Source organism: Phaseolus vulgaris, chromosome 3 (assembly GCF_051622355.1).
Source record: "Phaseolus vulgaris cultivar YP4 chromosome 3, ASM5162235v1, whole genome shotgun sequence".
In the NCBI taxonomy this organism is placed as follows: domain Eukaryota; kingdom Viridiplantae; phylum Streptophyta; class Magnoliopsida; order Fabales; family Fabaceae; genus Phaseolus; species Phaseolus vulgaris.
This window is the reverse complement of record NC_143500.1, coordinates 33,561,521-33,633,609: the sequence shown is the minus strand read 5'-3', so window position 1 is coordinate 33,633,609 and position 72,089 is coordinate 33,561,521. Positions and strand designations below refer to the sequence as shown.

Here is a 72,089-nt window from a genome sequence, read left to right as displayed (position 1 = left end):
TTGGTTGTCTGCTAATCATATCCTTATAGATTATGCTCAGAAGAAGTTAATTTTCCCTAAATTAGAAGGAATGCAGGTTATCTCAGCTCATCAGTTTGAGAGAGAGATACAAGAAGGTACAAAATGTTTTATGCTCTTGGCTTGTTCTATAGTTAGTGATAAAGTACATAAAGATATATTTGTAGTTCAGTAGTTTATGGATGTATTTCCTGATGAGATTCCTGGACTTCCACCTAAAAGTGAGATAAAGTTTGCAATAGACTTGATTCCTGGAGCAGGCCCAGTGTCAATTTCTCCATACCGAATGACACCAGCAGAGTTAGCTGAATTGAAGAAACAACTAGAAGACTTATTGGAGAAGCAATTCATTCGACCTAGTGTTTCTCCATGGGGAGCTCCAGTGCTATTAGTGAAGAAGAAGGATGGTTCGTCATGTCTATGCATAGATTATAGACAATTAAACAAGTTAACAATAAAGAATAAATATCCTCTTCCTAGAATTGATGATCTGATGGATTAGTTGCATGGGGCAGTTGTCTTTTCTAAAATAGATTTGTGCTCAGGTTATCATCAAATTTCAGTGAAAGCAGAAGATGTTCAGAAGACTGCTTTTAGATCAAGGTATGGTCACTATGAATTTTTGGTCATGCCATTTGGTGTGACTAATGCTCCAGCTATTTTCATGGATTATATGAATCGGATATTCAGACCTTTTCTTGATAAGTTTGTGGTAGTGTTCATAGATGACATCTTGATCTATTCTCGTACAAGGGAAGAACATGCAGAACATCTTAGAACCGTCCTGAACATTTTGAGAGAAAAACAATTATATGCTAAACTTTCAAAATGTGACTTCTGGATGTCAGAAATACAATTTTTAGGACATGTCATCTATGCACAGGGAATATCAGTAGATCCTTCTAAAGTGGAGGTTGTACTTCAGTGGGAGCGTCCTAAAATAGTTACAGAAATTAAAAGCTTTGTCGGGTTAGCAGGATATTACAGGAGATTTATAGAAGGCTTTTCTAAAATAGTGGCTCCTTTGACCCAATTGACTAGAAAGGATCATCCTTTTGCATGGACTGAACAATGTGAGAGAAGCTTTGAAGAGTTGAAAAGAAGGTTGACTAATGCTCTTATATTGACAATCCCTGATACCAATCAGTCTTTTGAAGTTTTTTGTGATGCTTCCTATCAGGGATTGAGTTGTGTTTTGATGCAGAATAAGAAAGTTGTTGCCTACGCTTCTCGTCACTTAAAGGTGCATGAAAGAAATTATCCAACTCATGATCTAGAATTGGCAGCAATTGTCTTTGCTTTAAAAATATGGAGACATTTTCTTTACGGAGTTAGTTTTAATGTGTTCAGTGATCATAAAAGCTTGAAGTATTTGTTTGATCAGAAGGAGTTAAATATGAGGCAGAGGAGATGGATTGAATTTTTAAAAGACTATGATTTCCAACTAATATATCATCTTGGGAAGGCAAATGTTGTTGCAGATGCGTTGAGTCGTAAAAAGATACAAATGTCGCCGCTTATGATTAGAGAGCTAACATTGATTGAAGATTTCAGGAGTATGAATTTGGAGGTTTCCATGTCTTCAAATTGCATTAGTTGTAATACAGTTGTTATAACTAATGAATTTCTGGAGAAGGTGAAGGAGAAGCAGTTGGAAGATTCAAAATTGAAGAACTTCATGGGCTTATTAAATACTGACAAAGCTAAAGACTTCTCTTTAGGAGTGGATGGTATTTTGAGATTCAAAAATAGAATATGTATACCAGAGGATAATGAACTAAAGCAAACAGTGTTATCTGAAGGTCATAAAAGCAAACTTAGTTTACATCCAGGAATGACCAAGATGTATCAAAATCTCAAGAAGTCTTATTGGTGGCATGGCATGAAGAATGATGTAGCTAAGTTTGTAGCTGCTTGCTTGACTTGTCAGAAATCAAAGATTAAACATCAATGGCCTGGAGGCATGTTAACTTGGTTAGACATTCCAGTGTGGAAGTCGGATAGTCTCTCAAAGGATTTTGTTACCCACTTACCACGTACTTTGAGGAAGCATGACTCTGTTTGGGTCATAGTGGACAGGTTGACAAAGACGACTAATAGCTGTCGTTTTGCTGTCAAATTAATATGATTATAGTGTAGACTTGTCTAACGCTAGAGAGATGATAGTATAGTTGTGGTCAGATGACCCCAAGTCGTCTCCCAACGAATCCAATAGTAAAATCAGTTGATCAGGGTTTAAAATCTATCTGCAAGCAATAAACGTTAGCAATAACAATAAAAATAAAAAGGGGGTTTGAGATAGTTGTGCAGAAAATATTAAAAAAGATTAAAATAACAAATAAAAAGCGGTTGATCCCCAACTTCTTCCGCCATTGAATTCTTCACAGGTTCTCTAAAGATTAATCTTTTCTCAATCCTCCAACAGAGTTAAACCAAATTGAACATGCGCCAATCTAATTCAACTGAAACTCACCAGTAAAACATGCGTCTACTAGTTTAATCAATACCCACTTTGTTCCATGCGTATACTCCATGGGAATGCTTACCTCCTCTCTCTTGAATCATGCGCCCAAGAAATTAATTAGAACGATGCGAACTAACTAAGAAACCAAAGTTTAAGATAAGGAAGACTCTCAATCATGCGTTCAAGTACAACCTCTCACAAAAACTAGTTTTCCAGGAGATTAGACAATAAAAACAACTGCTATAGAGAATTAAAAATCGAAACTTTTATTGAACAAAACCTCAGAACTCAATGGGAAATTACAAAGGAATCAACAAAAAAGATTTAGCCTTCCATGCGGAGGCAAAACAAAAGAATTACTAAGAAGAAAATAAACTAAGAAAACCCTATGAAGCTCTCCCTTTTCTCCTTTATGCTTGTGTCCTTTTATAGGCTTTTCTGCTCCAAGGATCTTGAGAGAATATTGTAGTTTATATTTTGTTAACTGTTTCCAAGTTTCTATCTTTCCAGAATTCTTGTATTTTGCAGAAGATTTGCTTCGAATTCTGTTTATGAGATATTGTAGATTTTATTTTCTCTTTCTTCTCCTCATAATTTGTTTCCTGTTTTGGTTCAAGAAGCAACTTGGATTTTTGCATATTTGGCCCATTCACAAAGGTAGATCCTTCCTCCGGATAATTTACTCTAAAAACACAAAATTAACAATAATAATAGTTAAGGCCCAAATAAACCCAATTATAAGAATATTAATTAAAACAATGAATTTATTTATTATTATAGTCCAATAATCTATGAATAAGGCTAGTGAGTGTGAGTAAATATATGCTCATCAACGACACACTTCCTACCTATAGACTTGAGAATCTGTGCGGAAATTGGCCCAGATTTACATAGATGAAATAGTCAGATTGTATGGTGTACCCTCCAGCATAGTTTCAGATAGAGATCCGAGATTCACCTCCAGATTTTGGCAAACACTTCAAGAAGCCTTGGGGACTAAACTCAGACTTAGTTCAACATATCACCCTCAGACTAATGGACAATCAGAGAGAACTATCCAGTCCTTAGAGGATTTGTTTATGACTTGTGTGTTAGATCATTTGGGCAGTTGGGATGAAATTCTACCATAGTTCACTTACAATAATAGTTACCAAGCTAGCATAGGAATGGCCCCTTTTGAGGCATTGTATGGAAGAAAGTGCAGGACACCTCTGTGCTGGTTTCAAGATGGTGAGAGTGTGTTAATTAGACCAGAATTAATACAACAAACCAATGAGAAAGTAAAAATGATTCAGGAAAGATTGAAAACATCTCTCAGCAGGCAAAAATCTTATGCAGATCAAAGAAGAAGACCTTTAGAATTCTCTGTGAGTGAGCATGTCTTTTTTAGAGTTACACCGTTCACTGGTGTAGGAAGAGCACTCAAATCCAAGAAATTGACTCCTAAGTTCATAGGACCTTATCAAATTCTCCGGAGAATAGGCCCCGTGGCTTATGAAATTGCTTTGCCTCCTCCTTTAGCTAACCTTCACAATATTTTCCATGTATCCCAGCTAAGAAAGTACGTACCTGATCCCAATCACATTCTAGAGTTTGATTCCTTCTAGGTGAAAGAAAATTTGTCGTTTGAAGTGAAGTCAATCATAATTTTAGATTCACAAGTGAAACAACTTCGTGGAAGGAGTATTCCCATGGTGAAAGTATTGTGGGATCTCATATCTGGAGACTCCACTTGAGAAATTGAAGAGGAGATACGAGCATCATACCCTAATATCTATATTGGTAAGTTCATTTTCGAGGACGAAAATTTTTGTAGTTGGAGATAATGTAACAACGTGTCTTTTTTTAAAAAACCAACAGAAACATTCTTCCCACCACAGTACCTTTTTTCTTTGATTTCTCTTCTTTCTCTCTTTCTCTCTCCATATTCTCTTCTCTCCCTCTCTCCTAATTTTCTCTCCCAAACTTCATCTATTTTAGAATCTGATCATACCACGTTGTAGCTGAGGAGTTAAGGAACATTTCTACCCGATCAGATTTTTAAACAGAGTAAGTTCATTTTTACTCTAAATATCATTTTTTCTCTGTTTTTCCTTAGGATTTAATCATCAATCTTGGTGGGGTCAGTTGAGAAGTTTAATCCTCTCAACTTATTCTACTATATACTGAATTTTTGTTCTGTTTGGATAACTTGCATTAGACCCATAAATCTTAAAGCTTATCCAGACTGTGGGGAATAAAATTCTAAAAGTTGCTTGGAAAGCAAGCAATTGGAGTAAGGGAAGCTAAATTTAATATTTAATAGCACCCTAGGATAGAAGATCTGAATGCGGAAGAGACGTGATCCCAATATTCAATTTTTCTTGCAGGGATGTTGTGTGTTATATATATTGGGTTGTTTGTTTATATTATTTAAATTTGTGGAAATATTAGGTTTTGATGATTTAGTATTAAAGTGTTATTTTTTTTATGTCAAATAGACTTTTGAATATTGTGGATCACTTTTTGAATGATATTGTATGACAGAATGGTATGGAATTGAATTCATACATTTGGGATAATGTATGGACTGATGTTTGTTGTGTATTAAGTATTGATGCCTATGTGGTAACAGAGATCTCTGAGCTTCACTGATGATCTAAGTCACATAGACTAAGATATCAGGTGGTGAGAAGCTGATGGGAGAGTTCATGCACACCGTGACATATGAGATGCACGGGTTGAGTTGTATTGAACTTACCCTGATCCTTTATGTTGGATTCGCTGGTAATCTTTGGATCAGGTGTTAGTCTCTGGTAGGACTTACTTAATACGGGTCTTCCGGAAGATGTTGTTTGTTGAATATTCTAGATGTGTAGATCCATGTGAGATCTATGTGATTGTTTTATTGTTGATATTTGAAGAAAGTTGAATAATTTGATAAATTGATCATGTAATTTGGTTTTCTCTTTGGATTTAAGTTTGTATATTATAAAATTCTATTTTCACTAGCTTACCCTTGCTTTTCTTGCTGTGTTTGAATTGCGATGATTGTATTATGTACACGAGCAAATGACCATACAGGTGCAGGAGAGCCTTAGAGGTTTCAAAGTCTTATTTTGAGTTATGGATATGTAAATATTTGTATTTCTATAAATCCTAATCATGTATTAGGAATGTTTTAAGAAACTCCAAGTTTGTATAGAATCTGGTAGAACTTTTATTGTAATAGTTATATGTAAATTATGGAGTGTTACAAAATGTACTATTTATATGTAAAAAAAGTTATATATAGCATGATAAATTAATAAAATAAGACAATTTATTATACAATATTCATAATATTTATTATATTTTATTTTAATACAAAGTAGTTAAAAATATATTTAATGTAGATGCACCAATAGCGTGTTTGTATATGAAATAGTATAAGAGTATATGGATTGAATCTTACATGTACGTGCCATCACATAAAACTTTAAGAACATTTAAATTTCATCACATTCTTATGCCCATCAACATAATGCAACAACCCTGATTGATGTTTAAGCCAATAATATAAAATCTCATAGTTTTAAATTGTATAAATTATATTGTAATTTTTCAAATAAAAACAAGATGTTCTGTAAGTTTTTCTGTCATAATCATATATATTGTAAAGACTTGTTTTTTTTATTTGTTAATGTAACGTGTAAAATAGTAAACGAGTAGAAGTCAAAATTTACTTTCAATTAAATTATTTTAGGATATTTTTGTAGAGTACATGTTTCAATGATAGATGTAGCCAGGAAAAAAAGTTTGAAGTCTTTTGAGTTTTTAAATTGTATAAGTAAAAAAAAAAACAAAAAATGAATTAAGGTAAATGAGATATATCCTTGGAAATGATATCTTTATTTATTTAGAATGTAACATAAACAAAATTAAAATATTCTCCCCCATTTACTGCCACAACCCTCCCTCTCAATTCTAAGTGTTTTTAAGATAAGAAAAATATTCTTTGACTCCATATCAAAACACTCCCATTTTACAACCTATTTTAATAATTTTTTTTTATATATATATATATTTTGACTCCATATCAAAACACTCCCATTTTACAACCTATTTAATAATTATTATATATATATATATATATTAGTAATTTATATTAAAATATAAAAAATATTATTAGAATAATAATATAATAAGTTGTTAATCTGCTTAAACTTATTGTGATAACTTTTTCTATTTTAATGATATGACATATGAGGAATTACGCTAGATTTTAAGTTAAAATTGATGTTTCTAAGGTCATTTTAGTCATTAAAGATTTCACTTGTATAGTGGGTAATTTGTCTAAAAGTTTTATGCGAAGTGATATGTTTGATTTCAATGTGCTTAAGTTTTTTGGTATTCGTACTCTTAGTGGTAAAACTCTATCTCATCTTCCTGTTCGAAGGGAGTTTCCTTCTCCAAGTTGGATTAAAATAAACATTGATGGTGTTGCTAGGGATTCTCTTGACCTTGCTACTTGTGGTGATATTTTTCGTGGGAGTATGGGAAAATTTATTGGTGGTTTCTCTACTTTCCTTGATGTTCAAACTGCTTTTGTTGCTGAGTTTTATGGAGTTATACATGTTATTAAACAAGCTCAAAAGATGAGTCTTATTAGTTTATGACTTGAATGTGATTCTGCCTTGCTTTGAGCTGCATTTACTGTTAGGACTAATGTTCCTTAGATGCTTTGTAATAGGTGGGACACTTGTCTTAACTACCGTGGGAAAATCAGGTTTTGGTTTCTCACATTTTTTGTTAAGGGGATGCATGTACTAATAAGCTTGTTAAGTTAGGCTTTATTCATAAAGAGTATTTTCATTGGTATAATAGGCTTCCATCTAGTATTTTCTTAGAGTTCTTTATTAATAGGTATAGATTACCTATGTACCGTTTTTGTTAATATATAGGTTTTGGTCTAATGTCCCATATTTTCTTGTGTTTCTTTTTTTTTTCTTTTAATAATATTTTTTTATGTGGTAGCAAATGATTGTTGTTACTTGAGGTGTTAGTCTAGTTGAGATGTCAAGTTTCATAGTGATACCTGACATGAGAGATTTTATAAAAAAAAGTACGAGTAATTCTTTTAAGTGGTGTCAAAGTAGCGTCACTCTTAAAACAATTCTTAACCTTTTGAAGTATATTTTTTGCCTTGTGAAGAAATTGTACAATATTTAGCATGAGTTATTACTTTGGGATAAGTTTTCTTTTCTATGATAATACATGTATGAATTGGATTTGAGATGCATAAACTTGTGGTTTTGAACTAATTTTTGATGGTTTGATGATTAATTCATGTCTTAGAAGTTGTCAAAAGAGTTCCCAAGTGTAGTTGACTCTTTATCGACTTCAATCTATAGTTTCACTACAAGAAATTCATTAAATAGAAATTATTCTTAAAGACAAAAAATAATTAGTTGCTATATTGACTCATATGGATACAAGGTTTCTAGAAGGAAGCTAATATAAATGTTGTTGTGGAGTATTTGATGGGGAAAAACGCACGCGGAAGCAACACACAATCGTGAATCAACTGCAGCGGAAGCAACACACAATCGTGAATCAACTGCAAAAAATAAACAACACAGGATTTAACATGGTTCGATCGCCAATCTGCAACCTACGTCCACGAGCAACTAATTAGGTTTTCATTATGTTTGTTACTATTTTATTCCAAACACAAAGATCTCTTAAATAGAGATTATAGAGGGGACACAATAATTAAGCCCACTCACTAAAACATGATGTCTAGTAAGCCCAACCCAATTGGTCCTGGCTTCACACTTAACAATCTCCACTTGAAGCCACGGAACAATGTTCACCTACATTTCAACTGTGTACATGTACTTCTGTAATTTGTCAACGGAACTCAATGTTCCACCTCTAGTTGCCACCAACCTTCTTAATCATCTTAAAGACTTCGTTGAAACTCCCGAGTTTAAACACATTCGTCATGACTGAAACTGTCATTGACCCGTCCTCTATTCCTACCGACTCCCACTTACACGAACTGCCGGATCCTGGAATAGCCTGAGAACAAACATACTTCATACTCAACAAGAAATTTTCTGGAGATTTTTCAACAGCTAGAATACTGGTTCTCCTAACCCACTGTCGTCTAAGAACCTCAGCTGAAGCATGACCCGTGCTCCCACTGCCATAAGTACCTCTAACTGGTCTACCTGAACCTTTTCATGCTCATTCATCTTGAATTTGACCTGTGGCTTTGGGTTTCTCTCTTGTAAAGATAACCCTTTTCTGCCCACGAGATTTTGTAAACCGAACTTTGTTTATCTTCCGAACTGGGACAGTCACTCCCTCAAACGGTAATTCGACCATATACAGTGAACCTCTCTTTCTTCCGCGGGCCATGACAAGATTTCCCTTGAAAATCTTCCACTGCTGATTTCCGAACTTCACATCATGTCCCTGTTCATCTAACTGCCTAATAGAAATAATACTTTTTGTTAAGCTTGGAACAACTCTGACATCCTTCAAAGTCCAAAAACTGACTGACATCTTCAACACTATGTCACATATGCCCGTAATATCAAGAGCTCTGTCGTTCGCTAATCTTACCTTTCCAAAGTCCTCAATAACTAGATTTTGCAATGCTTCACTGTTGTGGGTAGCATGAAATGAAGCACCAGAATCCATGACTCAGGAATCCACACTGCTATCCGCACAACAAACTAAGAGGTCCTCGTTTGCGGAGTATTCTGCAATGTTGACTTGTTTATCGTTTGGGCATTGATTCCTTAAATGCCCCACCTCCTTGCAGTTCCAACATGTTACACTTGAGCAATCTTGAGTCTTTGACTGACTCCTTCTTCTGATCTTGCTCCCACTACCTCTGATATTTCTCTTACCTTTGATGACATTTAGCGATTCACTAGAAAATTCCTCATAACTCTTTCTTCTAACGTCCTCGCCAACTGTCAGGTATTGACGATATCAATAGTAAAGTTTGAACTTCATCGAACTTAATGCCCACTGACGTAAGTCTGACTAAGATCAAATTCATTTTATTGATGTGCTAAGTAACTGAACTAGCAAATCCTCAATTTGCATTTTTCACCAACTGAAATTTGTACCATCGAATTTTTCAATTTGGAACATCCCGCCTTTTGCCATCTCAAACGATTAGTCAAGATACGCGGTACAACTAATTTCAAATCTTGACAATCTTTTAAAAAAAATAATGAAGGACAAAATTAGCACCACCCAAAATCACCCACTACTCACGGTCCACCAATAAAAAAGGGCACCCCCGCACTTTCCATTCCACTCCACACCTCCGTCACCATTCTCAACTTATCTTCCAAGCCAATGGAAACCACGACCGATGACCGTGACTGCGGAGGAGGATCTGTCAAACGCACGGCTTTGATTATCTTCTTCAATGCTTTGAGATCCTTGTCGTATCTCTGCAACGCGTCGAGCAGTTTCTACCTCTTCTCCGCCACTCAATCCTGCGGCGCCAGAACCGATCTGTGGTAGGGACGCGGTGGTGGTGCGGCGGGTCTGCGACCTGGTGCGGATTTGGTGCATGGGTGACAGTGGTTGTTGCGGCGCGGAGGGGCTGTGGCGGAGGGCGTGCAATGTCTCTGCTCGCAGACCCTAACCAAACGGCGACGATTCAACGAGCGTCTCTACTCTGGGTGCGCGTTGCGGCAATGGCTGTGGTACTTTGACAACAACGACTCTGTGTCCGGCTCTTGCTGCTGCGCACAGTTCTTCTCCAAGAACTCAAGTGACTTTTTTTCTAGTTAGTTTCTGTTGATTAGATCTCTACTGTGTAAACGAGCCAAAGCTCTGATACCAGTTGATGGGAAAAAACTCACATGGAAGCAACATACATAATCATGAATCAACTGCAAAAAATAAACAACACAGAATTTAACATGGTTTGGTCGCCAAATTGCAACCTACATCCACGAGCAACTAATTAGGGTTTTATTTTGTTTGTTACCATTTTATTACAAGCACAAAGATCTCTTAAATAAAGATTATAGAGGGGACACCATAATTGATGGAGGAGGGCCAAGCACATCCCACCATTAAAGCCAAGACCCAAAGCTAGACCATGATGAGCGTCTAGACTCAAGGAAGGAGCGTCTAGGACGTGAAGAGGGGAGGCTACACATGGAGCGTCTAGGGGGAGGCCTAGACCGTCTAGCCCCAATTACAAGATCAATGGCTAAGCACATTCACGCCCAATTGAATGAAGCCACGGATGGAAGAGAGAAAGCCTTGTACATGTTACATGGAGGCCCATTAGGGGTGCTTAGTAATTAGAGTAGTGTAGAAAGCATAATTGAGTGAACATTCTAGAATATCTTTTGTTTTGGTCGGTCATGAGCACATGGCACATGTGCTTGGTGATTTGCATTTCATTTGGCTTTCATTTCATTAGCTATTAGCTTAGTTTATACAACCATTTAGCTTATAAATAGGAAGGCCTACACCTTGTATTTCCAAGTTTATTGTGAGTAAAGTTATGCTGCCATTTTGTGCCAAGCTTTGCTTCTCCCTAGAACTCTAGGCTCTAAACTTCACATCCTTCACCTTTCCTTGGGCTGGCCGAACCTCCCTATGTTCATACCTATCATGCACCTTCAAGATCAACATCACTCTTAGGAGGATCTTGCACACACACCTCCATAGCTTCCGCACCATTTTCTTACATGATTCAAGAAGACCTTCATGAAATTTGCCATCATTTGGTATCATGAGCTTGGGTTCTTCAAGATGAGTTGCTTTTGGTCTTTTCATTTCTAGTTCTTCTTTATTTCATGTTGTTCATCTTATTTCCATAATTGTCTTGCTGTTTTTTGCATTTTAATTTGTTTTGGTGTGCTATTTGGAAGATCCAACCGAAGCACTTTTGTTCAATTGATGTTGAACAATTTCTTGTGCAAATTGTGATAGGATTCCATACACCTTTGAGTTGTTGTTTTCTTTTAGACTTTTGAGTCTTTATTTCACTTTTAATTTGGTTCATATTATGCTTTTGAGTCTTTAATTTCTGAATCCATATATGTTTTGTCAAGTCATGTTCATCCACAATGTCAACAATTCTTAGTAGTCCTTTATTTGGCTTGATTGTTTCTTGATTTTGGGTATCTTTAATTGCTTTGAATCTGCTGTTCTTTGATCTTTTGGTGCCTTTTTAATTTTAGTTTGAGTTCCTATTTGTGTTTAGATCCTACACAAATTATATTTTCACAAATTCCATTGTGTTTAAATTTTGGTATCTTGTTGTTTTTGTTTCCAGTTTCCAGAATCCCCTGTTTCAAATTTTTTGTGCTGGCTGTTTTGTTCCAGAAAAATATTTTCACTCATAGAAAAATTTTGATTCTATGGAATATGCAAGTTTGAAGTGTTATAGAAAGGACAAAAAAAGAATTAGTCCAAAAGAATAAACAGAAAAAAAATGATAAATCTTTTAAAATCAGTGTGCAAATCTGAGGCGCTACAGCTGGCGTAATTGAACACCAAAATTGAAAAATTTATTAAAAACAATTGGTGCATGCGTTTTGAGTGATTCCAAAGCCAGATTTTAGCTAAGATCTTGAATATCTTGCATATAAAATTTCAGAATCATATCTTAAAAACACAGCTCAGCATAAATTGGGGAAAAACACGTTTCTGGCCCACAACATTTTCCAGTGGTGCTGTTTTTTTTTTTTAAATTTGGTCATCTAATTCTAGTGCCATTCTTAGGATTCTTTTGTGTGCCTACCTTTATTTTGGTACCTTTTATTTGCTTGCTTAATATTTCTTGGACCTCTTTCTAGTTTTCATAATCTAACTCCTTTTGGTGGTACTGTTTTATTCAATTAAATTGTTTCTTGCTTTTGTTCTTTGACCTCTAATTTGGTGCTGGAATTTATTTCTCCTTTGGTGCTTAATTGAATGGAAACTTGACTTGGGTAAGGTCTAGTCTTTTGATAGGTGCTGGAATTGGAGAATTAAAACCTTCATTCTAAGGGGAAACAAAGCCAAGGCTGAAACAAGCTTTCGTGAAAAACACTACAAACACTTGAAGGGCCAACAAGCAAAGACAACAAGGAAGTGCATTTAGCAAAAAGAGGATCAACAAAGGGAGTTTTCTTAATTTCCTTGCAACTTAATTTTGTGTTAATTACCTCTTAATTACGATTTAGACGGTGAGTGTGTCTTCAAGGGCTCAAAGTGTCCAAGAAGCCTCACCTAGGGCCGACTAGTATAGAATTCTTAATTAGCAATTGTTAATTGTTTGTAATTGCCTTTTCTTTTTCTTAGTTAGTGACGCTTTGCATGCTTATTTTGTTAAGTTTGTGATAAACCGTCTAGCTTTGTTGATTGATTAGCATACATTGTTTTCTTGCATTGAAAAAAAAAATTTGATTTCTCAACTTAATTGTGTTCTAAGTAGTTTACTAAGAGGAAGTTTTGTGTGAAGACATTGAGGGATAGTTTTTGGCTAAGGCAAAGGCTTGGTACTTAAGTAGTCCTTTGTGACTCACCTCCCTTACCTGGAAAACTACCTTCTTTGACTTTCCTAAATTTCCTTAAAGTAAAACACTTATATACACAAAAACTTTAGCCATGTCTTCTCCTCCTCACTCTCCAAAGTCTATTGAAAGTGAAGTCAAATCTATAAAATCTCTTTTAAAAGAAGTTTCACAAGCTGTACAAATGATTTCCTTTAGACAATTGGAGAATGAGAATAAAATCAATGAATTGGCTAAAGCCCAAGAGGAGAAATCCCAAAAATCACAAAAATCAAAGAAAACTCATACTCATGCATCTAAGAGTAATAAGTCTCTAGGGGAGGGAAGCCTTAGAATTAATGACTACTACCAACCACCCCCTATAAGGAATAGGCAAAGGGAGCAAGAGGTGCCAAGGGAAACTAGAGTAGACCTACCTCATTTTCATGGTAAGGAAAATGTAGAAATCTATCTAGATTGGGAGATGAAGGTAGAACAACTCTTTGCTTGCCATAGGGTAAGTGAGGAACGTAAAGTACCCTTAGCCGCCCTTAGCTTCCAAGGGAACGCCATGTATTGGTGGATCTCTCTCGAAAGAGAAAGGCGTCTTCATAGGGAACCTCCCATTACATATTGGAATGACCTTAGGGGAGCCCTAAGACGCCGACACATACCTTCCTACTACCATAGGGAGTTGATGGACAAGCTCCAAAGACTCCAACAAAAAAACATGAGTGTGGAAGAGTATAGACAAAAAATGGAGCTCTACATGATGAGAGCATCCATTAGAGAAAAGGAGGATACCACAATAGCTAGGTTCCTTAGTGGCCTATCACTTGAGATAAGAGATAGAGTGGAGCTCTTACCTTACCAAGACTTGAATGACTTGGTTCAACTTTGCATTAAAGTTGAACAACAAATCTTACGCAAAACATCAAGTCAAAAGGTGAGCCCTTACTCTAACTTTTATCCCAAGAAAGAGTTTAGAAGGGAGGGTAGTACATCAAAAGAAAAACCAAAAGAACCTCCAAACCTTTTACCAAAGAAACCTCCACCCCACCCATCCGAGCTAGAGATGTCAAGTGTTTCAAGTGCTATGGTAGAGGGCATGTGCAAGCACAATGTCCAAACCAAAGGACTTTGTTTCTTAAGGGTGTAGATGAATACACTAGTGGCGAGGATGAGCCTAGTGAGAGAGAGGAGGGGGGAGAGGATGAGAGGGTAGCTCCACTAGAGGGAAAATTGCTTATGATTAGGAGAACCCTCAACAATCACCCTAGCACATCCATTGAAACACAAAGAGAGAACATATTTCATACAAGATGCAATGTTTTAGAAAACATATGCTCTCTCATTGTGGATAGTGGATCTAGTTGCAATTGTTGTAGTGCTAGGATGGTGGAAAAGCTTAAGCTACAAGTAGTTCCTCACCCAAAACCTTATAAACTTCAATGGCTTAATGAAAATGGAGAACTACATGTAGACAAGCAAGTGGAAATCAAGTTTTCCATAGGGAACTACAAAGATAAGGTTTTATGTGATGTAGTACCTATGGAAGCTTGTCATATCATATTAGGGAGACCATGGCAATTTGATAAGAAAACCTTGCATGATGATCTCACTAACGAGATTTCCTTCACCCACAAGTATAAAAAGTTTGTACTTAGTCCTTTACCACATTCTCAAGTGGTAAAAGACCAAATACAAATGAAGCAAAAGAGGGATGAGGAAAACAAAAAAAAAAGAGCGCTAGAAAAATAGAAAATCCTTAGGGATAGGAAGGCGTGATAGAAGAGTGTTCCTTCCCACAAGGTTGGTCAACAAGAAAAGCCTATTGAAAACGTTTTTGAAAATTTGCTTCTTGTTGAACAACCAAGCCTTATCTTTTGTAAAGGAGCACTTACATGCACTGCCACAAGTAGTGAACTTATGAATTTACCTCCTCAAATAGAAAACCTTTTAAGTGAATTTGAAGATCTATTCTCTAATGAGGGTCCCATTGGGCTTCCTCCCGTTAGAGGTATAGAACATCAAATTGACTTCATTCCGGGGGCAAGCCTACCAAATAGGCCTGCTTATAGAACCAACCCCAAGGAGACAAAGGAGATAGAATCACAAGTTCAAGACTTGTTGGAGAAGGGTTGGGTTCAAAAGAGCCTAAGCCCTTGTGTTGTACCTGTCTTGTTGGTGCCCAAAAAGGATGGAAAATGGCGCATGTGTTGTGATTGTCGAGCAATCAACAACATCACCATCAAGTATAGGCATCCAATCCCAAGGCTTGACGATATGCTTGATGAATTACATGGGTCAACTCTATTCTCCAAAATTGACCTTAAAAGTGGATATCACCAAATTCGAATCAAGGAGGGTGATGAGTGGAAAACCGCTTTTAAGACCAAATTTGGATTATATGAGTGGTTGGTGATGCCCTTTGGGCTTACTAATGCCCCAAGTACATTCATGAGGCTTATGAATCACACCTTGAGAGATTGTATAGGTAAATATGTAGTAGTTTATTTTGATGATATCTTAGTGTATAGTAAATCCCTAGAAGACCATCTAAGTCACCTTAGGGAAGTTCTTCTAGTGCTTAGGAAAAATAGTCTTTTTGCAAATAGGGATAAGTGTACCTTTTGTGTAGATAGTGTAGTTTTCTTAGGCTTCATAGTAAACAAAAAGGGGGTGCATGTAGATCCCGAGAAAATCAAAGCCATCCGCGAGTGGCCCGGCCCACTCCACAAAATGTAAGTGATGTAAGAAGTTTTCATGGGTTAGCTAGCTTCTATAGAAGGTTTGTGCCTAATTTTTCTAGTCTAGCTTCTCCTTTGAATGAACTTGTTAAAAAAGATGTTGCATTTTGTTGGAATGAAAAGCATGAGCAAGCCTTCCAAAGGCTAAAAGCTCAACTCACCAATGCACCAATTCTATCTCTCCCAAATTTTTCCAAAACTTTTGAGATAGAGTGTGATGCATCGGGGGTAGGCATAGGTGCGATATTGTTGCAAGGTGGACACCCCATTGCTTATTTTAGTGAAAAACTCCATGGTGCCACCCTCAACTACCCCACCTATGACAAAGAGCTCTATGCTCTTGTGCGAGCCCTAAAGACTTGGGAACACTACCTTGTGTCCAAAGAATTTGTCATCCATAGTGATCACGAGTCTTTAAAATATTTGAAGGGCCAACACAATCTCAACAAGAGACATGCTAAATGGATGGAATTTCTTGAACAATTTCCTTATGTAATCAAATACAAGAAAGGAAGCACCAATATAGTGGCCGATGCTCTTTCAAGACGGCATACACTCTTTTCAAAATTGGGTGCCCAAATTCTTGGATTTGACCACATAAGAAAGCTTTACCAAGAAGATCAAGAACTCTCATCCATCTATGCCCAATGTCTACATAGAGCGCAAGGAGGTTACTATGTGTCCGAGGGATATCTTTTTAAAGAGGGAAAACTTTGCATTCCCCAAGGAACACATAGGAAACTCCTTGTCAAAGAATCACATGAGGGGGGACGACTCATGGGCCATTTTGGAGTTGATAAGACTCTAGACCTTTTAAAAGCAAAATTTTGTTGGCCACACATGAGGAAAGATGTCCAAAGACATTGTTCTAGATGCATCTCATGTTTAAAAGCAAAGTCTAGAACAATGCCTCATGGACTCTACACCCCTTTGCCGATTGCAAATGCTCATTGGGAAGACATTAGCATGGATTTCATTTTAGGACTTCCTAGGACTGCAAGAGGCCATGACTCTATCTTTGTGGTAGTGGACCGTTTTAGCAAAATGTCCCATTTTATTCCATGCCACAAGGTAGATGATGCTCAAAATATTTCTAGACTCTTCTTTAGAGAAGTGGTGAGACTTCATGGTCTTCCTAGAAGTATAGTATCCGATAGAGATCCCAAGTTTATCAGCCACTTTTGGAAAACTCTTTGGGGTAAACTTGGAACAAGACTACAATTTTCAACTTCTTGTCATCCTCAAACGGATGGTCAAACCGAAGTAGTCAATAGATCTCTTGGGACTATGCTTAGGGCTATCATGAAGGGCAACCATAAATCTTGGGATGAGTATCTTCCCCACATTGAATTTGCTTACAATAGAGTAGTTCACAAGACTACTAATGCTTCTCCTTTTGAAGTAGTATATGGTTTTAATCCTCTCACACCCATGGATTTGATACCTCTTCCTAATCCACAAGATTTTGTGCATAAGGAAGGAGTAATCAAAGCCGACTTTGTAAAGAAAATGCATGAGAAGATTAAACTCCAAATACAACAACAAAATGAGAAGTACACAAAATACAACAATAAAGGGAAGAAAGAAATAATTTTTGAGGAAGGAGACTTAGTTTGGCTTCACCTTCGCAAAGATAGATTTCCAACTCAAAGGAAGTCCAAACTAAGTCCCCGAGGTGATGGACCCTTCCAAGTCCTCAAGCGAGTCAATAACAATGCATATAAATTGGACCTACCTCTTGAATATGGAGTTCATGACACTTTTAATGTAATTGATCTTACTCCATTTGTAGGTACCAATGACGATGACGAGCTGGATTTGAGGACAAATCCTTTCCAAGGGGGAGGGGATGATGGAGGAGGGCCAAGCACATCCCACCATGAAAGCCAAGACCCAAAGTTAGACCATGATGAGCGTCTAGACTCAAGGAAGGAGCGTCTAGGACGTGAAGAGGGGTGGCTACACATGGAGCGTCTAGGGGGAGGCCTAGACCGTCTAGGCCCAATTACAAGATCAATGGCTAAGCACATTCACGCCCAATTGAATGAAGCCACGGATGGAAGAGAGAAAGCCTTGTACATGTTACATGGAGGCCCATTAGGGGTGCTTAGTAATTAGAGTAGTGTAGAAAGCATAATTGAGTGAACATTCTAGAATATCTTTTGTTTTGGTCGGTCATGAGCACATGGCACATGTGCTTGGTGATTTGCATTTCATTTGGCTTTCATTTCATTAGCTATTAGCTTAGTTTATACAACCATTTAGCTTATAAATAGGAAGGCCTACACCTTGTATTTCCAAGTTTATTGTGAGTAAAGTTATGCTGCCATTTTGTGCCAAGCTTTGCTTCTCCCTAGAACTCTAGGCTCTAAACTTCACATCCTTCACCTTTCCTTGGGCTGGCCGAACCTCCCTATGTTCATACCTATCATGCACCTTCAAGATCAACATCACTCTTAGGAGGATCTTGCACACACACCTCCATAGCTTCCGCACCATTTTCTTACATGATTCAAGAAGACCTTCATGAAATTTGCCATCAATAATTAAACTCACTCACTAAAACATGGTGTCTAGTCCGCCCAACCCAATTGGTCATGACTTCACACTCAACAGTATTGACATATGATGTTTGATGCACTATTTCTTTGTTGACAAAAAAACCAGTCATGAAAAATTCAGTCTCATTATCACTTTTTATTACTTTTATTGCTGTCTCAAATGGTGTTTGAACAAAAACAATAAAATTTTCCAAAATCTCGACAACTTCACTATTTAGATTTAGATGTACTGATAGGAAAAGAAAGTTCTTTTTGTTTTGCAAAATGACAAACATCACAACCAAAGGATTTGTTATATTTAACAAAAGGAAATGTAGTCTTGATAACATCAATACATTTTTTTTAAACATACCCAAATCGAAAATGTCAAAGGGTTTCTAGATCACTAACACTGACATTAACAATATTGATGATATGTGCATATTTGGTGGGTTTTATTTGAAGTTTCTGATAAGATGTGATCTTGAGTATATAAAGTCTATATTGCATTTTAGTTGAACCAATAATTTTCAAGGAGTTATTGTCCTAAATGTGACAACCATTGGAATCAAAGGTAAGAACACAAGATAAATTATCAATTAATTTTGTTATTGAAAGAAGATTAAAAGTGAAACAATGAATATACTTAACATTGTCTATGACATGGTTTTGATTGAGAAAATATTTCCAAAATATTTGGCAATGACTTAATTTCCATTTGATCATTTGCCACAAATAGTATTAATTTGATGATATAAGTAAAATGAGCCAAAGATGAGCAAATGTGGTTAGTAACACCACTATCAAGAATCCAAAAACTAAATGAAGAAATAAATTTATTATCAATTTGTGTTGTCATGTTGGAAGGAATAATAGAGACTTGATTAAAAACATTGCCACTGAATTTGGATTGCTATAAAGGAGTTAATAATGATTGATATTGCTTAGGAGTAAAACTGTAAAACCAATTTGTTGATAATGCATTTTTTACTTTAAACTTGACGATATAATTATTACATATTGTAAGGACATAGAAAATAATTTTGTGTAGAAGTAATATAATTAAAATGACAATTAAATATTTTATTATTAAAGTGAAAATTATATATAAATATAAAAATGATTTCATTTTAATATAACCAGAGTTTCTTTATAAACTTTTCTCTTTTTCTCCTATACCTTTTCTCTAAATTTCTAGCTTCACCCTTCATTAGACTGACGATTGGATGCCACCTTTGGACTTCAGGCAATGAGTAGAGTAAAATCACCTTATCAAAGTTTTGATAAGAGTAAGTTCATTTTGTTCATTTTTTCTTTGAGTCAATTTTGAGTTTTGTAGTTTGCCTAAATAGACATGTTTGCATGTGGTAGTTATATGCTTGGATCATTGATCAGGCGTAATGCCTATTAAACTATCCTTCTAAATTCTTTAGGAGTTAGAACTCTATGTGAGAACACCTATTCCTAATCAAGTCCACATACTTCTAATCAGGTAAGGAAAACTAATTTTACTTTTCAATATAACCCTAAGTTATGTGAAAGTGATGTGGTCACAAACTTTAAATTTTTCTTGTAGAGTTTGTTGTTGAGTAAATTGGAGTGTTTTGATTGAGATTGAATGTGAAAGTATAAATATGATAGATTTTTTTGATTTGGTAAATTACATTTTATTGAATGAGTTTGAATTGTAGTATGAATTATTTAAAGTTAAACATTGATGAGTGTTTATTGTTTGAATGTGAATTTGAATGAATTTATATAGAAGTTCAATGAGAGTATCAATCAAACTTTGAGCTCAAGCAAGGCCATCTTTTTTCAAGCTATATTATTTTCACTCAAGTTAAAAAAAAAAGACTTAAACTTTGAAATTTGTTTTTGGAACTATTTGATAATAGTTCACTATCTTAATTAAATTTTATGTAAATTTTTATTTATATATATATATATATTGAAACAATTAATTTATGTGTTTATATGATTTTCTTTGATACTTTAAATTGTTTAAAAATCTATAAATCTTTTTTGTGTGATTTAACTGTATGATGACGAATAAGATGAAATATAAATAATATGAAATTGTGATACATAATATTTTTAGGAAAGAAAATAACGTGTTGACTATTATAATGTGAATTAACTATAGATTCGTATAGAATGAGGTATCCAACTCTACTGATATATTGAAAATATATAGATGAAGATTATCAGGTGGTGAAAGTCAAAGAAGGTTCATGTGAATTTGTTAGGCACTAGTACAAAATACTTCATTAACGATACCCTTCAAAGATGGTTTGGAGACCACCATTGTTTTTGCACATATTTTTGGAATTTTTGGAAGTTTTATAACTTTTTTGGAAATTTTTTTGCACTTTTAACGACGGTTCCTGCTAGAATCGTCGTTAAAAGTAGGACCCTAAAGATACAACGACGGTTACCGTCGTTAAAGGTTAACATTCTATGTGGTAAACACTTTGCGCCTTTCTCATTTTCACACGACTTCTTTCTCACACTCCCATCTTTTTCACATTGTGCTTCCTTTCACATAGCGTCATCCGCTCCGTTGCCAGCGTCATCCGCTCCGTTGCCAGCGCCACCCCTGCGACTGCGCCTTCGGGAGCCTGTCGAACGCCGCCGCCCGACCACGCGTCTGCGACCTCGCATTGCGACCGCAACCCTCGCGATCGCCTGCCGCCGCCCGACCCATGCGAACTCGCGCCTACGACTGTCGCTCGACCCCGCACCTGTGACCGCGCCCTCGCCGCCCGATCTGCGCGACATAGCACCTCACGACCTGCGCCTGCGACCATCGCCGCCCGACTCGCGCGACTTAGTGTCTGCAACCGCGTGACCACGCCCCTCACGACCGCCTGCCGCGCGCCGCCCTCTGCGAGCCCTACAACCGCGAGTCGCAGCTCGTGCCCACCATGCCTTCCGAGCCGCGCCACCGTCCCCCATGCCGCACGCTGCCTTCTGCAAGCCCCTCGACAGCCACCCCGCGCTCACCGCGACCGCACCCCTATTGAGGTTAGTATATTTTTATTTATTATTGAATTATATATTGATTCTATATATTGAACAAACTGATTCTGAGTCCGGAGGTGTCCAACCTTTGGCAGTTTTGATTTAATTTTCAATGATTATATATTGTTTTCTCATATTGAACGCACTGGTTCTGAGTCTGGAGGTGTCCGACCTTCGGCAATTTTGATTTATTTTTTAATGATTGCATTTTGAACGCATTGGTTCTAAGTCCGTCTGATTTTTAGTTTAGTAGTTATATGTATCGAAGTTGGATTAATACACCACGAATAAGTGATACTTACGAAAAAGGGGTGGAAGAATTTATACAATTCGCACAACATAAAGTTTAGCAGTTCTATGGATCGGAGTTGGATTAATATACCACGAATAAGTGATACTTACAAAAAAGGGGTGGAAGAATTCATACAATTCGCACAACATAATGTCGTTAATTGTAATAATGGAGTAAGGATAAGGAACCGTCTTTAAAAGTCTCTTAATTTTTTTTAAAAAAAATAATTAGAAGCCACCTATAACGACGATTGATACAACCGTCGTTATAAGTATGTTTTTTCACAACGGCTGAGAACCGTCGTTAAAAACCCCACTTTTTAACGACGCCCGCAATAACGACGATTCTGGAACCGTCTTTACATGTTGATTTTAATCGTCGTTAATCTACCTTTTTGTACTAGTGAGGTTTGAAAAATAAGTTGGTCTAGCAGGTCATATGAATTAACTCTCTCATATGTAGTGGTTTGATATTGATATTCTTATGAGCATGACTGTGTGGATTTCACAACGATATAATATGTCAGGTGCAGTCTTTCAGAAGTAAAGTGTCTAGGTTGGTCAGTGAAGTTCTGACATGAGAAACATTATTATGAATTATTTATAAACATCTAACTACTTTGTTAAAATATAATGCATGGAAAGTGAAAAATTACATGTTTGTGATTGAAACAATCATGTAAATTTTTTTGAAACACTAGCTTACCCTATACTTTATATTTTGTGTTTGTTTTAAAATTTGTGATGATCGTATATTATACGAGAGTATATGATATTGTAGGTGGTAAACCTCCATATTGAACACATGAAATATTTTATATTTTTATGTTATTTTTATTTCTAATATATATATATATATATATTAATGAAGAAAGATATATGTTTGCAGTAATTTACAAATATTATTTATATATGTATATGTTTAATTAAATAATTATTCATAATATATTATTTAGGTGATGTAAGTATGATGTTACACATATTAAGGTTTAAACTAATCCACAATATTAATATAATATTTTGATTCAATCTTAAATTAATAATTCTTATAATAATTATTTTTGAATGCATAGTGAAAACAATTCTCATTAATGTATATTTTTTAATTCATAAAACACAAATAGATAATTTATGTTTATTAAAATAATTATAATTTTTTATGATTTTTATTTCTTAATATATATATATATATATATTCAAAGTAAATAATAATAAAAGTATATATTGTCGGCTTCTCGGTCTTCTATCTATCTTGGATTTTAGACTTTCGGTTACACTGTTCGCTGATTTGGGCTTAGATTTGGACACAAGTTATGAACTCTCACTCACTGGGTTGGGTTAACTAGAACTCTCGGTCTCTGGTCTCAGTATAAGCTCTCGGGTAGGTGTGTATACTTGCAAGAGACTTCAGTGATAAAGTCAGAATCAATTTCAACTAATTATCAGATAATTCACTTTACTTATCTCTTAGATTGATCACCTATTTATAGTACTTTCTTATTGGGACCTAATTGAGATTTTACTCTTTGTACCTAATATTTATTAAACAAAATCTCCATGTTTTGACCTATTTAATGAGCTTTGTTACCGTATTTTATTATTTAATTATTTATTCACTTCTATTTATTTTTTATTTTTATTGTTTCTCTTTCTATTTTTCGACCTAGATCTTTTAACCTTTAGAACATTAAATTTAAAAAAACTGCATTATTTAAATCGGGTTGATAAAACTTTCATATGTAACATTAAAAACATTATGTATTATTAACATCACTTATAAAACTCCTATACATATAAACACAATTATTATTATTTTTAAATTGTAAATATATATGAATATTCATATCTATCTATTCGTACGTGTGTAAATATATTAAATATATATGTACTAACATATTTTCATAAATTTAAAATATAATAGATAAGTACATTAAAAACTTATATTAATATCATAATCATACCCGAGACTGGTAAATACACAGAGCTTCATGAATTATGGTAAATTATAACATGTTACTAAGCTCTGTTTTCAATTAAAATTGAAACACTGATAAATTATGGTGACCAGAATAAACAGTTTTTTGGTTATGAGTAGGTGACTAGACTAAAATGTTTTAACTATTTATATATATCTAGCACTAATGATTTACATTTTATTTTAATCTCAAAATAATTTGCATTAATATGATAATTAAGGTGTCATTTATCTTATAAAAGAATTTTGTAGTGCGATGATTAATTTTGGTTGTAGATCCTATATTGAATCGAGTAGAGATTATGTTAGTCAGTTTTATAAGATAAGTTACACTTAAAGTTATTTTTTAATAATTTTTCATCAACTGATTATTTTTATTAATTCCTTTTACTAGTACTGTATTTTTTTTAAGAAAATAAAAAATAGTATTATAGTTCATAGTATGTTGTGATGTTACTGATGTATTTACAGTTATTTTTGGCATATGAGTAATTTGTATTTATTTATTTATTTTAAAATATAATTAAAATTAAAATGTTTATACTAAATGAAGAATCTTATATATTAACAACGGAAACACAGGCGCAATTAGTGCCTATGTAGTGCCGTATTTTTTTATTTATTATTATATATATATTATGATATGTGTATATTTATTTGTTTAAATAAAATATAGATATATGTGTATTTATATTTTTTAAATATTAAACTATATATACATATTTTAAAGAAAAAAATATTAAATTATTCTTTAAAGAGAAGATCAAATAAAAATAAATATTGATATTTGAAATAACGAATATTTTCATTAATTGAATTATAACAATGATTAAATGATATAAAACATATTATTTATAATTCTTTTAATTTTAAAAATCTAATTTTTTTATTTATATATTTTTATCAAGATTAAAAAAAAATAGATTGTTAAGTATTATGATTTTCATAAGAAAAAAATAAAAATTGAATTAAAACGTGACCTAAATAAAAAGGAACAAAAATGCATAATGAAAGTGGAAGAAGAAAAAACAGAAAGTTGTTTAGTAATTCATGTTAATATCTAATAAATCGTTTCAAGTTTATTACTTACTCCATATTTAAAATTGATAACTACTTTTTGAGAAATGATAGTATATTAGTTTTAAAAAAAACAGATAACCAAAATTCATTGAAAAAACACAATTTTTTTTCCAATTCAAAATTCATTATCTATATTCCTTTCTTAGTTTTATATTACAAACATCAAATCAAAATTAGTGATTTTTTGAGAATGAAATAGATTTAATTATTTTAATATAATTATGTTTATTGTGTTATAAATTTGAATTTATTTAATATATTTTTTACTGTAATTAAATAAAAGAGATAAAAATTATATTGCATGACATTTGTAAACTTAAAAATAAACTTATTATTTATAAATTTATCATATTTCATGATATTTGTAAATTTAACTATTATGTTGATAATTTATATACCTTCTTATTTGTATTCATATTTATTTAATTAAACTTTAACATTAAATATAAATGATAAAAATAAAAAATACTTTAGGATGTGGAGAAATCATAGCAAAGATTTTATATATATATATCAAAATTATATATTCTCACTAGTATTAATAAAATAAGTAAAATCAGTAAAAACATTAATTGATTGTATCCACTAAAATAGCCCTTACAAACGCTAAATAATTTTTTCAAAATTAATATTAACTTTTTTTAGTTTTAAATTTAAGTAATCATAATGATAAAATAATAAAAATAAAATAATATAATAAAATATTGATACACAGATAAAATAAAAAAATTGTGTAAAAAAAATTATAATACAATTATAATGAAAAATCTTCTTCTCCTTTATATATAAAGGTGGAGATTAAATATTTTTATTTATAAGATTTAAATTATATATATATAATGATTAAGTTCAATGTGATTTTTTTATTAACAAAATTTTATTAATATTATAATTTTATATATTGATTTAATTATAAATGAATATATAAATAATACTATTAAGTTTCATAATAATCATTTTGTTGTAGCAACCAGCAATCATACTAGTTATTCGATAAATTATAATATATAAGTAAATATATTTTTTTTAAAAATTAACTTAAATTTAAAGTTTATTTTCTAAAAGTGCTATTAAATATCAACTAAATATTTTAATATTTATAAATGAAAAAATATTACTAATCTCAATATTTAATCGAAGTGGATAAACCGAATCTAAACCATATTTCAATTTACACCTTTCTTTCCGTCTCAACAACGTCTTCCAAATTACAACAATAAAATAATGCGTAGCTTCCTTCCCAACTGAAACTCTGTTGTTATCCTCTGTCCCTTTTTCCTCTTCAATTAGGTTTATCAGCAATTCGATTCTCAATTATCTTCAAGTCAGTTACACTTCCAGCGCGCAAACGTTGATTACTATTACTACTATTATCTTATTATCCATGTAATTCTCCTACTTCATTCTTCATCCTTTTGGTTTGCTATCTTATACATCAAAACCCTAATTTCGCATTAGTTTTTTGACGAACTCTGGAATATTCGTTGATATATTGGTTTTTTATATGCAATACGATGCTTAATTGAAGCTTATCTTAAACCCTTGTTGTCCCTGTCCAATTTTATTTTTGCCCTTGAAATTGTTTGGCTTTACTGATTCGCTATCATTTTCGTGTTCCTCTTCAATAAAGTTTGTTACTTTGGGACTTTTTATTGCAGTTTTGGATTGCTATATTTAAGTACGTCTAGTGTTAGTTTGGTTGGGTGAATGGCAGCCTCTGATGCTAGAGTTACCTATTCTTCACTTTCTAAGCTAGATAAGGAAAACACTACCAATTTTGGCTACGATGCGATAAATCATCAAGGTCAATCCGTGTGGATTGAGCCTAAGCCTGGCACCACGTGTGGTGAATTAGGCTCAACATTCTCTGATAAAGAGATGTTGTATCAGTTCCCCTCTGAGGATGATGACCTGTTTGATGGAGGTTATGAATCAGGTGATGATGCTCGTGGGTTTGTACCCTCTAAAACTCCTCCGGAGGTTAACTTAAAGAATGTGCTTTCCGGGATGTTTGCTATTTTGACTGGACGGAACAAGGGTCCAAGTCCGAGGGTTACTGCAAACCAGGATTCAAATGTGTCATTTTTCGACTCTGGAAAGAATGGGGATGTTTTCCTTGACTCTTCGGTTTACACGCCAAGTGCACCACCGCTCTGTCTGCCCAATGGAAGTGATTATAGTTCATACAAAGAGGTCTTGGAAGCTGACCCCCCCGACTGGCTCCCTGATAGTTCTACTAATGTTTGTATGCAGTGTGATGCTCCATTTACTGTGCTTACTCGTGGTAGACATCATTGCCGGTTTTGTGGAGGGATTTTCTGTCGAATATGTACCAAGGGGCGGTGTTTATTGCCTGTTGGGTTCAGGGAAAGGAATCCTCAAAGGGTTTGTGATGCCTGCTATGATCGGCTTGATCCTTTGCAGGGTGTTCTTATCAACACCATAAGCAATGCTGCGCAGGTGGCCAAGCATGATGTCATGGACTGGACTTGTGCCAGAGGATGGATTAATCTTCCTATTGGTTTATCAATGGAGCATGAGATATATAAAGCATCTAATACATTAAGAAACTACTGTCAGGTTAGTTTCATTTGTTGTAATTTCACCGAAGAAGCTTTCATTGCATAAGTGTCTGATTATGTGAAGTACTTTTTGTTGGCAGGTGGCCAAATCCAATCCCGAAAAGTCCATCCCTTTAACGGTTCTTAAAAGTGCCAAGGGCTTAGCTGTTTTAACAGTCGCCAAAGCTGGTGCACTTGTCTCTTACAAACTGGGTACTGGCTTGGTTGTCTCTCGAAGATCAGATGGATCTTGGTCTGCGCCATCAGCTATATTCTCCCTTGGTTTAGGATGGGGTGCTCAGGTAAGGAGATTATATATGAGTTTGGTTTATTTTTAGAGGTTTGCCAGTATGGTTATGATCCCTGATATGATTTGACAGAAAAAAATATAACAAATAGAGGGGGAGCCGTTTTGAAATTTGTCCTTGCTTAGAATTTCCTTCCTTCAAATATTGATTGACATGAATATTCTGTGACTTATTTATATGAAACATTGATAGTATAGCCAACTTCACTTACCGAGATAAGGCTTTGTTGTAGTTGTTGTACTTTTGGATTGGTAGGGACCATTTATGAGCTATCAATTCATTAAATACTATCCTTATAATAGGTATGTAATCAATAGAGAATATAAAAAACCTATCATACAAGACTAAGTTGACTTACTCGGAAATTCATTTCTGACTGATGGATTACATCTTCTCATCCTATATTCTCAGATTGGTGGTGAACTTATGGATTTTATAGTTGTTCTTCGTGACATGAAAGCTGTGAAGACATTCTGCAGTCGCATGCATCTTTCTCTTGGTGCTGGTTGTAGTGCCGCAGCAGGGCCTGTTGGTAGAGTGCTTGAGGCAGATATTCGTGCTGGGGACAGAGGCACTGGCATGTGTTACACTTACAGCTGCAGTAAAGGTAATTTTTGTGTTTTTTGTGCATATAACTGGATCGTTGTATATGTAATGCCAAGGACTTCTTTTAATTTCATTTATATGCATGAGCATATATATGTGTGTCATTACTTATCATGTTAGTATCCAAACTATTGCTTTCTAATTGAATAGTTTCGACATCTGATTCTAATATTTTATCAAGGTTATGTAATGAGCAATAACCTTCATAATGTTTTTAATGCACAAACCTAGGTATCAATTTTTAAAAAAACTAGAATAATGTGTGGCAGATAACTCCATGCAAGTCCCATTCTTTGTTCAGTGGATCCTACACGTATTTTTGCCAATAATATAGAATACAGTGTTTCTAAAGGCAAGGCTTGTCACAGGTTGTTGCTACCTTGTGTTTTGATCTAGACTTCACGGGTTCAAATTTTGAAAATAGTTTCTCCACTTTGAGGGTAAGGCTGCATAAACATACCTTCCCTAGACCTACTTAGTTGCAGCCTCATGCGTTTAGTTGCCCTAAAGAATATTCCAGAGTCATCAGTTTCAACTTTAGACACCAGTTCCCGTCTCTTTCCAGAAATATTTGATACTTTAAAAATTCCAATAGAATTCCAAGAAGGTTTCTCTGCCTGTGGCTCGTGCATTGCCATAACATGAGTTTCTTAATCAAAAGACAAAGGAAGCAAAGCAAGTGGACCACATAACAACTAGCTGCTACGTGTAACTCTTCTTGAAATAATTACCAGTTATAATAAAGAAGCAAAAAAATTGTTTTCAAAACTCAGAAGTCCTTTAAAGGGAAATTCTCTCATATCATTAGCATTCGTCACACGGTGAAGACATTTAAGTGGACTGAAGGCACTTGTTCGGGTATTTGTCGTCTAGGTTGTACATCAAGTGATATAAGATCATGTTCAGTGGAGTATTAAGTAGCTTGGTTTCTCCCTTGGATTACTTAAATTCTGTGTAACGACTGATTTGTTTGGCACATAATTTATTATTATTTTCTTGTGCCTACTACATTGTTTTATCATTGTTCTTACGTTGTTTTCCATTATTAATGTCCGTTTTAGATAACGTTCGAGTGTAATATAGCTAACCAAATAGAATGTTTCCAAACCGTAGGTGCATTTGTGGGAGTGTCTCTGGAAGGAAATATAGTAGCAACAAGGATGGATGCCAATTTGCGGTTTTATGGTGATCCTTACCTCACCACATCTGACATTCTACTGGGGATGGTGGACAGACCTAAGGCTGCTCAACCCCTGTATGCCAGTCTTCAAGAACTGTATTCCTGTTTACGTTTCTAAGCAGGTTCACAGTTACACCTCTCTGTCGGCTGCAGCTGGTGTCTTAAATACACTTCTAGTTCTTGCATGGATTTCTCAAATATGATTCCCATTGTTAATTCCAACTCCTCGTTCATATATATTTATTACGATTGATATTGATACACGGATTTAAAATGTGAATATTATACTAATTGTACATACACAATCCATGAAACCAGTTATTCGTTTGCTTTTCTTTAATTCTTGCTGAGGGATTATTTTTATGGAATTAGAAACCCTAAAGCCATAATAATGTGTTTGGAAGCCCTAGGAGACGGCCAATTAATTTTATTTACTGGTTGTTTAAATTCACGCAACGAGTTATGCATGAAAATTGGTTTTATATAAAATATTCTGTTATTACTTTTCTGGTTGAGTTGATGTTGTAACCCACAGATGCTTTAAAATGCGTTTAAAATCCTTTCTCCTCTGTTTGAATCAAATCAGCACATTGCTAGTTTCATCATCAATTCTTTATTTCAAACATGGTTTAACTGCTTATGGGGTTAGAAGCATTAACAATAAATTTTATACACCGTGATGTTAATATTATTTTTAAAATGTTTTTGTATATAAGAATTTAAAATTAATTATATTAAAATTTAAACTATATAGTAATTAAGATATTGCTTGGTACAGGAACAATTTAAGTTTTACAGGAGTTAAGAGTTAGAAATGTTTGTTTTCATTGGTTTATGTTTAAAAAAAATAATATTTCGAGAAAATCGTCTAATTTTTTTTAACTGGATTCCAGGTCACGGGGGATCGTGATATATTCTTTTATAATCATTATTTGATTTTCTATTTTTAATTTAGTGATTGACGATTTTAGTAATTTTATATGGTTAAATTTATTCTCATAACTTAGGCCTTTTTTTAAGACTTTCCTTGTTACATTAGTTTCAGGGAATATTATTTTATAATACCCAATCTTAAATTTAAAATCCTGACTATTAATAAGGAAGATATCTTAAATTAAGAAAAAACTAATAACTTATAATCATTTCCCACATTAATATGTCATGTCTCAACGTAACTTCTATTTGTAGTTACATTTTTCCGAAAAATTGATCAAATATATAACTATTTAGGGTTTAAAAAGTTTTAATGTGATAAAAGTATTCTACCATTCATATTAATTCATTGAATGTGGTAAATAATTAAAAGTTTTGGTAAAAATATTAAACGTTACTCTTTAATTTTGGAAAAAAAATTGTGTAATTTTTTTATTAACGTTTGGTAACATTTATTTGACTGTTTCTAGAGATTGGAAACTTTATTTTTATCTCCTGGTAACACTAAATTAATCTCCAAGAAAGTGCTTGATGTAGATTTTTCTTAGCAGGATGTTATAGGGTTTCATTTGACTTCAATATTTATGTAATGAAAGTTAATTAAACAATTAAAAATTAATAAGTGTAGTTTTTAAGATAATAATGGCAGAATTAGCTAAATTATCACATCGAATTATAACTAATTCTATTTTCATTTTATCATGTTTAGATTCATTTATTTGGGACACCTGCCTCAATAAATTTGTGTCTCAATACGTGATCATCTTTTGTTTTCCCTTTTTTGGTTTAGAAAATTCCTAAATAATGCAAAATTTGGTTGAAAGCTTTCATTCTATTTATTACTCTCTTTCATGTGAATATTGAATAAAGTTGAAAATGTGGCATATATCATAAACTCAACTACCAAGTTTGATCGAATCGTTGCCAAATCCAACTCTCATTATAGAAATGCTATTAACTTTTTGAAACTGCATGATTTATCATGTGACTAAGACTTTCCCACACAAAATTAATTTGTTCTTCTGTCAATAACGTATTTATTATAATACAATGATTTTTAAAATGGATATAACTTAATATCATTAACTTCTTTCCTTCCAAGCTCTGAAAAAAAAGAGAGTGTATAAATTAAAAATCTACTTACTCCTTCATTTTATTTCCTCTTTCAATTTTCCAGTTTCATCTCAGTTTATTCTCTTAAATTAAAAAAAAAACCATTTTATAGGTACAAAATTGATTGTCCATAAATTTATTGTGGCTCTGCTTTTGAAAACTACATCAATGGATAGTTTCAGTAACACGTCATTTTAGCGAAAGTAGGTCAAATTTCTCGTGACTGAGAGGAAAAAACACAAATAATCGTGATCAGAAGTGAAAAAAGAAAAGAGAAGAGTTTAGTCATCAGAAGAGACGAAAAGTATTTTTAATGTTAAATGTTTTATATTACTTTTCTAATGAATAAAATTACTGCTGGTATGATTTTATAAGAATTATAAATTTATTATAGAAATAGTTTATTGAAGTGATAGTATAAACTAGTTTTATATTGTTCTGTGTTGTTGATGTTTAAAAAATCAATAACATTAAAAAAAGAAAACGACATAACGTATAATAATTACAGAAACCACGTGTAATTATAGAAGCTCGTAGTTTTCCAGATGTACAAAGCGCGTGGCGGTTGGTTGGTATTTCTTCTAACAACTTTAATCAAAATAAGAATAAAATAATGCATGAAAAATAGGAATGATAATTAACCTGAAAAATAAACATCAGAAAATAAATGATGAAAAATAACATATGGTAGAAAGTGTCGGATACGATAGGGTGGCGCCAAGTGAATCAGGATTTTTCTATGTGCTTTTGGTTTGTCATCACTTTCTCTTCCCTTCATTCAAAATACGTTTTTATTTATTTATTTATTTACGATAATTATAATTATAATAATAACAATAATAATTTGTTACAGTATTATTTTATTTGCACCAGTCACTGTTTGTAATTATTACTCTGCTGGGTGTTTCTGGAGGCCTTGTGAGATCTGATTTCGGTTGTTTGAGGTTCAGTTCCCCAAAAAGTTACTGTCTTTACATGCATGCCCAGAGTTTAACGGCTGATTGCTTTGTGGGCCGCTGACAGAGTGGAGAAATTTTGTGAAGCAGCTTAGGGTTGTACTGATTCTGCGCTTGTCTGCTTGAGGGGTTGGTGTTTTTGCATCTGGGTCGTTGTTTTTGATTGAATTTTCTTGCTGTGTATGCGCGAACTGAGGCATCGAACTGAGCTGAATAAGATCCTATGAACTGAGATGATGGGGTTTTGCTTTCCATGGCGGTGGCCAATGGTTGTCTCTGCCTTTTTTCTGGAAGTTAGTCTGAACAATTTCATTTGTTAACTATGTATTATCTGTTAGTTGCTATTGGCTTTCCAATGTTTTCAGTGATTCATGTTTGAGGGCAAGATTGCAGTAATAATACTACTTTGTATGTTTACTATTTAAGTTTGATCAACATTAAATTTTAACTCCTTGCTAGTGTATTTTTCATTAGTTATGGTTTATGAAGGTGTTGATTTTTCAGCAGTTGAGACTCAGTGAATTTCTATCTCAATTTCTTTAGTAGTATATAATTAATATTGTTGTCTATCAAATAGTTATACTTTTAAAGGAAAAATGGTGATTACTAGAGCAAAGATGTGTTGTTTTTGCACTTTTCTTGGTTTTTTAATTTATGAAGAGTATTTATTTGTTTATCAGGATATGCTTCTTTCCGGCATCATATATTAGATGGAATGTTAACAAGGCTGGTCAATGAGGGACTCATAATGAGAGGGCTTGGGTTTAATCACAGTCCATGGACACCCCCGATAAGAAAAGATCTGATTTTGTTGATGTAGTTAGGTCTTGGATCCCTCGAAGGACCGAGCCACCAAATGTGTCGAGGGACTTCTGGATGCCCGATCAGAGTTGTAGGGTCTGCTATGAGTGTGATTCGCAGTTCACGATATTCAACCGCAGACATCACTGTCGAATCTGTGGGCGAGTTTTCTGTGCAAAATGCACTGCCAATTCTGTTCCCGCGCCTTCAGATGAGCCAAATACTGTCCGTGAAGAGTGGGAGAGGATAAGGGTCTGCAACTATTGTTTTAAACAATGGGAAGGGTTAGCAACAATTGATAATAATGGAAGAGCAGATCCTTCGTCCACCCCTTGTCTTAGTCCTTCACCGTCTACAACAAGCTTGGTCAGCACTAAGTCCAGTTGTACCTGTCATAGTAGCAGCAGCACTGCTGGTTCAGTTCCTTATACAACTGGGCCTTATCAGCGTGTGCCTTATAGTCCCCGGCAATCTTCGCAAATGAATCAGATAGCTGATGAACAAGATAATTTAAATTCTGGTAGGAGTTCAAATCCCTCCGAGGCTGTAGGGAATTTGACTTCTAACCAATTTGGCTATTGCTTCAACAGGTACTCCTTCTTTTGTGGTTCTTCTTTTAGGAATGTTGAATGTAATTGTCTTTCCTTGCCCCTTAAATATTTGAAGTCATTTAAGTCACCACATTTCGGATGTGATGAAAAATCTACATCAAGATAAAATGAGGATGAAAATGAGCTAGATTTTTTTGTTTTTGATAATCTGGTTGTACACAGATGAATGTTAGTCTTGCAAAGATGTGTTTTTGTATGACTTTGCTAAGATAAGATGTGGATTTTGTATGTCTGCTACAAAGTTTGATGTGATCACTGATCATGTTCTGATCCAGAGATGAGTCTAATGGTGCCGCTGATATTGGCTGGGAGTGAAATTTGGGTACTGAAAAGGAGGGTGTCTATAGAAAGGATCCCATTTCACATTAGTTCTTAATGTCATTTGTAGACTCTAGAAAGATATATTTGACTAGTGCATGTGCAGCTTTGTAGACTTTGATTCATTGACTTTAGTAAGATATAGTTGACTAATATCCCATTGCATGTGCACAATCAAACCATTATACTGCTTTTGTCATCAGACTTTTTTGTTTCTGTTCTTACTATTAGTTTATGTTTATTCTTCTGAGTCAGGAGTGATGATGAGGATGATGATTATGGTGTTTATCATTCGGATACAGAATCAAGACATTATTCTCATGTACATGACTTTGAAGATCCAGTTAACATTCATGGGGTTGAACATGTCTACGGGCCACATCAAATGCATCCTGACGAAGCTAGCATTCATGAAAAAAGCTTGAGTTGCCTAACGCCACCACAGAATCTTGATCTAGAAGGTGTAGATGGAATTCAAGCACCTGGTAAAGAAGCTGATGAGCATGATCATGCTGATGGATGTGAAACTTCTCCTTATCATGAAGAGAGCAATAATACAGATCCTGTGGATTTTGAGAGTAATGGACTACTATGGCTACCTCCTGAGCCAGAAGATGAAGAGGATGATAGAGAAGCTGTTCTTTTCGATGATGATGAGGATGAAGGTACTACTGGAGGTGGGGAATGGGGATATCTACGATCCTCCACTAGTTTTGGCTCTGGAGAATGTCGTAGCAGAGATAAAACAAGTGAGGATCATAGGAAGGCCATGAAGACTGTAGTGGAAGGGCATTTTAGAGCTCTGGTCACTCAGCTCTTACAAGTGGAAAACCTAACTATTTGTGATGAAGATGGAAAAGAGAGTTGGTTGGATATAATTACCGCTTTGTCTTGGGAAGCTGCTACAATTCTGAAGCCCGATATGAGCAGAGGTGGAGGTATGGATCCTGGTGGATATGTAAAGGTTAAATGCATAGCTTGTGGACATCGGAATGAAAGGTAATTTTCGTAAACAAAACTATCCTGAAAGCTTAATCTCTTAGGTGAACACACAAATGGTTATATATGTGTATATTATATTTTTAACAGAAATGATTGTGGAGAAAAAAAATTAGTTGATAAATGTACTGAACTGCATACATGTTTTATTTTTTTCTTTTCTTTCAGTATATTGGTAGATTTGCATCTTAATGCTGCTGACAACTATGCTTCTAATTCGTTTCAGTATTTTTCCTGTACCAGAAAAAAAAGGGAAAAATTGTAATAATAGTATATGTTAATGCCTCCATTGAAACGAAAAAAGAAAAGAAAATAGTAATGAGCAAACAAAATGTACAGTTCTTGCTTTTTCCTTTCCCCTTTTCCCATTCTACATGGATAATTCATAGCTCATGAAGCTATGTTGCTGAAATTCATTTTACGGAGTAGATGGGAATTCCATTATGTTGAAGGACGGTTGATGTTTTCTCCTCATGCTAATCCTTTCCTTCCCTTAATAGCTCCCCCCCAAAAAAAAACTGTTGGTAATAAGTTTGTATAATTGCTAGTACAATACAATTGTGTGCATCTTTCGTCTCCTGAAGTGTGTAAATTCATTGTGTTTGTATGGGGGATGAGCAACTGGAGTTGGGGCAATCTTAGGATTGTACACTGTTAAGATTTATTTTATTTCTATATATATTGTGATTTCCTTTTATTTGTATGGGGGATTAGCAACTGGAGTTTGAGTTTCTTGACAAATTTGTTGCCTGTAATAGGGCCTTATTCTATGCAAGTAGTTTTGAGCCTAAGTCTATATGATGTAAATACCGCTGTGGTGTAAATTTATCAACAATAATATTCAGAAGTTCTTTTTTGGGAGTTACAGACTACGCTGGTATAAACCTGTTTTCTTAATAATACATCAATGCTATGTGAGCAAGCTGGTGGATGGAAAATCGTGTTATTTACTTCGTATGATTCATGTTTTGGGTGAAGTCTTTATACTTCTGTTCATTATTTCTTCTACATGTCACTGTATACTCTTGATGTTCTAGTTTTTTTATTTTATTTCCAGCATGGTGGTTAAAGGAGTTGTATGTAAAAAGAATGTGGCTCATCGGAGAATGACATCAAAAATTGATAAACCACGTTTTCTAATACTTGGAGGTGCTTTGGAGTATCAGCGTGTTTCTAACCAGTTATCAAGTGTTGATACTTTGTTACAGCAGGTTCTTTCCATCCAACCAGCTCTAAAAATTTGATAATTATATGCCAAATATGCTTGTTGTTACTACTGACCTTAAATCTGAATAATTTCCCCTTTGATCTGATTTCCATTACCTGAACCCACCTATTAGTAGAAGATTTGGTTGTCATTGTTTTATTTTCAACAATAATTTTGCTGAATTTCATGATTTTTTACTCATCACCAGGAGATGGACCATTTGAAGATGGCAGTTGCAAGGATTGATGCTCATCACCCCAATGTGCTTTTGGTGGAGAAGTCAGTATCTCGTTATGCTCAAGATTACCTTCTAGCTAAAGACATATCACTTGTTTTGAATATCAAAAAGCCACTTTTAGAGCGCATTGCCCGTTGCACCGGTGCACAAATTGTCCCTTCAATTGATCATCTGACCTCTCAAAAATTGGGATATTGTGAAACATTCCATGTTGACAAATTTTTTGAGGAGCATGGTAGTGCAGGGCAAGGTGGGAAAAAATCAACAAAGACTTTGATGTTCTTTGAGGGTTGTCCGAGACCTTTAGGTTGCACTGTAAGTTCTATGACTTTACATATTCTGGGACAAAAAATTCAGTGTTAATACACATTTTTACAGTCTTTGATAGATCCTTAAACGGACACTTTCATTTGATCATAGGCTAAAAAAAGACAGGTGACAACTACAGAGACAGAAAATTTTGTATAATTTATGTAGCTATTTGGGTCTGAAAGTGCTTTTTCAAACAGCTGATTAAATATCATGTTGGATAACTGTCAGACAATTAAGCTAATGATGGGAAAGGGAACAAAAGTCATTAAATTAGCATTAAAACGAATTGCAACTTTTGAAATTCATTACATAACATTGTGTACTGGTGAATTATATCATGTCAATGAAAACTTCTCAAAGTTTGAGTTTGTTTTAGACATTCTTGATTGAATTAATTGTGAAAGAATTCATGGAGAAACTTGAAATAATTGATTTTGAAAGAAGGTTAACAAATTTATTTGTGTTTGGGAATGATGCTTTGAAAGTGAGGATAAATTTATCATAATTAGTTTGGAATAGTAAGTTGGAAGGGAAAGTTGAGTTGTTTGTTGCTTACTATTCTTCTCCCTCCATGTTTTTATTTATTTATTATGTGTATTTTTTTCTTTTACTTTGAAGATCTTGCTGAAGGGTGCCAATGGGGACGAGTTGAAGAAGGTGAAACATGTGATCCAATATGGAGTCTTTGCAGCCTATCACCTGGCATTAGAGACATCTTTTCTGGCTGATGAAGGTGCTTCACCACTAGAGTTTCCTTTGAAATCTCCCATAACTGTTGCATTACCAGATAAACCATCTAGTATTGTGAGATCCATTTCCACTATCCCTGGATTTTCTGTTCTCTCTGCTAGAGAGTCTCAGGGAGCAAAACCTTTTGAAATACCAAAATCTGACGACATCCACAAGACAGAAAGAACCCCATCTAGCTGCAGTGAGTCCACTGAAAGATCATTGGTTGGTGACTCAATCAATATGCATGAAGTCTCGGGAGTTGCCATCCAATCAGCTCAGGATATGCCATCTTCCCTCTGCAAAAGTTTCCTTTCGAACACTGCTTCTAAGGAAGATGGTAAGAAATGTCCTAAGGAATTTTTTCAATACATACCATATGAGAGAAGAAAAATTATGTTAAACAATGATCTTATTTCAGATTCTTTTGGAACATTTGACTCTTCACAACAAGATGGCAATAGCTACCTCAGAGCTGCAGAATTGTACGCTAATCAAGGCCCTAGCTTTGGGGCACCATATGTAAAACATGATACTAATAATAGTAATAACAATAATGATCATGAGGACATGGTACATTCGAATGAAGATTTTCCTCCCTCAACTTCCGACCATCAGAGTATTTTAGTCTTTTTATCAACACGTTGTGCATGGAAAGGAACTGTTTGTGAAAGGTCTCATCTGGTCAGAATTAAATACTATGGAAGTTCTGATAAGCCTTTGGGACGGTTCTTGAGAGATCAACTACTCGATCAGGTATTTTTTCTTCCAAATCATTTCGTTCATTAAATAAGTTTTATTAACAGTGGCTACTTTGTGAACTCTAAACTGATAACATTCCCTTATTAGAGTTACACGTGCTGCTCATGTGAGTCGCCACCAGAAGCCCATGTTCATTGTTATACTCATCGGCAAGGCAGCCTGACAATTTCTGTTAAGAAACTATCGGATTTTGATTTACCAGGGGAACGAGAAGGTAAAATTTGGATGTGGCACAGATGCCTGAAATGTCCTCGTGTAAATGGTTTTCCTCCTGCTACACGGAGAGTAGTTATGTCTGATGCTGCCTGGGGCTTATCCTTTGGGAAATTTTTGGAGCTGAGTTTTTCAAATCATGCAGCAGCAAGCAGGGTTGCAAGTTGTGGTCATTCGCTTCACAGAGATTGTTTAAGATTCTATGGGTACATTTCTCAACTCCTAAATTGAATCTATAATCAATTGGGGTGTGGTGGAATATTTGCTTGGAAGAATATAGGGGAATCAAAGAGTGTGCTTGTTTCAAGGTTTACATTTATTCCTTGGAATGTGAACTCGGGAATGTGATATTTCCATGTTTATTACAATATTTAAAAAAAATTCCCATGTACTCTATATTCCCTGAAAAGTAACAATACTTTCTTCTTCACTTTTATTCCCATGATGAAAGGTGGGTATTACTATGAAAATATGGTAAGCTATTTTCCAAATCCAGTTATAAAACTCCCATTTCTACCCTATTGTTTTATTCTAAGGTTTTTAGACTTTTAAATAATATTTTTCTGGGATTATTAAAATTTATCCTATCAGATTTTTGAATGTACTCAAGAATAGCATTCCTGGTTCTAGCATTCCTAGCAATACACTATCATACCTCGAAATAACTGCCCGCAAAGAAATTAGAAAAATTTAGTTAGTTAGTTAGTTAGATAGAGGGGATTACTTAAGTGATGTATAAATAAATAGGAGAGGTGACATGTATCCCATATTTGCATTGTTTAAGTAGAAAAAATTGAGGCATGGGCTTCCTGACCTAGAAAAGAAAAGATGCAAAAACAATGAAGTTATAAACAGGGAAGAATGGTTGTCTCTCTCCTCAATGTTTTGGGTGGGTATCTATGGAGCAAGTCCCGTTGAATCATGCATAATTTTAGATTGGAAATAGGATCATCCATCTTTTAGTGATTTTCATCTAGTATCGATAAGGCTTTTACTGTATCACTTAGGATTGTGAAGCACTTGAATTGAAATACTCACGTGTCTTGCTACCAAATAAAAATCAGCTTTGTGTTCTCTTCTTGAATAGTGTTTTTCTTTGTGCAGTTTTGGGAAGATGGTTGCCTGCTTTCGTTATGCTTCAATTCACCTTCATTCTGTTTATCTTCCCCCACCTAAACTTGAATTCTTCAACTATGATAGGCAGGACTGGCTACTAAAAGAAGCGTATGAGGTTGGTAGTTAATATTAGTTGAAGTATTAAATTCTCTTCTGAGTGCTTTTAGATTTATGAGATTGTGATCTTGTTCACCAGCTGCATGACAAGGCTGAATTACTGTTTGGTGAAGTGTGCACCGTTCTGCATCAAAATTCAGAGAAGGTTTCAGGTCTTGTGTTACAGGAGGGTGGACAAAGGGTGTCAGATTTTAGGAATCTAATTGTGGAACTTAAAGAGATGCTGCAGTATGAGAAAGAAGAATTTGAGGTAAGTGGTCTGAGACTGAGATTCATTGCCCCTTTTTTAAACACTCTCCATTCCTCCCCCTCCAAAAGAAAGTTTAGGATGATTTTTTTTTCCTGCATTTTTGTTCTTTTGATTGACTCCCTCCACTTATTCTATATTAATTATAAATTGATAGGATTCATATAAATTTTGTTGTTTTTCCTTGCTTGAATAATTCCTGTTTATAATGATGAATTACCTAGGACTCATTACGAAAAATGCTGCATAGAGAAGCCAAAGCTGAACAACCTGTGATTGATATTCTGGAGCTCAATAAGTTGCGCAGGCATATCCTTATCCATTCTTATGTTTGGGACCAGCGCTTGATATATGCATTCAATCTATGTAAAATTATTCTTCAAGAAAATTCAAGGATCTTAAATCATAGAGAAAAGTTGCTTGGTCCTAGAGAAAAACTTGTTGAAGCAGATATTGCCACTAGGCCAGCAAGAGGCTATAGCAGTTCCGATTCCTTTCTTTTGGAAACAAAACCTGATGGAAACTTAAATTTAGAAAACACTAGTCACCTTAGCCACCCTGATGAAGTGATTAAATGTGAGGACAAGGTTAAAGATACAAATCATGATAAGGTTGACCTTTCTCTCTCTGGTTGTGCAAATATCAATGATAGATCTGATTCTGTAGAATTCGGGGGGTCTGTAAGGAGGGCTTTGTCTGAGGGGGAATCTTCTGTTGTGGTCAACTTATCTGATACCCTTGATGCAGCATGGACAGGTGAAAGTCACCCTACAATTTCATCACTCAAAGAAAATGGTTGTCAATCTCCTGATATGTCTGTTCATTCACCTGTGGCAAATACAGTTTCGTCAAAATCAAATTCTGCTAACTATAATGCTGATATAGGTGGGATTGAGGCGGGATGCACTAATTACTCTAAAATACTTTCCAAAGGACTTGATGCTAAATGGAAAGCAGTGCCTTTTGCAAACTTCTTTGGTTCATTCAACAAAACTTCTTCCTTCAATATACAGAAGCTTGTTGAGTATAACCCAGTCCATATTTTATCATTTCGAGAGGTGGAGCGCCAGACTGGTGCCAGACTGCTTCTGCCCGCCGGAACTAGTGATACCATAGTGCCCGTTTACGATGATGAACCCACCAGTGTTATAGCATATGTGCTTGTGTCAGTGGATTATCATATGCAGATGTCAGAATTTGATAGACCTAAAGACAGTGGAGACAGTTCAATTTCATTGCCGCTCTTTGATTCAAGTATACTTTCTCTTAATTCTTTTGATGAGACAATTACTAATACGTACAGAAGTCTTGGCTCTTTTGATGAGAGCATGTTATCCACTTCTGGGTCTCGGAGTTTACCGGCTGGGGATCCACCCTCATACACAAAGGATTTTCATGCAAGGGTTTCTTTTACTGATGATAGCTCCCTTGGGAAAGTGAAATATACTGTAACTTGCTACTACGCAAAGAGATTTGAGGCTTTAAGAAGGACTTGTTGCCCTTCTGAGTTAGATTTTGTGCGGTCCCTTAGCCGTTGTAAGAAGTGGGGAGCTCAGGGAGGAAAGAGCAATGTTTTCTTTGCAAAAACCCTGGATGATAGGTTTATTATCAAGCAGGTTACAAAAACAGAGCTTGAGTCATTTACCAAGTTTGCACCAGCATATTTTAAGTATTTATCTGAGTCAATCAGTACAGGAAGCCCAACTTGTCTTGCGAAGATCTTAGGAATTTATCAGGTACTTTTTCTTACACAAGAGTTAAGTTGAATCTTTCTTGTAAACAGCCAATATTTTCCTAGTGCATCTCATTTAAATGTTTGTCTGCTCTAACTGGGTGTGGTTGTGTTCTTTCTGTGAAGGTAACATCGAAGCACCTCAAAGGAGGGAGGGAAACAAAAATGGATGTTTTGGTTATGGAAAATCTTCTTTACAGACGAAACATTAGGCGGCTTTATGACCTCAAAGGTTCTTCCCGATCACGGTACAATCCGGATACAAGTGGGAGCAATAAAGTGCTGCTGGATCAGAATCTCATTGAAGCTATGCCAACCTCTCCAATATTTGTTGGGAACAAGGCAAAACGGTTGCTAGAGAGGGCTGTGTGGAATGATACTGCCTTCCTTGCAGTAAGTCTGATGCCCTTTGCAATTTTAATTCTTTGCTGTGTTGGTTTGGGTGCACTTTTATGGATTTTCTTGCAACTACCTTTTCCTTCTTTTTGCTTGTAACGTGATGTTAGGAGGGATAACTTATGATTAGATGAGAAAAAAGAAAAAGGAACGGCTAAAACTGCTTTGGCCATTATATGTGTTTGTTTAACATATTAGTGTGTTAAGTTAAGAACATCTCTTGGAGTACTTTTGAAGTTAATAAATCGAAGTCATGGCATAGTCCTAAAAAAGAAGTGGGAATATGGTAGCATAAAAATGTAAACATCCATTAATATAGTCTAAACGAGTGTTTGGTGTTGCAGTCAATATATGTTATGGACTACTCATTGCTGGTTGGCGTGGATGAGGAAAAACATGAGCTGGTATTAGGTATAATTGATTTCATGAGGCAGTATACATGGGATAAACACCTTGAAACATGGGTGAAGACCTCAGGCATCCTTGGTGGAGACAAGAATACTTCTCCAACTGTTATATCACCGCAGCAGTACAAGAAACGGTTTAGGAAAGCCATGAGTTTATATTTTCTCATGGTGCCAGATCAATGGTCTCCTCCAGAGTTACACCCCAGTGGGTCCCAATCTGACATTTATGACGATAATGCATAGGATAAGAGGGACCCATTTGAGTGACGTGTTCAAAATTTTATCTTGTAAATGTTACGATTCCAGCATTCGTTTACACGGGTTTCTCATATCCATGTTCATTCTCTCTCCTTAATGTCCGTAATATTTGCCTGCGGAATAATGCAGCCGTTGGATTTGTGTCGCTTAAAACATCGGAGGTGCACCTCCAGTTACCGTACGATGGAGCATATCCATCAAGGGTAACTAACTGTACAGTGACTTCCCCCTCTCTTTTTCATTTTTTATATCATGTATTAATCTCTTGTTTTCGTTATCTATCGTCTTCAAGTTTTGAGTTTTTAAGTCATAGCCTATTAAAGGGTGCTCCAATTGCACATTGCGTTTATTTTTTCTGACTCACTGTTATGTGATCCGTATAGTTGTATTGTATGTATATATATATATAGACAATTTTTTTGTCTGCACCTCTATAGTTTCCATGTCTACCCATGGGTGGTTAAAATACTAAACTGTCTCTTTTGTCATTGCTGCTCTCTTACTGTTGTTGTCACTCTTAGTGTGATAGATGGACTGAAGTAAGATAATGTGTTTCACATTGCATAGTTTGGAAATTTTTGACTTGTAAAATCTGAAAGATATTTTTTATATAAAAAAAAAATCTTCTGAATGGAACTTATATATTACATAATCTAGAAGTAAAAAATTGACTTCCAAATTTTGAATTGTGGAGTCTTGAAGTCAAATTACTTCTAATCCAAAAGTTTTTTTTAAGAAATCTCATATATTTGAAAATGGGTTCTTACGTATGGCCTTACCATCTTGTACATATCAAGTAACCATATTACAATTCTTTTGTATACATACTAAGAAATTATTTGAATGTTTATCACACTAACTCATCTCTCTAGATATTTTAAGAAACATATCATCAATGTGAAAAGATCAAGTTAGCCTTCATTTTTTTGAAAATTCTATTGATTAAATCCACTGATTCTATAAAACCATTACTTAAAAAATGCGGGTTTGATTTCTCACTATTAACTATCCACTAAAAACTAACATTTAGGGAAAAATTAAGAATGGACTTATGTAGTACACGACTTATTTTTACTTGTTGCTAAAGGGAAATATTTTCCAAAATAATCTGTAACTGGCATTACTTCAAATACTAAATGATGGAGTAGGATCCGTGATAACTGAAAAGACCAGAAGCGAAAACATGAAAATAAAATAAAAAATATAATTTTATCCTTTAAGGGTTGTTCCCAGTTCATTACATACAAAACGAAAGTTGGATCGTATGGCAGTATAAAAGAGCTCTTTCTTTACCATTCTATAGTCATTGCATGAAAGAGCAATATGCAAGGGCTAGTAATTAAATCCGTATGTTGCTCACTAGTGAAAAAATGTACATCAATAAACATCCATTGTTGAAAAAATGAAGATAAATTGTCCGCAGCAAAACCACAAACTCTGCCATCTCTCGCTAATAATTCTACAAAACTATCTAGAATATGTATGTAACCAAGTCTTTGTTCAAGGTCCTCCAGTGGGGAAAAAATGGACATGGAATTATTGAATGGCCCTTACATACAAATTAGAGAAGATTATCAAGCTCATCTTGCAGATCCTGTACGGATTTCAGATTAATAGTCTGGATCTCGTCACTCGAGTATTCTGATTGTAGCAGGGATTGAAATTGGATATGGGCTTCCACAATATTTGTCCTGCATGAACACGAGGAGAAACAGCATTTTTAGATCGGTACAATTCCGCATACACAAGTGTACCAAATTCTGACCAACATTCACCAAGTTTCTGCCCAAAAAAGCACCAATTCACAACAGATCATCTAATTAACAGGCAATTCTATCGAGAAAAGATCTTCAAGTGAAACTACCACACTATAGATTTTAGACATTTGACAGTGAAAAAACACAAGTTTTTTCCCATCAAATCAAACACTAGGAAATGATAATCAAGAGGCACTTGTCACAGTACAGGTATGCAGAAATGTTCACACCGTAATTCTATACTGTACATATAAACTTACTTTATTGGTTTGAAAAGTATAGTTCTTGTTGATGAATTCTGTAAATAAAGCTTCATTTTTGCTATCACCACCGGCAGTTGCTCCAAAATAGCAGCCCTGACCTATTTAGACCACAGAACATCAATTTAGATCAATAAACGATAGTTTTTCCAATCAACAACATAACGAGACGAATATTATTTTCTATTTTAACTTCACTTCACTAAGATTTAAGATGTAGATGAGTTTCTAGCTCTCTGCAAGACCGCATGTTCTATAAAAAGGACAATTCGTAGGCTAGTGATAATTAATGAACTATATATAATACCTGGAAAAATAATTCAGCACTTCTGCTTTATCTAAAGCTCTACTTATTTTAAACACGGGATTAGAGGCGTTAATTCTTTATTTTTTTTATCATCACCCAATTGTAGGAGTTCCTCGCAGAGAATCCTTTCACAAAAACTGTTCTGTAGTTCAATGAATAAATAATGTAAATAATTATAATGACATACCTTCTGAACAAGTTCAGCCACCTTATCCGAAGTAGCGAAGGCTTGATCCTTCAGAGGTTTGGCCATACCTGACTCTAGCTTTTGATTCTGACCACCTGAAGATAATGCAACTTTGACTGCCGTGACCTACAAAAGGAAAAATGAAAGCTCTAGTAAGTACATTTTCCTTTTACAAAGACAATAAAAAATAAGTTAAATCTTCCAGTTACAGTTGTCAAAAAATAAAAAAATATTCAAGTGTATGTTTATGACACAAGATTTGCAGCAGGCAAATAACAAACAATTTGTAATAAAAACCAATTATATATTTACAGGTGCCTTTGCTTTAAAGCCGCAGGTCTATTTTGGTTCATCAGCTGGCAAAACATCAAATAGTTTGGTTACAGACACAGACCTTTGTAACGAATGAAAGCAAAGGGTCCACTACAAGCTTAGTAACGGACATGATGAACTCCTCACATGTGGCTTTGAGGCTCTTTTCCAGCTCCTGAAAGAAATCATACGTCAAAGGCACAAGAAAATGGCAAGAATTTGGTTTATGCAACATACAAAATAAAATTATTAAAGAACTGCTGAAAAGAAAATGCTGACAAAGATATGGACACTAAGGGGTGTAAAAAGTGGCCAAGGTGTGATCTTTACCCAGGTGGTCAATATTTTCCTTTACCTCATCATTGCTGAGAAATCAATCTTAATATTTTCCAATCAATTAATTCTGGTGTAGAGACATGACAGTGTCAGCAGTATAAAGGGTTGCAATTATAACTACACATTTAGGGGTTAAATTATTAGAGTTAACTAGGAAAGAAATAAAGCAGGTAACCATTGCTAGGAAAATTTTGACTGCTATTGGGTTTGACTACTAAACATGCATGTCGCAATGAAATTAACTTTAAATTTAAAACTCTTGAAGGACCCTAAATACCAAAAAGTCACAAACCTTCTTGGTGTCAATTTGATTTTCCAAAATTCTTGGGGACAATGTCCTTGCCAATGAAGTTGATCTTGACCAATCAAATAGTGAGGCTTGACCTCTTAGAAGTCTTCGTAGATGCTCCTGATCCATATTCAATATTCATAGAGACATAACATATTAGTGATACTAAAGCAAAATCAGAAAAATAAAAATTAAATCCTAATTATGACATGGTGACAATATTAGTAGGCAAAGTCCATGATAAAAAAAAACTCTTCAGCATCCACATACTCATTGAGACCTTTAACATAGTAGATCTAAGGATGTGCAAATAAAATAGATTAAGAACAAGAAGTTCTTGTAGTTTATTGGATCATTGGTAGTTTTACTTCCTGAATCTCCTATCTGTTTTATGATATCTATCTATTGGGTGAACAGTGACACATTTTTCTTATAGAGAAAAAAACATGCATCTTTACTTAAATCTCTTCACTAAAATTTGTTTCGGGATAGGGTCAACCAATTTGCAAAGTAATTGGGATGCCCTCCTTGTTCTTTGTTCTATTGTTTAATTTTTTTTCCAGCCATTGAGGACATAGTATGCTAACCCTGGTATACTTATTATCTTCTATTTCTCTTAATACTTTTCTACTAGAAAAATAACTTCCTCTAAGTAATTAGTACATTTAGTCAATGGCTCCAGGCACAGGTAAAATTGCATTAGTACTCATAGGCCTCATTTGATAAGAATCGTGACCATAAAAGAAGCATTATCATCTCTGACCCCTAAACATAATAGTAGACAGAATTGCCACAAGTCCAGACACTTTTCAATGTAATAAAGTTGAATTATGAGAAATGAGTACAAATTTGACAAGTATTTGAAGTCAGAATGACAGTGTCTTGATCTCAGATAACAAAATATAGCATTGGGCTATGAAACACTAACCAGCAAATGAGAGAAATCAAGCTCCTTTTGTGTGACTGAAAATTCAATATTGAAGGGTGCAATCTGGAAGACCAAAAAAAAAATTACTCAAACTATAAAATCTACTAAATAGTTACACAAGAAAGTCTGACAGGATTACCTGCTCTCTTAAAATTAAAAGATGTTTTATAAGGAAGAGCTGTCCATCCATTTGTGATGATCTTTTTGCAATTAATTTGCTTGCTTTCTGTGGCAGACAAGAAGCAGAAAACACAAACAAGCCAGTCACAACAAAATATCAAGCACGTTGTCAAATTTAAATAACCAAGAATGGATAACATGCTCCACAAAAGTTCAGACCTCTGGCTGCTTTGTCTCCTAAGTAACCTAGGGTTCAACCATTTTTGCAGTTCTTCAGCAAATTTTCTTTAGAATTACATTTTTAGGATATTCTGTGACAGTGCTGTCTTTGCAATTCTCAGCCATGTTTGGCTGGTAATGAATTCTAGAATTTTCAAGGTAATTTCTTCATCTACAGACAACAATTGGGACAGAATTATTTTTCTAGCTTGTACATGGTGTTCTGCTCATTGACTTTACAGAGATGTTCTGTTAGACATACAGAAATAATGGCATTCCATGTTACTGACCAAATCTCCTAGTTCCTAGGTGTTGTTTTCCTTTTGTTTTTTTTTTTGTATGAGGAAGTCTCTTATCCACCAGCTTTGTTCTATTGCTTTCTTCCTCAATGAAAATTCTTTTTTTTATATTAAAAAGAAAATGATAACATGCCCTGATTTGGAATCCAAAGCTCCTTCTAATGACTTGTTGCAAGCATGGCCCCATAAATTTATCTATCCTAAAGTGTGCTGTGTGCAGCTGAGTCAGGGAGTTTGCCTTGTTCTTCCTCCATTTTCAGTTATGAGAGGTGAGATATTGGGTCCTAGTTTGTTTAATCAGTTTCCCCATGTTCACATTCAAGGGTTTGGTAATAAGAAGGAAAACAAAATCTTGTGGCAGTGTGTGAATTATTGGATGTTGTGGTTGGAAAGGAATACGTGTATGTTCAAGAGTGTATTTCCATTATTGATCTGCTTTTGGAATAGGGTTTGAATATGACACTTGGTGATTGGTGCATGTATTTCATCAGATTAGCATGTAAAACATGCAAAAAGATTGAACAGCTTCTACACTAATTAAACTATAGGAAATTTTATTGTCAGATCTATGTTTTGCTTTTCTTTATCTGGTTTAAGGTTTCTGTATCATCCATCCTTTTGTACTGTTTTCTCTCTTTCCAGTTTCATATACACTTCTTCAATTGAGGGATACCTGAATCGATGTTGAGCAAACTTCCACTGCTTCCTGATTGAAATAACAAAAGCAGATCATTAATAAATTATTCAAAGGAAAAGGAATTTAGGGGCCCTGGGGGAGGGGAGATTAAAAATAGTTGAAGTGAAATCTTTAATACCTGTGCTAAACCTGTGAAAACTTCAGACTCTAAACAACGATACAACTTTGAAAGACATGACAGAGTTTTCTCCAGCGGTGGATACCATGTTTTCGATACATCTGGGTTGTCATCAGCCTGCAAATTGCAAATTACAAAAGATGAAAGACAAACGATTTAAATCTACCTATTTACATAAAGAAAATTGTCAAACAAGTGACAACAGAAAATATTCAGCAATAACCACAAAACAAATACAAGTCTGGTTGGGGTCTCCAGCATGTAAAAAAACAGGAACAATCACAATGCCATGCATGCATGTATGTGTGCAACAAGCACAAGAAATATTCACTAATTTATTTAAAAAAGTTCTCTCTTGGTGAAATTGGGGGCAAAATCAAGATGGGATTGGGAAAAATAATTGATTCATAAGATGGTATCATCAATACCTCAATTATCAGATTTCAACATCCTGTAAGCCATATCAGTTTCCAGTTCAGAAAAGGTAATGTTTAGAAGGGGACAATAACAAAGAAAAATCACCTGTAGTTGTCACCACATTCACATTACTGAACCGGAATCTAATGAAGCAGGCAGACAACCAGAACTCAAAATACTAAATATATCTAATAAGCATTACCATACGAAAATCAGCATATAGTAGTCATCATTCATGAGAAACAATCATGGCTGAATATGTATATTCAAGCAAAAACCAAGAAATTGCAAGGAAAGACACTTTACAGGATTGATCTCAGAAGTACTTTCTACAGATATCTTCAGCTTTTCAGGGTAGTCCAAGTCTTCATTAGTTGGGATGTAATTCGCTATCTGTAAAAATACAAGGAAATAATGTTTTCAAAAACTGAAATATTAGAAAAAAAAATCACCTCAAGATATTAAATATGGTAAACCAAAAAATTGTTAACCACCAATCAAATAGTAAAAGTACATATAACCTAACAATGTGTGTTTGATTCACAGTAAAGGGCAACACAAGAAGCATGGTAGCATAGGTAAGTGATGGCACAAACTTTTGTTTAGCCTTCTATTTGTGGTGGTTGAAGCAAATCAAGTCTTGAGTTAAAGAAAGAGGGTTGAGAGTTGAGAGGGAGAATGGGAGTCTTGGGGAGGAAGGTTACCAAGTAAAGGAAGAAAAAAATTGGTAAGCAAAATTGAGTACATGAACAAAATTGACACGGTTCCACAGATAATGGTATTTCCTTTCAGTATTGATTAGAACAACCAGAGGGGCAAAACCCAACAAAAAGAAATACCTTCAGCATTTAAAACAAAGATATGAAGATAAAACAACAAGTATAGTAATTAAAAAAAAACTAGTAACATACCTCATCCCTTATATGAGTCCGGGCACGGAATGTCAACCGCTCATGGACATCTGCTAAAATTCTCTCAAATGTAGGACGAAGACCAGCTAGTGATTCACTCCTCCTACTATGCTGTTCACCCAGGACTTCCATTTTAAGTATATCAACAAGTTCACAAAGAAAATCAATATTTGTTTCGTGAACAAGTTTAGGACGCAGTGTATCATACAAATAAGTTGACCTGCAAGCAAAATTGATAAAATCATGAGTTGAAGACACTATACGCATGAAAATTTGCTTTTAAGGAATAACATTCACAACAAACATATAATGAGAAAGATGGGGATATAAGCCGGGAAGTATCTAAAAATGAAGGAATGTGCCACATAGCAAGTTGAACTTGTATCACACAGTGATGATCCTTCACTTCCCTTGCCAAACACTCTGGAATCTGGATATGCTACATGCCCAGAATCTTACCTAAGCACACTCCCAAAGATTTCTTGTACTTGGGACATATATAATGACTATTATGGGAGAGCACCTTATGTCATTGGTTATGTTCTAAAGAACACAAGAAAAAAAAGAAGCTTTTTGTCCTTGATGTGAAAGCTCCTTTCTATTTCCACTTATCCATAACTATGAGAACAGTGAATTCTAACTTCCAAGGTATCAAGTGAATATGAAAGGAATAATAGGAATATTTGGATAAGACTTTGTTTATGTGCTAATGTTTTGTTCTTGCTCTCACGCTAAGAGGGTTTCTTTTCATTCTTCTAATGAATGTTTCTTCTGTTGAAAAAACAAACCAGGTATTCTTGTTAACAGGAATACAAACTTACAGAGGATCCATTAATGGAGCTAAACTTGAAATATCCTTTGAAGAAGCTGGAAAAAAATGATCAAAAAGTTGGTGTTCAAGTTGACAGACCTGCACAAATTACAATCAATAAGACTTCCTGTCATAAAGATATGAAGCAAGTGAGACCATTAAAAGTTTACAATCTAACACAACACAAATAGAATAATCACAAGAAGATTAGCGATTGTTCTTCTGTTGAAATCTGTATGATGTGCATAATATTGTATCTGTGAGGAAAATAAATTAATTAATCCCCCAGACCCCAAGCAGCCTTGGGCTTCAACCAACCAATAAACACCACAACTTTCAGTTTTGAAAAACTACAAAGGTAATCAATGAATCGGCTGCTTTCATGGTGATAAGAACCTTGAAAATTAGAAGGACTGAACCACAAAAGCTAGACATCATAGTTGGAGAGCCTAAGGCCTTGTAAACTTCACACTAGAATATCATACTTCCAATATAGGAAACAATCCCACACCTTGCAATTGGATTCTAGTACCATGCTATGCAGTCTTGCCCGCACTAGTCCCAGGCCAAACAATGGAATGTTGACATCACCACTCAAGTCACTCAGTTGCAGTTGAAAGACATGATGAAAAGCTCTACTACCAATTAATAAGATCTATGGGAGAACCAAAACACAAAAGCTAATCGCTGTAGCTAGAGAACCTAAAGTCTTATAAACATACTTACAATGTTCTCAAACCTTGCAATCCTGACACATGGAACCGAAAACAAAGAAAAACTAACAAAAACAATTCAGAACATTAACAGATGGAATTACAAGGCAATATTGGTACCAAAGTTGAGAAAGATTATATGTTTATTTTTTATTTACTAAACAAAATGATAACCAACTGAATGATTAGAAGATTTAAAATTATTTTGTACAACTCAACTTTTTTAAAAACAACAGGAACTAACACACATATTAAGTATGATATGAAACAATAAGCACTGCAAAATATTTAAGCTAAAACTGAAACATGATTATACTCTTAAGAAACTATCCTTCCCAAAAAAACAAAAAGACAAACTTTAAAAGAAATACCAATAAAAAGGCGATCAAAATGCAAACAGTAATGGAAGATCTAAGAAACCATAGGAGAAAGAATTAAAAAATACTTTTAAGATTGGTATACACAATCGCCTTAATTATCCATATTATTGGTTGCACACAAATGATATATAAGGCCTGGTTGTTGTTATCATTGTGACATCTTTAGAAAAAACTTCCTTAGAATATGAAATATTATTGAATTTTAATAACACAATAATTCTTGGAAAACTAGATTTAGAACAATTTATAGTAAGAAATAACAACATATTTAATGTCAAGGAACTATAATATACTAGATCTCAAGGACCAAATATGTAATGTTGTGTATAAAACTGAAAAGAATTTAAATATGTTAAAAAGGACAGCTAAGACTAAAGCACAAAACCAAAACGAAAGCCTTGAACCAGCCTAAAATAACATAGAGAATCTTAGTAGTGCACGTTCAGAGCACATCAGACAATTTGCAACTCAAAGCACAATGATCAATTTCTGTATTTAAATTTGATATTTATTAACATTTTATAAAAAATAAATATTTATTGATAGTAAAATGAACATTTCCATCCTTCTTTTTCCCAAAACTGCCAACAATCTCTTTGCCCAACTCAAAATCAAAAGTTAACGGAAGTTGACGTCACTTTTCTAAATAACCAGAGCCACAATGCATCTCTCCATCTTTTTTTTCCACAATTATACCCAGTTTCTGCATTTCATTACTACTCTGAGTGTTGACACTTTTAGCACAGTCTAAATTCTAAAGCCAATATGGACACATGAATATCATAGTGATGCCATTGTATATTTAAAAAAGACACCAGTGACCAATATCAATAAAAAGGCGTCATGATATTAAATTGATAAAAAAAATACAGCACCTGTATGAGATAAGCACATCCGGATCTAGTCAACGATGGCAAGGACTCCTTCTTGGCAAACTCAGATATTCGCCGCTGAACTATACCTCTTATCTACATGAAATAAAATAAAGAATTTTGTAATCATTTGACTTAATAATACTGAAAAACATATTACAGACAACATACAATGACCAAGCAAGTAAATTTTCTCACCAAAGAGAGGCGTTGCTCACAGTATAGTCTGTGACATTCAGCAAGGATTTGACCATACTCTTTCCTTGAAGACCTGCTTTCAATCTCTTCAAGTAGTGGCTTAAGCTGCAAAAGTTGCAATTCTTAATCAGCTGCACAAAGAAGACTAGATATACTGGAGAAAGCTTATTCATTAAAGCTGACCACCTTCTGTATAAACCTTCAAGTTCAAAGATTTAATCAAATGGAAAAGCATACCTCACTTGCTGCTGCCTTGAACCGAACATATATAACAGATGCCTCTACTCCCTCAGAGATAGATGTTTTGCCATCCCCACTTCCACGGATTGCTTCCTGGACCTGATGTTGACGTATGTGCCAAAATACATTATCATAGGATTCTAAATGCTCGTATCCTTGTAGAATACATATATGCACATATATTATCCACTCAACCTGTTAAACTAACTTCACCTGAGAAGAGGCACCTTTGAGAACAGCAAGTACATGAGAACGCATCATGCCCAGTGCTCGAGACTACAAAAATGACAACATTTCCAAATTACTAAAGTTTAAATATCTATCAAACATGACTTTATCATAGGACAGATTTCTAACTAATATAGACTGAAGATCAAACGTAGAACAAACAATTTCATAATGTTAATTAATAATTCCTATCAGTAAAATTTATATACCTGGAGTAGCCGAAATTTAAGCAAGTAAACACTAGATTCTGCATACTGTGGATTGCTTTCAACATACCTTAATTAAAAAATAAAAATGTCAATGATCACATTTGTTGTTCAAATACAGAAGCGGATGAAGCTTAAGTTAAATCACTTAATGACATTCTATACACTTGAGCATGCCAATGCCAAATGTACAAATCAAACGAATGAAATTGGATTTTTACTCACGATATGCATTCATCAAGTCGTTTGAGGAGTGGGAGAAAGTTTTCACTTCCAACGTTCATGTTTGGAGAATAAAAATTGGTAGCAGCCTGTACGAAACAAATTAAGCAAACCATATAAATAACTTAAAATAATAACTACTTGTAGTTTTGTGCAGCTTCTAAACAGACCTCCAAACCTTCTGTATAAAGAATATATACACACACACACACAATTTCAATTTAAGTTAAAAAAATACTAACATAGCAGACATATCAGCAAGCATGCTGAATAAGTATAGCTCGTAGATTTTGAAAATTAAAGCAGCCGCATTAACAGATACCTTTTTTTTCCAACACTAACGCTGAAGAAATGGTAATTATATCAATTAAGTGATTGTAGAATATAACGTGTTCACACCAAAAATATTATTCACAGGCAACAAAATACAAATGTAAATTGTGTATGATAGATTTCAAAAGTAAAAGAGAAAAACATATCTCCAGCATAAAATCTCTCTGAAATTCACACTAAAAAGCATATCCCAAAACCTAATTTATTATAAAAGTATTAAAAAATCATTAATTTGATGCATGTACAAGTTTTTCAGTTTCACAATGTCAGAAAATATATGAAAATGCTTCCTCTTTTATTACATGCTCCACAGGAAACAATTAGTCATAGCACTCATTGTTGCACCATCCTAATGTCCACCAAATGCCACCTTTCACTGGCAGATATATAAATTTTGTATGTCCTATTAGTATGCTCAAATTCTTCAACACTCAACATGCTACTAGATAATTAAACCAAAAAAAAGGTAATGATGGAAAATTAAATCAAGAAAAGATCCAGTCGAGCCAGCAGTCAAACCTTACATTCTCCAGTTCATCAAAGTAATTGAGTTTACTACGAAGTGCATCTGCAAAATCAATTAGTCTTTGCTTCTCTTGTAGCTGTAATAGGAAAAAAAATATGAGCAAATTAGTCATTTCAGTCAACGAGGAAATCTAGGGTAGCTAAGTAAAAATCAGAAAAAGATCATAGACTTCAAAAGGCCAAACAGGAATAACAGATCCAACAAAATGTTTGGTGTGTAACTCATTTATACGGCTAAACTTTTTTACTATCATGCACGAAGGAAAAGAAGCCAAAGAACCTAAAATCCCCCGTTCCATTAACTGGTTTTCCTGATTTATCAGTTTAACATTTACATAAACCTATGTGGTCTATTATTAAAGGAATAAGAGAACAGATCACTGGCAGCCATTACCTACGATGTGAATTTTGCAATCATTCAATTAAACACTAATGAATAAGATTTGAGGTGATAGATAACAAAACCATACCAGTCTGTCGCATGCATCATGAAGCGTTTTAGTCTTTGTAGCTACAGCTTGATGATGCAACTGTAGCTCGTTGAATAAGTCCAGGGTGTCGTCAACCTGCATGAGGTCAAATCGTCCAAACAGAAAACTAAATGAGAAAATAATAGTAACCAAATTAGATAGCCACAACTAACCCACTAGAAGAAGATAGAAAATAACCTGTTGGAGAATTTCATCACATGTATGTATGCGGTCTGTCAGAGTGTTCACGTAATGCTGATATTTCTCTTCTGTCTAAAATTGGAAACTAAGTTGAGAGTCCGCAATCAAAATAAACAGAATATAAAACAGTGGCGGCATAACAAGTCTAGTAACTAGTAACCTCTGATTTCATCGCCGATTCAAGATCCGCAAACCATTTGTAGAACTGCATCAAATTCAAAGACAACAAATATCAACCGTGTCATTTTAACTCATGTCAAGCATTCAAAGCCAGAAACCAGATTGCGCGGACAACTTGCCTGATTGGTATTGACCATAACAGTCTCAATAGCACCCGAGTCATCGAAGGAACTATCCTTCGTTTTAACGGACAACGCATTGTGTTGCACTGACGCATTCTCTTGAGCCTATAAATGCGAGAATTATATTGTAATTGTTTCAAGATAATATCAATTACACGTAAATGGCAAAAGCTTACCAACTTGAGAGGCAACGGACGCTCAGAAACCGCGTGAGAGAGAGACACAATCGCGGTTTGCTGTTGCTCTGTCAAAGGAGCATTCTGCAAAAACACAATTCACTTCAAAAATCAAATAACTGCAAATAAAATCACAGATCTGATCCGTGACGGAGTGAGATTCATTTGTAAGCAAAATATATTAATTAAGATTATGTGATAACAATTGAATGAAAAATGCAGATGCAAAATACAAGATCTGCGAAATCGAGGTAACTAGGGCGAGGAAAGAGCGAAAGCACAGAAATGGAAGCGTGATTTGGATACGAGAGGGAAAATGTCGAAGGATACCTGTTCCCAAGTGGAAGCGAAGTTGTAACCCTTGGAAATGGCAGCGGAATTCGGAAGTGATTGAGGTGGACCTCTGCTTCCCATTTTCCTCTGTCACCGCTTTGCTCTGCTTCTGCTCCTTTCTTCTTTCCTTGTCCCTGCTTCCTTTCATACGTTAACAGCTCCCAGTTTGAGTCTTCCGCACCAAACGCTGCGTTTTGTTTCTCAGTTTATCGTGACTTGTGTGCATTGCAAGCTTTGTTATCTTATTACAATTTTAATTTAATTACTTATGTTTATATTTGCAAACCAAATAATTTTTAAATAATGTATCAATGTTCCTCAGATTAAATTATTTAACTGAGACCTCAATAAAACACATAAGTCAAGTTTAGATAAATTAAAATATTTACTATTCTTATTTTAAGTTGAAAATTGCAGAATTTACATATATTTATATTTATATATAAGTAATATTTTTACAGTAATGATAATACAAGAAAATGCACTTATCTCGTTTATCCTTAAAGACATTTACATTCTCTCTAGATTTAAACTATACACCTTTATTTCTTACCATTTGTTTGAATAATATTCACCAGAAAACTAAAATATACTAATTTGAATTTATTCATTTAAAAATGAATATTTTTAAAGTATTTTATTTTGATAAAATTAATTCATTTTTTTATTTTAATTTTCTTATTTGAATAAATTATTTTAAATACCACTGAATATAAACAATTATTTTAATACCACGTAATATTTAATTCATAAAAAATATTAGAGTATAGTGTTTTTTAATTGATGTTGATTGACTTTATTTTTCATTAAAGTTTTGTAAGGTTTTTTCAACTGAGGTTAATAGGATTTTTCTTGATTGATGTGGATTGAAATTACTACTTTCGACTTATTTATGCTACAATTATTTTAACCTACCTATATATAAGATTTATTTTATTTAAAAAATTGGTTGTTAGTTTTATTGCTCAATTTTCAATTTATGTTGATAAAAAATCTTTTAGTCTAAATTGGCTTCCTTTACTTGTTTAAAAATATTAACAATGTCAAACAAAAAAATCTATAAAAAAAAAAAACAAATCCCTTTTACTTTTGAAAAAGACATCCTCCTCCTCCTTACATTTATAATAGAAGGACATTTCATAACTTTTATATTTTTGATAAAATAATATTGATCTCATTTTGACTATTTTTTCTCTTTTATAACTATTTTCACTTTTATTTCTCCATTCAATATTTTTTTTTTCCATCCAACACTTTTTGTTTTTATTTTTCTACGTATTATCCTTTTATTCCATGATTTTATTTTGTATTTTTTTTAAAGAAAAACCCTCTTAGAATTTTGTTTATGGGAATGATGTTTTTAGAACATTTTATTTCTTTGTAGAGTGAATGTAAAAGAAAAAATAAATTTAAAATAGAATAAAATTAAATTAAATTTAAGAACCAATAAAATAAAATAAAATGTTTTTTAAAAACTATTTTAAGTAAAAAATGTTCTGAAAATTTTAATTAAAAATGGGAAAAATAAATTTTAAATATTTATAAAATTGTACTGAATCAACTAAATTAGGACTGGTCGAATTTTGTGCATGATTGATTTTTTGTGTTGTTTGAGTCTATTATAATAAAACTTAATCCCAATCAATTTGAAGGTCTCAATTTCTATATATTGTGTACATTTTGATGCAAATTTTCACTCCATATTTATTTTCAAAGTAAACAAATTAGTGTAAAAGTTGGGCTCATTCTCCACCCAACACAACATGCCTTATTGATTTAAATATTTAGAGTTCATTAAGGCATACTTCACTGAGTCATTCATTCCCCATACTTGAACACAGTAGTAACGACGGAGAGAAGGAGTTGTCGACGAAGAAGAAGTGTTGGTGGATTGTAATCATCAGAGAAGGTAGTGTTCATTGAAGAAGAATGTGAGTTTTTCATGAAACAAGTGACTTCCGGATATGTATATCTGGAAGTGTTTTTTTCATTCCGGATAGGAAAATTCGGAGGTTTCCTAGATGGTGTTTAGGGATGGCAAAGCAAATCAGCCCTCCCCGCATAGGCCCGCCTGCATAAGGGCTAGCCGCGAGTTTGCGGGTCAACCTGCATTTTTTTTTTAGAAATTGAATGATTTTTTTTTATACTTTTTCTCTTGAAAAGTTGTCACAAAAAACAAAGGCATTAGGATCAATACAACAACAAACATTAATTGAATGTTACATAATCCAAGTATCAATGTTCCAATATTATTGACTTACCCACTACCTAACATATCCACTATTATTTATTCCAAATTACATGAAAAATATCATATCCAACATCCTGTATTTTCATCATCAAAATTGGACCAAAAAGGAGTCTAAAGGAAATTATAACTCCAATGACCCTTGTAATTTTATACCCCTAATGGTGTTTTTTGGAAGCTTAATCAAGAATTGATTGGTTATGGATTTGGATATCCATAATTGTCCCGAATATGGAAATCTGGAAGGCAATGTGTTCCAGATGCATAAATCCAAAAGTCAGTGTGTGTGTTTTTCTTATGATTAGGAACATGGTGTGGACTAAAGGAGGAAGATCTTCTAATGTGGACCGTGTGCGACCAACTGCATATGTGAGAAGAAAGCGTGGTGGTCCTAGTAGTTTAGTTGCAAATGAGGACTTTGAACGAAATATTGAACAAGAAGAAATGGAAATTGATGAAGAAGACTATCCAGGAGGGCCAATGGATAAGTCATTGTAACATCCCTAATTTTACTCATATTTGCTAATATATTATGCATGCAATATCTAATTAACAGATAAACATATATTGTTTTCTCATATTTGTATCTCAAAACAAAAGGTATCCCTCTTCATAGGGATTTAAATATACATCAAAAAGTTTTTTTAAGAAAAAACAACAAAGCAAAACATTCAATTTACATCTATCTGATCCTTCTGCTGCTCACTGAGGAGCTCTATTACCTGCAATCTCATATGCTCCCGTGTAAATACACGATCATCACAGTTAGAGAAACAACACAACCAAATAACAGGGTAAGCTAGCCATATAAAACAAAATTTTATAAAATTTCACTTTGAAATTAATAAAACATAAATCATAAGTCTCATACAAATTCTCAAATCATCAAGTGTCATACAAATTCTCAAATCATCAAGTGTCATACAAATTCTCAAATCATCAAGTGTCATACAAATTCTCAAATCATCAAGTGCCATACAAATTCTATATTCATCTTTCACATGTCAGACTTCCACTGACTCATATAACGTAGACACTTGACTCTACTTCCGGAAGACTCGTGCGTTGACTTAGACTCAGAGATCGGCACATGTCATACTAAATCACGGTGAAATCCACACAGCTATGCGCATAAATAATCTCAATATCATCTCTCTCATAGTATGACAGGGTTAACTCATATAACAGGTCAAGTTAGTTATCTTTCAAACAACTTACCCATCCATATGAACCTCCTTCGACTCTCACCACCTGAATAACTTCATCTATATGATTCCATTATCTCAGTAGAGTCAGGATATCTCCTTCTAGATGAATCCCTAGTCAATGCACATCCTAAACAATCTTAACACGGTATTTTCTTTCCTGAAAATACTATGTATTGATTTTACTTTCACATCATTGCACACTTCATTTAACACATCAATACACCATTCAATCATAACATATAATTTAAACTTTCTAACAACCCAAATATATCCAAAAAGTTATTTAACAATAATAATCTAAAATAAACTATGCTAAAATAATAAAAATAGTAATATTCATATATGTATACAAAATTTTGGATTGATCGAAAATATTTTAGGTTGATTGAAAACACACCAGGGAGCACCAGAAATTTTTGGCTCGATCGAAAATATTTTAGGTTGATCAAAATTACACCAGAGAGTACCAGAAATTTTTGGGTCGATCGAAAATATTTTAAGTTGATCGAAATTACACCAGAGAGCACTAGAAATTTTTGGGTCGATCGAAAATATTTTAGGTTGATCGAAATTACACCAGGGAGCACCCAGGAATTTTGGCTTGAACGAAAATATTTTAGGTTGATCGAAATCACACCGGGGAGCACCCAGGAATTTTGGGTCAATCGAAAATATTTTAGGTTGATCGAAATCACACCAGGGAGCACCCAGGAATTTTGGGTCAAACGAAAATATTTTAGGTTGATCGAAATCACACCAGGGAGCACCCAGGAATTTTGGGTCAAACGAAAATATTTTAGGTTGATTGAAATCACACCAGGGAGCACCCAAAATAACAAAATCCTAGCTATAGCTAAAATTTATCTAAATAAATATCAAACAACATTATAATTGTATAACAACAATCATATATCAAATTTCACCTTCAAATCTTCTAGCCTAGTGTTCTATTGGAAATTAAGGCCAGCTTCCCTTACCTGAAAATTAGTAGATATTCACTAAGAGTTCCAAAACCACCAAGAACCCAAAGGTAACTTAACCTGTAACACAAAGTCCTAATAAAAAATCTAACTATATCACTAGGACCCTGAGCTAACAGAGATTAACCCTGAAGCTAAAAGGGTCACATGCAAGCAAGGACAAAAAACAACCTAACAAGTTCCAAATTTGACTCAAAGAGAAGAGCAAAAATGAACTTACTCTATCAGAGATTCTGATCGGGCAGTCTTGTAGTACTCACTGCCAAGAGTCTGATGGTGGACTCTGATCGTCGAACTGATGAACGAGGAAATCAAAATTGTAGAGAGAAGGGAGAGGAAAGGAAAAAAACTTTCTAGAGAGATCATGGTTCTTTTTAAAATGAAACCTGAATAACTGAATTTCTATTTATATGCCCTTTTCATTTAAAATAATTCAGGAGTCATTTAAAATATACCACTTATACTCTAAAGTAATTTTCTAGATCCTTACAGTCATTACTAATTAATTATGAAGATCTTGTGGTGAGACAATTATGGAAATGTTTGGTAAGTAATGAACATTAATTGAGTGTCTTATGTATGTATATGTTGATAGTATTTGTTAATTATTGTAGGATTGTGGTGAGCTTAAGGTCGTTTCTCATGGGAGAAAGGTGCATAAGTTAGGAGCACCACATGAGCGTATAGAAGTTGTAATAGATATATCTGGCTTAGATGGTCTCGTTCATGCAAGTTATGAGAATTTAGAAAGAGGATTAGTTTGTGCATCCGTAAAGAGGTGGTATGCATAGACAAACACATTTCATTTACCTATTGGAGAGATGACCATCACTTTTGATGACGTGTCATTGGCATGCCTGAGGATGACCATTAGATGAACAATGTTCAGTTGCAATATCTTCAAAGCTTAATCGAGTCCATATGACATACACTGATTTAAGTGGTATGATACCCACACCAAATGAAGCCAATTGACACGTACACAGGAGACCATGAGTACATGTAAGAGTACATCCACCACTATTTTTATCAAAATTCACAAATTTAACTCTAACAAGCTATTCGACAATAACGTTTAAAACATATTTAGACACAACACCTACCAATTTTTTGTATGTTGTAACTTTAAACCGATGTCTGACCACATGTAGATTCTTTAAAATGAAGCTTTGATTGCAATATGTTGTAAAATAATCATCTTGTTGATTGAATCCCAATAAAAAAATAAGTTCCCCGTGTAGTTTTGAAGAATTCTCTTTAGGCTCAAATGTGTCATCTCAACCTTGTTACTTATTCTGTTTCCCAAGTGCATCACCTTATCCGTCCATGCCTTGACAAATTTTTCTTTACGTAACCATGTATCGGTCACATAGTCAACAAATATAGGCCATGGAGAACAGACAACTTGAAAAGCATTGACACGATCTTCAAAGGCGTCAACAATATCACAATGCACAATAGATCCTCAAGCTTGCATTACTTGATCACATGCCTTTCTTGGATGCACTAACATTTCACATTTTTCTTTAACATTTTTATCAGCAAATTACAAGCTTCAGGAAACGTAATTCTGATTGCATTCATTAAGACAATATCTATATTACATACCACCACCCTAGGGTATGCATCAACTCTAAAAAAAATAACCATTTAAGTTTGTTAACAGCCTACACAAAATTATTTTCCTTTTCATGTGCTAGTAAACAAAATGCAACGGAAAAGGTCAAACCAGTTGATGTAATTCCAACAACCTCATGTAACGACATTTTGTACTTATTTGTTTTGTATGTACTATCCATCAATATGACAATGTTAAAGGAGTTCACTAGTTTTACTGAATTTGGGTGTGTCCAAAATATATCTTGCACGACATTTGACACCTCTTCAAACCTACATCAATGCACATACATGTCTTGCTCCAATAACAACATCAATTGTTGCATTTTTGTTCTGTAACCTTGTTGTGATATTCGGTGAACACTTATTACATTATAAATTTACTTTATCGTCATCACATTTTTCTCATTTCTCTCTTTCATGGTTATTAAAATATTTATTGGCTTCACTAAAGTCTTAGTCATATCCTCAACCATAGTCTTTTCATCAACCTTTATCCTTCCAACATACAGATGACCCACCAATGTCTCTGCCAAATCATGATTGTGAGAACCACAAATTAATTCAACTATCCGCCCATCACCACCTTTTATTGGTTTGCCTCACAATCTGAAAGGACACTCATATTTCCTAGTTTCACTTCGACTGATATTTACATCTTTTTTATATTGTTTGTATTTACCTCATCTCTCACAGCCTAATAATACGTACATTATCCTTTCTCGTTGCCTCGTTCATGTATCCGACCTTTATATAACAATAACAAATTCATAACTATAGCCAACACTTATTGTCCACTTAAACAACTCATCTTGATACGAAATACCTACAACATCCATTCCCACCGCTACATAAAAAAAATACATATAAGCAACACTTTCCTTCCAGATATCCATATTTGTAACCCAAATCACAAAGTTTCGGATATGCAAGTTTGAAACTAATATGTCACTTCCATATATGGCCATCCGGAAGCTTATCTGGACAACATAAATGACCTTATGGACGCCAACATGCGGAAGCCAATGACCTTATTTCGAATTTGGAAATCCGAAGTACACAATAAATACTTTCGAATTTCTTCATTTGTAAGCAAACTTCTGGATCCCGATATCCGGTAAGACCTCAACACCATTTACAACTGAAAAAGCAATACAAAAATGGTTTTCCTTACCTCGGAAGAAAACTGCACCGCACCTAAGAGTAATGACTTTGCTCCACCATCAGAGCAAATCACTACACCACCACATCCACTAAAAACGCTTCACCACAGAAAAACACCTCCTCTACAGTTTTTTTTAAAAAAAAATAAAGATGACAAGGGCACTTAGGATTTTAAATTTTATGTTGGGTGCACATTAAAATTGATATGGTGCAGGGAGAAATAACCTAATTTTTTTTATAGAATGTTATAAAATTGGCCCAATTCGAATTCGTTGGCTTCAAATGACAACTAAAAGGCTTCTTCATTTATATTTGTACCCCCATGGGATTGTGAATTGGCAAAAATATCCCAAGTCAATTTATATACATCTTGCCTTTCATTTCTCTTCCATTTTTCTTCTTTCTCTGACACCGATGCACCCTCTTCCTTGTTGTGCTTGCATGTGAGAGTTCTTGTTGGAGCATCACAGTCCTCTTAAGAAATGTAGTCGTCACCATAAAACAAGTTTGTTTTTACGTTATTTTCCTTATTTTTGTGGGTGTTGCATGATTTCATAATGGTTTATTCAAAACTTATTTGGATTTTACAATTTGAAATTATTTGATGATTTTTTTTTACATTATGGATTACGAAATCCAAAATGTATTAGTTTTTTTCAAAAAAATTGTAGTACCAATGGAATGATTTCAAATTTGACATAAAAATAATTAAAACTAGAAGTGGAGTGTTTCAATATGCAACTAAACATAGACCGACAATGTTGCTCCGTAGAAGAGAAGAGATAGGGATAAGGAATAAGCTATCACTACATTCGATGCAAATGTGTTGTCAATTGTTGCACAAAGACATTATAAGCAGCAATAATTTGTTGGTGACCTTTTTTATATGTCCTTGCAAGTGAGTTACACTGACCATGTAACCTTACGACTCTAAAAGGAAGAAGATAAAGGTTAATTAAAGTTGTTGTCTCATGGATGAAAGTTAAGTAAGTTTGGGATTCTCAATCTACAAATTCAGGTCACAATGTTTAATATCATGTTGTTACCACTGTGCAACATTAGCTATGAGATAGCTGATAAGGGTCTCATTTCATCCTTTGTAGAAAGGTGGCCCCACGACACCAACACTTTCCATCTTCTTGTGGGTGAGATGACCATCACGTTAGATATGTGTCTCTATCGTTACATATCTTCATAACGAGACAATTTTGTTCATATGTGACATTGGATTTCACATCACCATTATCTATGTTGGTTGAGATCCTCAAGGTTGAGTTAAGTGATGACACGATAAAGTTAAGGTAGTGTCATGGTGTTCACATCAGACTGAGTTGGTTGCATGAGATAAACGAGGAATGCATTATCCACCAGAGATGGGAGTACACATTGTTGGGTAGGGATGGCAACGCGGGCTAGCCCGCGGGTCTCCGCATAAGAAATACTTTATGTAAAAATTAATAAAAAATAAATAAATAGAAATTTTGAATAAATTTAATTATTTTCTTTATTTAGATGTTTTAGGTAAATGATCTCCCAATATTATTCTCATGACAAATACGTAATAAGATGTGAGTAAAAATTTCAGAATGTGAAATATGAGATTACATGAAGAAAATAAGGGGTGCAAGAAGAAAATTCTAGATTTTTAAGTTATGCGGGTCATGCGGACCAGTCCGCCCCGCACTTGGCCTATGTGGACTGCGAATTATGCGGGGTAGGCCTGAGTGGGCCAATGGATTGGAATAGGCAGTTTGTCCCATGTTTTCCTCAATGAGCTGCGGGTCAGCCCGTACAGCCCGCCCTGCTTTGTCATCCCTACTATTGGGTGCATAATATTTGCACCTAAAAATGAGGCATTTGTTAGCGTGTCGACTTGCCTCTTTTCAGTAATTTGAGGATATGTGGTGGTATGCATGTAGAGTAGCCACACTCACCCACATGTTTGACCATTTGTGGGATGCTTCCTTTACCTGGACGATGCACTTTGGAGGCTATTTTATAGGTAAATAATATACGTAGTTTGAAAAACTTGGATTTATTTTTAGTTGAGTATATAAATAATGTTTTGTTCATGACGAAACAGAAGTGGATATGCAAGCACTTCCCAAAGATGAGAAAGAGGGTATGATCCCACATATCAAAAGATTTTTCCTCGAGCATCACGTTACGTGATCGAACGTCATAAATGCATAGTCAGCGTTGTGCACATCCAAATAGATGGTGTTACCCATATCGGGGTGATCCAGACTCCTTATAATGACCATGGTCCCAATAGGGAATTTGAGACGATATCCTTGTTCTCGTGATATATTCAGCTTAGGACTTGCTCACATCGTCATTTGTGGGGGCATGTGTTGTGCCAGTTTTGGTGTTGAGACCTAGACGGATTGCACCCCGCTAGACAGTCTAACAATAGATCTAGCAAGTGTTTCAGTTTTGACGATAACAAACCCTATAAGTATTTTATATGCTTTGATATACTTATCATTATACTAACACTAGTTTAAATGCAGATGCAGTTACAAGATCTTAGTAGATTGTACGGTTTACCTAGCTTTCAAGTGATAGATTGTCTATCACTCTACGTTGCAGTTTATATTAACTTACAATTATGCTTGATTTTATTTGTGCATACGTTATTGATAATTTAAACAAGCAATAATCAAACACATTTTCTAAAATCAATCAAACAAATTAAGTGATATTCAAAATTGCTAAAATATCCATATCAAGAAACAATTCAAATAAGAAAATGATCACATAAAAAATGTTTTTGGAAAGAATTTGAACTCGAATCATAACATGTTTCTTTAGATACAATGGTTGCAAAATTATTTGTGTTTATAGGATTATCTTAAGAACAAACTTTTAAAGAAAGATATTGCAGAAGTCAAGAGCTTCTTCATCAACTCTAACCGTCTCATCTAAAGGTTATATAAAGAAATCAAGAATGAAGAGCAAGATATAAAAAAGAGATATACAAAAATCTATACAGAAAGATACAAACAAGAGAACAATAATAAATAGTCTTATTAGTTGTTGAGTAATCTAACTTTAGGTTGTGAGCAAACCATTGTAATTCTTCATTTTTTGAAGTTATACCCTTGTGAGTTTTACTTGTACTCTCTTTAAGAATGTTTTCTTTGTTTCTTTGAGAGTTCTTAATCTTAGGAGGAAATTGTGAATGATAACATGAAGAGATTGATGTACTCAATGTAATCAAGGTGTTTGGATGTAATTCAAGTTTAGGTGAACCAAGATAAATTTTTGTGTGTTATTATCTCTCTGCTCTTTTTTAATTGTTTTGCTTGATGATCAAAATCTAAACCCACTCATTGATTTGAACTGGGTTTGACCTAAACTCTAAAACATAACTCAATCCAACTCAATATGGATAATAAATTTATTTGTATTGATAAGTTTTAACACATCAGAATGATCAATTCAAATATAACCAAAGACCAAAGTCTGAGAGATGAAATTCTAAATTATCTGATTATGGATTAACTATATTTCCAAGTTCTCAATATGTTAGGGGTAGTAAGTGCTGAAGGACATTTGGTGCTTCTCTCCCTCGAATTTCCAATTCTACAAGTCGCAAAACAACCCCTCAGTTTAATACCTGTGACGTATATACTTTGTTGATTACATATTTCTTTAAATACTGATATTTAGTAGAAAAGCCAACGAAAAACTGAGTACAGACGGATAGTTGATTGTAACTGAACTCTACAATACAAATTTATTACTATCGACATCACAAAAAACAAAGACACGATTGCGACAGATAACATGAAATCGGGAATCACCAAACTGAAAATTACGCAAAATTTGACACCGGATATTTGCAAATCAGCTGTTGTATAGCTTACAAAAAAAAGTTAAGCAAAGAGGGGAAAAACTAAACTTGAGACATGCTGAAAGTGGTTAGTCTTTAACATCTGAAACCCCTTCGGGGCATATCTGAAACCTTGCTTCAGCTTCAGCCAAGCAAGGAGAGCTTATCACTTTACAGATTCGCTCTTCCCCTCTCCCTTTTCTGAGAGCGAGCCTGTCATCAATTAAAATCCAGGTTAAGGAGCTCGGAGAAAAAAACTAAACCTAAACTACTAGTATTGCATATTCATACCTAGTTGTTGTAGCATGAGCCATAATGTTGCCTCCAATAGGCTTGACTTGAGGTCCAGCAAAGACTGCAGAACCGTCTACTTGTGAAACTACTTGATTTGTTATGACAATAGCCACGCCAAACTAAAAGAGAATCAGAAAAAAAATTAACTCCAAACATAGTATGCTCGATAATTCAACATCCTAAGTCTGAATCTTAAATTAGTTAAACCTAGAAGGTTAGGTGCACCACAAGCTCAACTAGAAGTTCTACCTCGTCTGCCAATTTTTGAAGGCTCCTCAGGAACTTTGCTAGATGCATTTGCCGGGCTGAAAGCTCCCCCCTTCCCGAGAAATCTGTCCTATAGAGGGCAGTAGCACTGTCTACAATCATGACAGCAAACCTGTGTATGTACAGTAAAAAAGAGAACCTCAAAAGCCTTTATTTTGCTAGCTAAACGAAAAAGAGTTTCCACAATCAATATCACTAATTAAGGAAAATCTTACAGCTCAGCATAAGAGAAAAACAAGAAAGCATATAACACTTTAGCTGCTAAGTGATAAAGCAAGATGAGAAGAGAACAAATAATATGATATTATACCCTCGTGCAACACTATAAAAGACACGCTATATAATTTTCGGCAGATCTTAAAATTATTGAACAGAGAGAACCATTGCAAGTCACACCTTGTTTCCACCATCATCGAAGCTGCTTCAAGCAGAAGCCGTGATTGATGATCAGTGTTGTATGCTCTGGCATAAGCAACATTTTCCAATACATCAGCGCCATTCAGTCCAAACCTGCAACACTGGGAAACATTAATACTGAATGAAAACATATCATATACACATGGTAGCAGCGAAGTCATATCAAAGAATCAAGAATCAATTATTATACCTATCTGCTATCTGTAAGAGTCGTTGAGGTCTAAATGTACCCTCGGCATCTATGTACATAGCTTTACCCTCTCCCCCTCCTTGGTCTAGTGGCAACTACAGCATCAACAAAAATGAAAATGTTGGTAAAGATGTTAGAATTACAGATAGATATGGACCAAAAGTGTCACAAACTCGATTATAACAGAGTACACTAGAGTAATTATTATGAAGTATGGGCACTTAAGGATCTAAACTACTAACTTGGCAAGTGACACAGAGAGTGTGACACAACTGAGTCTTCCCAGATCGAAATTCACCGTATAACTCAGTGATAGAACCGGTCTCAATTCCACCTGATAGAATCAGACATATCAAGTTAGACACTCCAACAATGAAATTCATAAACGTTCCAAATCCACACACAATAAAACACCAAAAAGGTCTTAATTCTTTCAGATTCTGACCCTCCAATATCTTGTCAAGGTCTCTCGATCCCGTGGTTATCTGAATGATTGCATCGCGCTGGGCATGGAGTTCACTAGCACTGGTAAACCCCATAGGCACCAGCTTAGAAGCTGTAGGTAAACAACAAAACTTTAAAACAATACCTTCATAATTATAAGAAACGGTCAATAAGGAAAACAAGTGTAAAAGTGACTGTTCACCTGCTTCAATGATCTTGTCGACTTTAGCTTCACTGATACCTTTGATTTGCAAAAGGTCTTTCCTAGGAGTATAAGCAACGGATTCAACAGTGCAAATGCCCGCGTCTTTAAGCTTCTTAACGTCCGTGGCGGCTATGCCCGATGCCTGGGATGATATTTAAGCATTAGGGTTTCAACATAGAAAACATAAAGAGGGGATTTTGCCCTGAGGGGTGACATTTGAAAGCGAGAAACCGAAATCGGGGAAATTAGGTTTATGGGGTTGGTAAAAAGATGAAAAAGAAAGGGTTTTTGAAGAAAAGAAATGAAGGGTAAGGGTGCTGAGGATTAAACCTGCAGTTGCTCGACGGGTAAAGGGCCATGTTGGATCTCTTCGGCTTCATCCTGCTGTTGGGGGGTTCTCTGGAGGCGTTGCTGCTCCGCGGTTGCCGACATCTGATTCTGACCGTCAGAGATTCAATGTCTGATAACAAAAGCGATTGGGAGAAGGGAAAAATGAAAATTGGGTGAAGTGGGTCAGTGGGGTGAGGATTCAAAAAGACACTGGAAGAGGCGCCAAAATAAATCTTCTATTTTCCCCCAAGAAACTTACACCACAAGCTTTTAGTTTCCATAATTTTTATTTTTTTAAAACAGTTTCAATTCGAAATAATAGTGTTGCATGTTAATAAATAGGTAAGTTTTTATTTATTTAAATAAGTATTTTGAAAGACCAATTCTAGATAATTCATTTTTGTAAGGACATTAATTTAATTTAAGGGTATACCCGAAAAAAAATAGATAAAATATGGATATTTATATTTTATTAGTTAAATTAAAAAATTAGAGAAATTTGTTCATTTCTTTTAAAATTTGAAATATCATAGGAACGTTAGTGGATTTGTATAAATAAAGTAGGCCTAGATAGTATCTCAAACTAGTTGTATAATTGTTGATGTGTCGGTTGTCTCCTTGCTCCTCACTTTAAGTCTTCTCCTTTAATTGCTGGTGCTCCGTCGGGGTTGACTTGAAAAAGGTACTCCGACGATCAAGTAAGTGTTTTGTGTTAAGAGTGTATAACGAAAACTGATTAAAGCGTACCTTACACCTCTGTAGAGGGTTTATTTATAGTATGATCCCTGATTTATAGGGAAGTATATTGATATATTTGAAGAATATCTTTAATAAATCAATATCTTCTACTGAATCAATGTTAGCTGATTTCTTGGGGATGTCACCCGGATTTGGCGGGACATGATCATGACTCATAAGGAGTTTCCATAATTTTTATTACTGTCATTTATTGAGTGCTTTATATTAGTATGGTCGGTCGGTAACCGATACCGAGTGATTGGCTCATCCGGTATTGACCAATACACTTGCCTCACGGGCTCGAGGATTGTCAGTTTCTAAAGAGTCGAGATGTGACTGTTGGGTGTCTCGAGGTAAGACGTGACTTGGATTCATTTAATGTGTTGTCAGAGACGTGACATGCACCTTTTCAAAGTGTCATTTCATGTGTATTGTTTGATTGAGGAGATCTAACGGTTACCAACCCGTGCCATTTCGTATACCAAGTGTTGTGTACCCTTGGATGATAAGAAATCCAATGGCTCCAAGAGGCGAATGTCTTACTATCTCTCTTCATTGACGCTCAATAAATAGAAACGCTTGTTGAACTTGTAAAGTTTGTTGTCACCTTTTGTGCTATTGAGTTCATCAAGTGTAATCTGAGTGACGAGTTTTGATCAATCCTCTTTATTTCGCTTCTTTTACTAAAAAAGGTTAGTAATGTCTTCTCCCATTGGGTCTTCTATAATTATTTTGAGTTCTGAGTCTTTTGAGCATTCTCACTCCACATTTGCAGTGTGAGGGATGTTAGTGGTTCATAGCAAGCAGTCGACCTTGCGAGCCGAATGTTTGACGATCCTAACTATGAGTTGGTTAATCCACGCGTCCTGGACATCCTTACTTGTTTTAGGGGTTCTACCACTTTAGACGGTTTTTTGTCTAAAGTTTTCATTTTGAAACCTGACGCCCTTCGAACGCGGTTGTAGCCGAGAATTGTAACCACACCGACTAGGTCTATCACAGTCGGGAAAACGCTCCCCAAGATTTTTTTTTTCTTTATATATATATATATATATCACATTTTTCAATGATTTCCATGTCACCCTTCCTTCATGACTCCCTAGGATAAAGAAATTTTCCATGTTCTCGGCCAACTTCTGAATAGGCTTCCTACTCAGAAGCTTGTTGCCTTGTTTGAGTCGTCCAAAACATGGACTGACTTGAATGGTATGTTACATTTTAACGTACATAAGGCTTTATTCAATATTTTGACTAGATGCTTAATTCTTTTGTGTTTTGAACAAATCATGTCTCAGATTAACCTTAAGTTGGTAAATTTTTTTAAACAATTGAAAATCCAAGTGGCCAAGCGTCAAAAAGGGTCTTTGGAGGTGCTAGGGGAGGGAACATCAACCCCTATTGTCGACGTGGTGCCACCTATGACTGCCCTACAACCTTCTAACCCGAAGAAGAGGGATCGTCCGACTAAGGCGTCCCACCCTCGGATGGAGACTGGGTCATCGTCTTCTTCTCCTTCAGTGTTTGGCGAACGTCTACAACTAGCTCAAGGCGTTCAGGTGGCGATGACGCCTAAAGAGGAAAGTATCATAGCCGCCATATCGATAAATGATTTGGTGGTGGGATTAGCCGAGATGCTGATTCACTCACTTGTGGTAACCCGAATGCTTGGCGGTGAACTAGAGAGGAACTCAGTCGTTGTGGTGGCTAAGCTAAAGTCACAATTGGATGAGTCCTCAAGCTCATTGAAATCGACCCTGAAAGCCATGGGAGCGTTGGACGAGAAGTGTCGTCAAGCCAATGCTGAGGCTGATGAGGCCAATAGTAAGGGGGCAACTCTGGAAGCATAGTTGCAAACAAAGGGAGTCAATTGTGCTAAAATCAAGGAGGAATTTGCAACTGAAAAGAAGACTATGATTGAGAAGATAGAGTATAATGAGTCCTTCCTTCTTCGAATTAGCAAGCAATGTTTCTTCCAGGGTATCCGTTAGGCTGCATTTTACCATAGTGTCCCCTTTGAAGACAACCAATATGAT

At 34.7% G+C, this 72,089-nt stretch overlaps 4 protein-coding genes across 14 annotated transcripts; 2 read left to right on the top strand and 2 right to left on the bottom strand.

Annotated features, from left to right (window-relative positions):
- The first annotated feature begins 25,785 nt into the window (after positions 1–25,785).
- Positions 25,786–29,624, top strand: LOC137807132 (RING/FYVE/PHD-type zinc finger family protein). Its single transcript, XM_068607603.2, has 5 exons — positions 25,786–26,015; positions 26,288–27,209; positions 27,292–27,492; positions 27,910–28,105; positions 29,218–29,624. Exons 2-5 carry the CDS (start codon positions 26,337–26,339, stop codon positions 29,400–29,402), a joined length of 1,455 nt encoding a protein of 484 aa, XP_068463704.1. The 5' UTR covers positions 25,786–26,015; positions 26,288–26,336; the 3' UTR covers positions 29,403–29,624.
- A 2,370-nt stretch (positions 29,625–31,994) lies between these two features.
- FAB1A (1-phosphatidylinositol-3-phosphate 5-kinase FAB1A) lies at positions 31,995–43,026 on the top strand. Of its 9 annotated transcripts, none has more exons than XM_068607601.2 (14): positions 31,996–32,080; positions 32,204–32,415; positions 32,967–33,677; positions 34,272–35,015; positions 36,073–36,226; positions 36,431–36,775; positions 37,391–37,841; positions 37,923–38,257; positions 38,351–38,682; positions 39,581–39,707; positions 39,789–39,959; positions 40,181–41,692; positions 41,815–42,081; positions 42,429–43,026. In XM_068607601.2, exons 3-14 carry the CDS (start codon positions 33,064–33,066, stop codon positions 42,732–42,734), a joined length of 5,358 nt encoding a protein of 1,785 aa, XP_068463702.2. In that variant the 5' UTR covers positions 31,996–32,080; positions 32,204–32,415; positions 32,967–33,063; the 3' UTR covers positions 42,735–43,026. The 9 variants fall into 9 exon arrangements, with proteins under 9 accessions (XP_090156814.1, XP_068463695.2, XP_068463702.2 ...); XM_068607600.2 differs by having other exon boundaries at positions 32,204–32,555; XM_068607598.2 differs by having other exon boundaries at positions 32,204–32,579.
- Positions 43,027–43,939: 913 nt separating this feature from the next.
- LOC137807130 (sec34-like family protein) lies at positions 43,940–56,365 on the bottom strand. Of its 3 annotated transcripts, none has more exons than XM_068607593.2 (25): positions 56,114–56,365; positions 55,784–55,867; positions 55,605–55,712; positions 55,466–55,510; positions 55,303–55,377; positions 55,105–55,200; positions 54,634–54,711; positions 53,780–53,865; positions 53,558–53,624; positions 53,334–53,396; positions 53,118–53,219; positions 52,881–52,985; positions 52,686–52,778; positions 50,728–50,816; positions 49,907–50,126; positions 49,302–49,388; positions 48,579–48,695; positions 48,437–48,469; positions 47,265–47,351; positions 47,126–47,188; positions 46,201–46,317; positions 45,655–45,747; positions 45,261–45,386; positions 44,767–44,867; positions 43,940–44,440 (listed from the first exon to the last, which is right to left on the bottom strand). In XM_068607593.2, the coding sequence occupies exons 1-25, from the start codon at positions 56,195–56,197 to the stop codon at positions 44,311–44,313; spliced, it is 2,349 nt and encodes a 782-aa protein (XP_068463694.2). In that variant the 5' UTR covers positions 56,198–56,365; the 3' UTR covers positions 43,940–44,310. The 3 variants fall into 3 exon arrangements, with proteins under 3 accessions (XP_068463694.2, XP_090156812.1, XP_090156813.1); XM_090300686.1 differs by having other exon boundaries at positions 54,629–54,711; positions 56,114–56,343; XM_090300687.1 differs by having other exon boundaries at positions 53,316–53,396; positions 56,114–56,279.
- A 10,620-nt stretch (positions 56,366–66,985) lies between these two features.
- On the bottom strand, positions 66,986–69,581 carry RAD51 (RAS associated with diabetes protein 51). Its single transcript, XM_068607592.2, has 9 exons — positions 69,319–69,581; positions 68,986–69,130; positions 68,785–68,895; positions 68,582–68,673; positions 68,340–68,434; positions 68,129–68,242; positions 67,715–67,844; positions 67,463–67,584; positions 66,986–67,384 (listed from the first exon to the last, which is right to left on the bottom strand). The coding sequence occupies exons 1-9, from the start codon at positions 69,418–69,420 to the stop codon at positions 67,261–67,263; spliced, it is 1,035 nt and encodes a 344-aa protein (XP_068463693.2). The 5' UTR covers positions 69,421–69,581; the 3' UTR covers positions 66,986–67,260.
- Between the last annotated feature and the right edge of the window lie 2,508 nt (positions 69,582–72,089).

Excerpts from the sequence above, each read along its gene's own strand:
- LOC137807132 (XM_068607603.2), top strand. The coding sequence starts at position 26,337 with ATGGCAGCCTCTGATGCTAGAGTTACCTATTCTTCACTTTCTAAGCTA. Across the intron at positions 27,210-27,291 it reads CATTAAGAAACTACTGTCAG|GTGGCCAAATCCAATCCCGA; the intron begins GTTAGTTTCATT and ends TTTTGTTGGCAG. Across the intron at positions 28,106-29,217 it reads CACTTACAGCTGCAGTAAAG|GTGCATTTGTGGGAGTGTCT; the intron begins GTAATTTTTGTG and ends TCCAAACCGTAG.
- FAB1A (XM_090300688.1), top strand. The coding sequence starts at position 33,064 with ATGGACACCCCCGATAAGAAAAGATCTGATTTTGTTGATGTAGTTAGG. Across the intron at positions 38,258-38,350 it reads GAGATCAACTACTCGATCAG|AGTTACACGTGCTGCTCATG; the intron begins GTATTTTTTCTT and ends TTCCCTTATTAG. Across the intron at positions 39,960-40,180 it reads ATGAGAAAGAAGAATTTGAG|GACTCATTACGAAAAATGCT; the intron begins GTAAGTGGTCTG and ends TGAATTACCTAG.
- LOC137807130 (XM_068607593.2), bottom strand. The coding sequence starts at position 56,197 with ATGGGAAGCAGAGGTCCACCTCAATCACTTCCGAATTCCGCTGCCATT. Across the intron at positions 53,397-53,557 it reads TTAAATTTCGGCTACTCCAG|TCTCGAGCACTGGGCATGAT; the intron begins GTATATAAATTT and ends TCATTTTTGTAG. Across the intron at positions 50,817-52,685 it reads GATGTGCTTATCTCATACAG|GTCTGTCAACTTGAACACCA; the intron begins GTGCTGTATTTT and ends TAATTTGTGCAG.
- RAD51 (XM_068607592.2), bottom strand. The coding sequence starts at position 69,420 with ATGTCGGCAACCGCGGAGCAGCAACGCCTCCAGAGAACCCCCCAACAG. Across the intron at positions 68,674-68,784 it reads CCTTGACAAGATATTGGAGG|GTGGAATTGAGACCGGTTCT; the intron begins GTCAGAATCTGA and ends TGATTCTATCAG. Across the intron at positions 68,243-68,339 it reads CTCTTACAGATAGCAGATAG|GTTTGGACTGAATGGCGCTG; the intron begins GTATAATAATTG and ends CCAGTGTTGCAG.